The sequence below is a fragment of the Lolium perenne genome, chromosome 7 (assembly GCF_019359855.2).
Source record: "Lolium perenne isolate Kyuss_39 chromosome 7, Kyuss_2.0, whole genome shotgun sequence".
NCBI lineage: Eukaryota > Viridiplantae > Streptophyta > Magnoliopsida > Poales > Poaceae > Lolium > Lolium perenne.
In genome coordinates, this window is record NC_067250.2 from 9,198,231 (window position 1) to 9,270,319 (window position 72,089).

Here is a 72,089-nt window from a genome sequence, read left to right on the forward strand (position 1 = left end):
ATCTCGTGTTATCGTTTTACCTGCTGGACGAGCAGAACTAAGCTTGGGGATGCTGACACGGCTCCGACGTATCGATAATTTCTTATGTTCCATGCCACATTATTGATGTTATCTACATGTTTTATGCACACTTTATGTCATATTCGTGCATTTTTTACGGAACTAACCTATTAACAAGATGCCGAAGTGCCGATTCTTTGTTTTCTGTTGTTTTTGGTTTCAGAAATCCTAGTAAGGAAATATTCTCGGAATTGGACGAAATCAAAGCCCGGGGGCCTATTTTCTCACGAAGCTTCCGGAAGTCCGAAGGAGAGACGAAGAGGGGCCACGGAGGGGCACACCCTAGGGCGGCGCGGCCCCCCTTGGCCGCGCGGCCCTGTGGTGTGGGGCCCCCGTGCCGCCTCTTGACCTGCCCTTTCGCCTATAAAAAGTCTCCGTGACGAAAACCCCGCATCGAGAACCACGATACGGAAAACCTTCCCGGAGACGCCGCCGCCGCCGATCCCATCTCGGGGATCCAGAGATCGCCTCCGGCACCCTGCCGGAGAGGGGAATCATCTCCCGGAGGACTCTACGCCGCCATGGTCGCCTCCGGTGTGATGTGTGAGTAGTCTACCCCCTGGACTATGGGTCCATAGCGGTAGCCTAGATGGTTGTCTTCTCCCCATTGTGCTATCATTGTCGGATCTTGTGAGCTGCCTAACATGATCAAGATCATCTATCTCGTAATTCTATATGTTGCGTTTGTTGGGATCCGATGAATAGAGAATACTTGTTATGTTGATTATCAAAGCTATGCTTATGTGTTGTTTATGATCTTGCATGCTCTCCGTTATTAGTAGATGCTCGGCCAAGTTGATGCTAGTAACTCCAAGAGGGAGTATTTATGCTCGATAGTGGGTTCATGCCTCTGTGAATGCGGAGGAGTGACAAGAACCACTAAGGTTATGGATGTCTTTGTTGCCACTAGGGATAAAACATTAGTGCTATGTTCAAGGATGTAGTCACTAGTTACATTACGCGCAATACTTAATGCAATTGTCTGTTGTTAGCAACTTAATACCGGAGGGGGTTCGGATGATAACTTCGAAGGTGGACTTTTTAGGCATAGATGCAGTTGGATGACGGTCTATGTACTTTGTCGTAATGCCCAATTAAATCTCACTATACTCATCATGATATGTATGTGCATGGTCATGCTCTCTTTATTTGTCAATTGCCCAACTGTAATTTGTTCACCCAACATGCTGTTCGTCTTATGGGAGAGACACCTCTAGTGAACTGTGGACCCCGGTCCAATTCTCTTTCTTGAAATACAATCTACTGCAATCTTTGTTCTCTTGTTTTCTGCAAACAATCATCTTCCACACAATACGGTTAATCCTTTGTTACAGCAAGCCGGTGAGATTGACAACCTCACTGTTTCGTTGGGGCAAAGTACTTTGGTTGTGTTGTGCAGGTTCCACGTTGGCGCCGGAATCTCTGGTGTTGCGCCGCACTACATCCCGCCGCCATCAACCTTCAACGTGCTTCTTGGCTCCTCCTGGTTCGATAAACCTTGGTTTCTTTCTGAGGGAAAACTTGCTGCTGTGCGCATCATACCTTCCTCTTGGGGTTGCCCAACGAACGTGTGAAATACACGCCATCAAGCATATTTTCCGGCGCTCGTTGCCAGGGAGATCAAGACACGCTGCAAGGGGAGTCTCCACTTCTCAATCTCTTTACTTTGTTTTTGTCTTGCTTAGTTTTATTTACTACTTTGTTTGCTGCACTAAATCAAAATACAAAAAAATTAGTTGCTAGTTTTACTTTACTTGCTATCTTGTTTACTATATCAAAAACACAAAAAAAAAATTTAGTTTACTTGCATTTACTTTATCTAGTTTGCTTTATTTACTGTTGCTAAAATGGCCAACGCTGAAAACACTAAGTTGTGTGACTTCACAACCACAAATAATAATGATTTCTTATGCACACCTATTGCTCCACCTGCTACTACAGCAGAATTCTTTGAAATTAAACCTGCTTTTATCGAATCTTGTTATGCGAGAGCAATTTTGCAGTGTTAGTTCTGATGATGCTGCTGCCCATCTTAATAATTTTGTTGAACTATGTGAAATGCAAAAGTATAAAGATGTAGATGGTGACATTATAAAATTAAAATTGTTCCCTTTCTCATTAAGAGGAAGAGCTAAAGATTGGTTGCTATCTCTGCCTAAGAATAGTATTGATTCATGGACTAAATGCAAGGATGCTTTTATTGGTAGATATTATCCCCCTGCTAAAATTATATCTTTGAGGAGTAGCATAATGAATTTTAAACAATTAGATACTAAACATGTTGCTCAAGCTTGGGAAAGAATGAAATCTCTGGTTAAAAATTGCCCAACCCATGGACTGACTACTTGGATGATCATCCAAACCTTCTATGCAGGACTAAATTTTTCTTCGCGGAATTTATTGGATTCAGCTGCTGGAGGTACCTTTATGTCCATCACTCTTGGTGAAGCAACAAAGCTTCTTGATAATATGATGATCAACTACTCTGAATGGCACACGGAAAGAGCTCCACAAGGTAAGAAGGTAAATTCTGTCGAAGAAACCTCTTCCTTGAGTGTTAAGATCGATGCTATTATGTCTATGCTTGTGAATGATAGGACTAATATTGATCCTAATAATGTTCCATTAGCTTCATTGGTTGCACAAGAAGAACATGTTGATGTAAACTTCATTAAAAATAATAATTTCAACAACAATGCTTACCGGAACAATTCTAGTAACAACTATAGGCCATATCCTTATAATAATGGCAACGGCTATGGTAATTCTTATGGGAATTCTTACAACAATAATAGGAGTTCACCCCTGGACTTGAAGCCATGCTTAAGGAATTTATTAGTACACAAACTGCTTTTAACAAATCTGTTGAAGAAAAGCTTGGGAAAATTGATATACTTGCTTCTAAAGTTGATAGTCTTGCTGCTGATGTTGATCTTTTGAAATCGAAAGTTATGACTAATGAGAATCATCATAATAAAATTACTACTACAGCAAATGCCATTCAAGTTAGAATTAATGAGAATATAAGATTAATGGCTGAACTGCGTGCTAGGTGGGATAGAGAAGAAAACGAAAAACTAGCTAAAGAGAAGAATATAGCTAAAGTTTGGACTATTACCACCACTAGTAATGCTAATGCTACACATGTTGCTGCACCTCCTACTCATACTAATAAAAGAATTGGTGTTAGCAATGTTTCCACTTCGAATGCAAAGCGCGAAAAACTGCACTGAAATCTAAAAGCTGCTGAAACTGCTCGTGATAAAGCTGCTGAAATTTTTTCCAACATTGGGGATGATGATCCCATTGCTTTAGATTATAATGGTTTGAATTTTGATGATTGCCACATCTCTGAAGTTATAAAGTTCTTGCAAAAACTTGCTAAAAGTCCTAATGCTAGTGCTATAAATTTGGCTTTCACGCATCATATTACAAATGCTCTCATAAAAGCTAGAGAAGAGAAACTAGAGCGTGAAGCCTCTATTCCTAAAAAGTTAGAGGATGGTTGGGAGCCCATCATTAAGATGAAGATTAAAGATTTTGATTGTAATGCTTTATGTGATCTTAGTGCAAGTATCTCTGTTATGCCTAAGAAAATTTATAATATGCTTGACTTGCCACCGCTGAAAAATTGTTATTTAGATGTTAATCTTGCTGATCATTCTACAAAGAAACCTTTGGGTAAAGTTGATAATGTTCGCATTACCATTAACAATAACCTGGTTCCCGTTGATTTTGTTGTCTTGGATATTGAATACAATGCATCTTGCCCCGTTATATTGGGAAGACCTTTTCTTCGAACTGTTGGTGCTATCATTGATATGAAGGAAGGTAATATAAAATATCAATTTCCTCTCAAGAAAGGTATGGAACACTTCCCTAGAAAGAGAATGAAGGTACCTTTTGATTCTATTATGAGAACAAATTATGATGTTGACACTTCATCTCTTGATAATACTTGATACACACTTTCTGCGCCTAGCTGAAAGGCGTTAAAGAAAAGCGCTTATGGGAGACAACCCATGTTTTTACCTACAGTACTTTGTTTTTATTTTGTGTCTTGGAAGTTGTTTACTACTGTAGCAACCTCTCCTTATCTTAGTTTTGTGTTTTGTTGTGCCAAGTTAAGCCGTTGATAGAAAAGTAAGTACTAGATTTGGATTACTGCACAGTTCCAGATTTCTTTGCTGTCACGAATCTGGGTCCACCTCCCTGTAGGTAACTCAGAAGATTAAGCCAATTTACGTGCATGATCCTCAGATATGTACGCAACTTTCATTCAATTTGAGCATTTTCATTTGAGCAAGTCTGGTGCCATTTTAAAATTCGTCAATACGAACTGTTCTGTTTTGACAGATTCTGCCTTTTATTTCGCATTGCCTCTTTCGCTATGTTGGATGAATTTCTTTGATCCACTAATGTCCAGTAGCATTATGCAATGTCCAGAAGTGTTAAGAATGATTGTGTCACCTCTGAATATGTCAATTTATAATGTGCACTAACCCTCTAATGAGTTGTTTCGAGTTTGGTGTGGAGGAAGTTTTCAAGGATCAAGAGAGGAGTATGATGCAACATGATCAAGGAGAGTGAAAGCTCTAAGCTTGGGGATGCACCCGGTGGTTCACCCCTGCATATATCAAGAAGACTCAAGCGTCTAAGCTTGGGGATGCCCAAGGCATCCCCTTCTTCATCGACAACATTATCAGGTTCCTCCCCTGAAACTATATTTTTATTCCATCACATCTTATGTGCTTTTTCTTGGAGCGTCGGTTTGTTTTTGTTTTTGTTTTTGTTTTGTTTGAATAAAATGGATCCTAGCATTCACTTTATGGGAGAGAGACACGCTCCGCTGTAGCATATGGACAAGTATGTCCTTGGTTTCTACTCATAGTATTCATGGCGAAGTTTCTCCTTCGTTAAATTGTTATATCGTTGGAATTGGAAAATGATACATGTAGTAATTGCTATAAATGTCTTGGGTAATGTGATACTTGGCAATTGTTGTGCTCATGATTAAGCTCTTGCATCATATGCTTTGCACCCATTAATGAAGAAATACATAGAGCATGCTAAAATTTGGTTTGCATATTTGGTTTCTCTAAGGTCTAGATAATTTCTAGTATTGAGTTTGAACAACAAGGAAGACGGTGTAGAGTCTTATAATGTTTTCAATATGTCTTTTATGTGAGTTTTGCTGCACCGGTTCATCCTTGTGTTTGTTTCAAATAAGCCTTGCTAGCCTAAACCTTGTATCGAGAGGGAATACTTCTCATGCATCCAAAATACTTGAGCCAACCACTATGCCATTTGTGTCCACCATACCTACCTACTACATGGTATTTTCCGCCATTCCAAAGTAAATTGCTTGAGTGCTACCTTTAAAATTCCATCATTCACCTTTGCAATATATAGCTCATGGGACAAATAGCTTTAAACTATTGTGGTATTGAATATGTAATTATGCACTTTATCTCTTATTAAGTTGCACATTGTGCGATAACCATGTTTACTGGGGACGCCATCAACTACTCTTTGTTGAATTTCATGTGAGTTGCTATGCATGTTCGTCTTGTCTGAAGTAAGAGAGATCTACCACCATAGGGTTAAGCATGCATATGTTAGAGAAGAACATTGGGCGGCTAACTAAAGCCATGTTCCATGGTGCAAGTTTCAGTTTTGGACAACAATCCTCAAATCTCAAATGAGAAAATTATTAATTGTTGTTATATGCTTATGCATAAAAGAGGAGTCCATTATCTGTTGTCTATGTTGTCCCGGTATGGATGTCTAAGTTGAAGAATAATCAATAGCGAGAAATCCAATGCGAGCTTTCTCCTTAGACCTTTGTACAGGCGGAATAGAGGTACCCCTTTGTGACACTTGGTAAAAACAATGCATTGTGATGATCCGGTAGTCCAAGCTAATTAGGACAAGGTGCGGGCACTATTAGTATACTATGCATGAGGCTTGCAACTTGTAAGATATAATTTACATGATACATAAGCTTTATTACTACCGTTGACAAAATTGTTTCATGTTTTCAAAATCAAAGCTCTAGCACAAATATAGCAATCGATGCTTTTCCTCTATGGAGGACCATTCTTTTACTTTCAATGTTGAGTCAGTTCACCTATTTCTCTCCACCTCAAGAAGCAAACACTTGTGTGAACTATGCATTGATTCCTACATACTTGCTTATTGCACTTATTATATTACTCTATGTTGACAATATCCATGAGATATACATGTTACAAGTTGAAAGCAACCGCTGAAACTTAATCTTCTTTTGTGTTGCTTCAATACCTTTACTTTGAATTATTGCTTTATGAGTTAACTCTTATGCAAGACTTATTGATGCTTGTCTTGAAGTGCTATTCATGAAAAGTCTTTGCTATATGATTCACTTGTTTACTCATGTCATATACATTGTTTTGATCGCTGCATTCACTACATATGCTTTACAAATAGTATGATCAAGATTATGATGGCATGTCACTCCGAAATTATCCGTGTTATCGTTTTACCGCTCGGGACGAGCAGAACTAAGCTTGGGGATGCTGATACGTCTCCGACGTATCGATAATTTCTTATGTTCCATGCCACATTATTGATGTTATCTACATGTTTTATGCACACTTTATGTCATATTCGTGCATTTTCTGGAACTAACCTATTAACAAGATGCCGAAGTGCCGATTCTTGTTTTTGTTGTTTTTGGTTTCAGAAATCCTAGTAAGGAAATATTCTCGGAATTGGACGAAATCAAAGCCCAGGGGCCTATTTTCTCACGAAGCTTCCAGAAGTCCGAAGGAGAGACGAAGAGGGGCCACGGAGGGGCCACACCCTAGGGCGGTGCGCCCCCCCCCTTGGCCGCGCGGCCCTGTGGTGTGGGGCCCCCGTGCCGCCTCTTGACCTGCCCTTTCGCCTATAAAAAGTCTCCGTGACGAAAACCCCAGTACCGAGAACCACGATACGGAAAACCTTCCAGAGACGCCGCCGCCGCCGATCCCATCTCGGGGGATCCAGGAGATCGCCTCCGGCACCCTGCCGGAGAGGGGAATCATCTCTGGAGGACTCTACGCCGCCATGGTCGCCTCCGGTGTGATGTGTGAGTAGTCTACCCCTGGACTATGGGTCCATAGCCGTAGCTAGATGGTTGTCTTCTCCCCATTGTGCTATCATTGTCGGATCTTGTGAGCTGCCTAACATGATCAAGATCATCTATCTGTAATTCTATATGTTGCGTTTGTTGGGATCCGATGAATAGAGAATACTTGTTATGTTGATTATCAAAGCTATGCTTATGTGTTGTTTATGATCTTGCATGCTCTCCGTTATTAGTAGATGCTCTGGCCAAGTTGATGCTAGTAACTCCAAGAGGGAGTATTTATGCTCGATAGTGGGTTCATGCCTCTCGTGAACTGCGGAGGGAGTGACAAGAACCACTAAGGTTATGGATGTCTTTGTTGCCACTAGGGATAAAACATTAGTGCTATGTTCAAGGATGTAGTCACTAGTTACATTACGCGCAATACTTAATGCAATTGTCTGTTGTTAGCAACTTAATACTGGAGGGGGTTCGGATGATAACCTGAAGGTGGACTTTTAAGGCATAGATGCAGTTGGATGACGGTCTATGTACTTTGTCGTAATGCCCAATTAAATCTCACTATACTCATCATGATATGTATGTGCATGGTCATGCTCTCTTTATTTGTCAATTGCCCAACTGTAATTTGTTCACCCAACATGCTGTTCGTCTTATGGGAGAGACACCTCTAGTGAACTGTGGACCCCGGTCCAATTCTCTTTACTGAAATACAATCTCTTGCCATCTTTGTTCTCTTGTTTTCGCAAACAATCATCTTCCACACAATACGGTTAATCCTTTGTTACAGCAAGCCGGTGAGATTGACAACCTCACTGTTTCGTTGGGGCAAAGTACTTTGGTTGTGTTGTGCAGGTTCCACGTTGGCGCCGGAATCTCTGGTGTTGCGCCGCACTACATCCCGCCGCCATCAACCTTCAACGTGCTTCTTGGCTCCTCCTGGTTCGATAAACCTTGGTTTCTTTCTGAGGGAAAACTTGCTGCTGTGCGCATCATACCTTCCTCTTGGGGTTGCCCAACGAACGTGTGAAATACACGCCATCATCGGCCCAGGGCCGAGCGTGTCTATGTTGCCTCCGGCGGACGGAGGGTCGGCTCGAGCTGGGGGGTGGGGGTGGTAGGTAGGCGACACGGTGTGCTGCAGTGCGGTGATGAGAGCTTCGCGAGCCCACGTTGGGCTCGGCCGGGCTAGGTGAGCCTACATTGGTCATGTCATTGCATTCGGACGGTTACCGCCAATGGCGGTGGAGGCGGCTCCCTCCCGCGTGGCCGCTGTCCTACCGCTTCTTGCTCCCGGCTAGCCCTTCTCGATCCCGTTGATCTTGTTTTGATGGCCATGTTGAGACGGCGTTGGTGGCTGCAAGGCCATGGTGGCACGCTTTGGTGGGCGTCGAGTTTGGTGGAGCATGATGGAGCGTTCGGGGCAGGGATTTGGGGGTCGGGAGATATCCTTGTAGGATTGGCTGACACTGACGCGGTGATGCCCACATGCGCCTCCCATCCTTCCTAAAGGGCGTGGGGAGCTGTGTACCCCTTCCCCTCGCCCCTCCGCGCACCGAGGGAAACTCTAGGACTAGTCCGAGCAGCAGCGTTGTCGTCACATTCTTTCTTAAAGGTGTTACTTGGTACACGGTGCATCGGAGTGCTAAGATCATGGTGGAAATTCTCCGGAGGGCATAGAGGTTACTTGACATCTTCGGTTTCATCGGTCCAATGTTGTTGACATTAGTTTCTCTTTTCTTTCTCTTTTGTTTTCTTTAGGCTTGCTTGTGGTGAGGCCTGGCAGTTGTACACGTGTAATTGCTATATTAATATATTAGGCGAAAGCCTATTTCGAGGAGGAAGAGGTAACGCAATATTCAGGCGTACATAAGAGACCAATGATCGTGCGTGCCAGAAAGGAGCGGTGGATCCGCCGCTGATCTGGGTCAGTGTAGCTTGCTGGACAGTTGGGATTCGCAAGAAAGGTGTATCACGGTTGCAAGGTGTTTGATGAATGCATTTCTGTAGAAGAAAATGAGAAGCTATGTTGTGAGTTTACAGAGAAGGAGATTTCAGATGCCCTATTTCAAATTGGGCCGCTGAAAGCCCCAGGTCCAGATGGCTTTCCCGCGAGGTTTTTTAAGCGTAATTGAGGCGTTTTGAAGGAGAAGATAGTCGTAGCGGTACATGAATTATTTAGGACTGGTATAATGCCCGATGGTGCTAATAATACCTCTATAGTTCTAATTCCAAAGGTAACTAATCCATGTAAGTTATCAGAGTACCGACCGATTAGTCTTTGCAATGTTGTTTATAAAATTGTGTCAAAGTGTATGGTGAATCGACTCAGGCCGCTGCTTGATGATATCATCTCACCTTCTCAGAGTGCATTTGTTCCTGGTAGAATGATAACTGGCAATGCGCTGATGGCTTTCAAATGCATTCATCATATCAAGCAGGAAAAGGATCCTACCAAAAGCTTTTGTGCTTATAAACTGGATTTATCAAATGCGTATGATCGGGTTGATTGGTTATTCTTGAAGCAAATGATGCAAAAGCTGGGTTTCTCTCGTCGATTCGTTGACTGGATTATGACGTGTATTACGTCGGTGAGATATTCCGTAAAATTTAATGGGATCCTCTTGGATTCTTTTGCACCATCGCGTGGGTTTCGGCAAGGTGACCCTTTATCCGTTTCTATTTCTTTTTATCGTTGATGGACTTTCGGCTCTTTTGAATAAGGGAATTGTTGATAATATGATACCTCCGATCAAGGTGTGTCGACGTGCACCAGGTGTCTCGCATCTCTTATTTGCGGATGACACATTACTGTACTTCAAAGCAACAAGAGATCAAGCTGAACGTGTGAAGCAATCTCTAGATGTATATGCTTCTTGTACTGGCCAACTCATAAATCCAGATAAGTGTTCATTTTTATTTGGTCACTCCTGTCCACTAGCAGTGAAGGAGGATATTCAGAATGTACTTGGTGTTACCTCCCTTTCCTTTGATAAAAAATACCTGGGACTTCCGACCCCTGATGGTCGTATGTCTAGAGGGAAACTGCAAAATCTGCAAGCACAATTGACAAAGCGTATTTAATGTGGAGTGATGGGCATCTTGCCCAAGCCGGTAGAGAAGTATTTATCAAGTCAGTAGCTCAAGCCTTGCCAACATATCTAATGGGAGTGTTCAAGTTACCTTTTTCGGTATGCTATGATCTTACTAAATTGGTGAGAATATCTACTGGGGAGCGAAGGAGGGGAAGAGGAAAACACACTGGCGTGCATGGGAGAAACTACAAAGGCCAAAAAAGCAAGGTGGTCTCGGGTTCCGTGATTTCCGTGTTTTTAACCAAGCACTCCTCGCTCCTCAGGCATGGAGACTAATTGTTAAGCCTGATAGTCTTTGTGCCAGGGTGTTGAAAGCGAAGTATTATCCTAATGGTAGGATTGAGGATACGGTGTTCACTGGGAATGCTTCGTCCACATGGCAAGCAATCTCGCATGGTTTGGATCTGCTAAAGAAGGGTTTGATTTGGCGTGTTGGTAACGGTCAAAGTTTTAGAATCTGGAGGGATCCATTGATTCCTAGAGCTACATCATGCAGGCCGGTGTCAGCAAAGAGGAGGTGTCGCCTACGCTTTGTCTCGGAACTCATTGATCAGTTTGGCCAGTGGCATGTTGATCTGATCAACCAGTACTTTGTTCAAGCAGATATATTTGAGATTCTAAAAATAAATCCTTCATCAAGACTAGATGTTGATCTGCTTGCATGGGCGCCCCAAAAGCATGGCTTATTCACGGTTCGGAGTGCCTATGGCTTGGCCATGGAGGAAGTTTGGAGACCGACAACGGTTTCGTCTAGTTCGGGGCCAAATGGTATGTGGAACATATGGGATCTAATATGGAAATCAGATGCACCACCTAAAGTGCAACACTTTGCATGGCGCCTTGCTACAGACTCACTTCCAACCTGGAGTAATAAGCACAAACGGAATCTGGAGATCACTGATCAATGCCCACTATGCGGTGTGGAACCAGAGGACATTTTTCACCCGTTTTTTCGTTGTACCCTGTCAAAGCAATTATGGTACTCCATGGCTGATAAGTGGCAGCTCCCTGATCTCTGTTCGGTGTTGAATACGGGCGTTGACTGGCTACTAAATTTCATTTGTACTATGTTCAAGGGAATGATCTGCAAGGTGTTGATGATACTGTGGCGATTATGGCATATTCGCAATGAAATAGTACAATAAAAAACACCCTCCAGTGGATGTATCACAGAGGTTTCTAATGAGCTACATGGTATCCCTTTTAATGATCAAATATCACCAAATGGAAGATATCACCAAAGGTAAATTTATCTTGGATGTTTTTTTTTGCGGGTAATTTATCTTGGATGTTGATGAGAAGTGTTTTCATACTACAAAGCTACAGCATGCTGAGCCGGTCGTTCTCTGGAGTCCGCCTCCTGTTGGATGGCACAAGCTTAACACAGATGGCTCATATGGATCAGGAGGTCATGGGGGTGCTGGTATGATAGTACGCGACCATAATGGTGAAATCATACTCTCAGCATGCTGTCAACTCCTATCATGTCGAGATGCACTAGGTACTGAACTTTCGGCACCACAGGAAGGTTTATCTTTAGCTTTGCATTGGAGTAATCTACCCCTAATCATTGAGATAGATTGCTTGGAGATTGTCAAGATTCTGAAGAATAAAGAGATTGATCGTTTCTACCTACACCATGGAGATTGAAGAGATTAAAAACTTTCTGAAAGTCCATTAAACTTGTATTACTCATGTTAAGAGATGCCAAAATGATAGTAGTCATTTCTTGGCAAATTATGCTAGAACAAATTCTCAAACGGCAGTGTGGTTCGCCTCTGGTCCAGAGGTTTAGCGAGCACATGTCATGGAGTTTTGTAATATGTGATGCTTTGAGTAATACAAGTTTCATTCGCAAAAAAAAGGTGCATCTGAAATCTGCACTTGTGATAATGGGCATCGCAATTCATGTGACGGAAAACTGCAATCGATTGTATACAACGGCGGTCAACAACGAGGTGGAGTCGCCGGCGACACGGCAGCGGCGGCGGCAACAAAGCCAACATAAACTGCGTTCTTATTGAAGAGCAGTGCTGCATTTTGGTATGTGAAAAAACAATGGCCATCTTAATCCCCTCCGTGTGATACAAGGTGAATAAAACAATGTTGGTGCTTACAGCTATGTAGATTATCATCTTGCAGACAACTAGAACCCACAGTACACTTTCGTGCAAAAAAAGGTGTAGCATAAGTTAGAATCAGCTTCCATTGTAGTAGTATATGCATGTCTGGCATCTTCCCTTCCTCCTCTCCAAGGAACGTCTACTACAGAATTCCGAATAAAGTAATTAAACTTGCAGAAACTTCTTGTCTGCTCCCAGCAACTTGGGAGTAGTGCTAAAAGTCTACTGTCGTGTCTCAGTTAATTCATTAGCATTGTTGCTACGCATCACATCTTTCTTTTTTTCACTGAACAAGGACTTCGTCACCATCATTCATCTCTCAGTAAGCGAGACTCCCAGTTTGGACAGCAACAGAAAATGGGCCAAGCAGTGGCAGGCAACAAAAAAAAAACACTGGCTACATTTAGCTGAAGATTGCAAATGTTTCCCAGGGCACACCATCACTTGAAAAGAGGACATGTTTTCATTAGCTGAAGAGACTGCAACCTCGGATCAGCCATCCAGGGGACATTGATCTCCATCCTGACTTTTCAGCTGCGCCTGTAAATAGAAGAGAAACTGTAAGCCGCAAGAAAGGCCATTACCTGAACCATGTCTTTGCAGAGTTGTAAAGGCCGAAAAACAGGATATGGCACACCACATGTTTGCAGAGTTTCCAAGGATGGGGTTTCAGGACGGGAAAAATAACATGGCAATCACATACGAAAAAAAACAGGTGGAATAAGAACTGGAGGTCTGAACATTAAGAGATTGTTATGGCACACCAGAGCAATTGCATCTTCGTGGCACGCAAAGGGCAATGAAAGGGACATGGAAACCATTCTTCAGGTATCCAGCTCCACCAAATAGATGGTAGATAAGAGTATGTATCTTACCAAATCACAGGTTATCTTTTAAGTGCAGATCTTGGCAAACCACAGGTTATCTTTTAAGTGCAAATGTTGGCAAAACACAGGTTATCTTTCTTTTTTCGGAAAGGGAAAGCCCCAGCCTCCGCACATGTCATCTTTCAAGTGCAAATCTTACCAAATCACAGGTTATCTACCAAATAAAACAACAGCTGCACAACCAACCAACAGCAATTTATATTACTTATCCAGCTACACGGCAGGACATGTACAATACTTTTTTTTTTTGAAAACAGGACATGTACAATACTTACTCCCTCCGTCCTAGTTTGTAGGTCACAATTTTTGAATATCTTGGCCCAAGGTACTAGCTAATTGGGTCTCATTTTCTCTCTCTCATTGGTGCATGCAACCTCTTTCTCTCTCTCATTGGTGCATGCATTCTCTTTCTCTCTCTCATTGGTGCATGCAACCCCTTTCTCTCACTCATTAAATAAAATTACGCCTTAGAGGTGGGGGTTATGGGACAAATTGTTTTTGGGAATATGACTTACACTCTAGGACGGAGGGAGTAGAAGGAAAGCGTTGAGCGTCCCCCGGGGGATCAAATCCCCGATCCCCCGGGTCCCCAACCGTACGATGCGGAGTTAATTACCGTCAGATCTGGGTCAGCGCTCCTTGGGTTAATGTCCTTCCTCTTGCAGGAGCGCATGTTGACTTCGGCTTCAAGCACAGTTGCTCGCGCCCGCAGCACTGCCGCCGGGGACGGAAACACCGGCGCCGGCGCCAACGGTAGCACTACGGCTCGCATGCAGCACCGTCGTTCGGGGCTTGTAGCACCACCGCCGGCGCCGGTAGTACCACTGCGCCTCGCATGCAGCACTGTCGTTCTGGGCTTGTAGCACCGCCGCCGGTGTGGTAGCATCGCCACCGACCTCGTCGGCCTCCTCGTAGCACGGCGGCGCCCGATTTGTAGCAGCCACCGCCGCCCATTGTAGCAGCCGCCGCCGCAGGTCGCAGCAGACGCCGCGACCCTTTGTAGCAGGCGCCACCATCACATGTAGCAGGCGTCGCCGCCCTTTGTAGCAGCAGCCACAGGCCACCGCCGCAGCTCGCAGCAGACACTACCGTGCTTTGTAGCCGGTGCCGCCACCACATGTAGCAGCAGCCGCCGGCCACCGCCGCAGCTCGCAGCAGACGCCACCGTGCTTTGTAGCAGGTGCCGCCGCCACATGTAGCAGCAGCTCTTGCCCTTTGTAGCAGCCGCCTCCGCAGCTCGCAGCAGACACCACCGCCGCAGATGACGCCGCCGCACGCAGCAACGGCTCCCGTCCCTCGCAGCTCCAGCAAACGACGAACACACCCTGGCACACTCCTCCGCCGCCCCAGAATCAGCGACGTAGGAGGATGTGGTGCTGAAGCTCCTCGTAGCGGCGTGGCGGCAGGCGAGCGCTTGAGAGCTTTCCGGTGGATATGATGGGAAAATGGGGAAGGAAATTAAGATGCGAGATGTTGGCAACGCAGTGGCGCGTCAGGCTAGAGAGAAGCGGCGGAGCATGCGTTCTGGAGGATCCACAGTGGAGGTGCGTGCGAGAACCATGGCGGAGCTAGGTGCTGGAGAAATCCATGGTCTGTTTCGTCAAGAAGGGGAAAGGGGAAGAGGAATGTGAGCTACGGGAGAGAAGACCGGGGAAAGGATAAGGTGGGGCGTTTTTTCCTCGCCAAGTTGGGGACACGCGTCACACGTTGGAGCCGGAGGAACGGCAGTTTCCGATCCCCCGGACGAAGCCAAGCGTTTTCCTACTTAGAATCGTCTCAAACAAAAGGGAAACAAACGCAAATCATCCCATCATCCTACTCTCGGCTATCTCCTGTCTGATCTCAAAAAAAAAGGAAGGGTCCTTCTTGCTTCTTTTATACTAGCACAAAGCTTCCTGTGATATCTGTGCATAGCTAAACCGGCAAGATGATGCCACGATTTGTGACAGCAAAGACGCAAAACTGTTGCCAGTTTACTAAGCCGGTTTTAACCATGTATGAGCAACAGGATACATGGGATGATGGGATAGCATCAATCAATACTGACAAGCTCGGTTATAAACTTACGAATTGTCACATCCCAAAATTTTCTAAATTTTGGAATGAAAAATAAAAATAACTTTGATGCTTGATTGTTTGAAATTGATTGAAAATTCACAAGGAATTAAAACTTTTTGAAGTTATTTAAAAGTATTTTCCAAAATAAGGTTTGCAAAGACTTTTGGTTTCAATGTATTTTCAAAACAAAATATATCTTGGTTTTCAAGGTTTTCAAATCCTTAATGGATTTCTATTTAAGAAAATAAAACTATAGAAAACTCTATTTGCAAAATATTGCCAAAGTTGCCATTTAGGCCAAGTGCAAATAATTATAAATTTATTTTCATAAATGGTTTTTAAAACAGGTTCCTTGTTATCCTAAAACACTATTTTGATTTTTTACAAATTTTTAGAAACTTGTTCGGTGAGCATATGTTGAAACTATTCACACATAGCCATAATGACATAGTAGTAATAAAATGCTATAAAATAATAAATTGTAAAATTTAAGTCCTTTTGTTGTCCTATGCTGATCAAAATAATTTTACAAACTTATAGAATTTCGTTTCACTCAAATCGAAATTATAAAACTCATTTTATAAAAGAAACAAGTAATAGAAAAAAAGAAAAGAAAAAAAAACAAAACGGGCCGGTCAGCCGGACCGACCGGCCCAGCAGGCGGCCAGGCCCAGCCAGCCGACCGAGGCGACTCGATCGATCAACCGAACCTCCAGTATCCCGTGTTTAGAAAACACTAGTTGAATGCCCGTGCGTTGCTACGGTTTCTATTTTTTATCAATATGTCAATACAATACATGCTAAAAATTCACGTGTATGATAAAAAAACATTCACAATATATTCTACCTATAAGATTCTATCACGTTTGAAGTATATTTTGACAACTGATATCATTAACTTCCACCTTTATAGAATTCTAACCATGTTGATATCACACGAACTAATCAGCGACATACCTGCAAAACCAGCTATCAGCCATGACATGCACCACTTGTCCATCGACATTCAAAGAAAACGTAGCTAAAATTTAAGTTGTGCATCGATATTCAAACAAGTTGGAATCAGATACCTTTAAGCTGAAATTTAAAGAAAACGAAAGAAGAGCTAGTTGAAATGCGTGAAAGATAGAAGAATAACTGAAGCGGGCTAGAAAAGAGATGACTCTGCTCGGTGGCGCTACAGTGCCTGATCAGTGACATGATGGAATCTTGGGGCTGTCTTCATGCGGGAAATAGAGCGTGGACGTGAACATGTAGAAAATAGACTCTACGAGGCATGGTGGTTTAGGCGGTGTTCTGGTTGTCTTCTTCCCCGCTGATGTAGCACCGCCAAGTCAACCTGTTACTTCACTCCGTCCCCAATCCCGCGCTTGACCTCATCTTCTTTGGGATGGTCACCCTAAGCCGGAAAGTCCTTGCAAAATCAGCGAGGCACGCTAGGTCAGTTGGCAGTGCAAGACTCATAACCATATACAACTTTAGTTCTATACTACTGATCCCGCTAAAGTTTGTATCCAACCTGCAAAAGATCAGAAGTTATTCAGATGTTTGCATTGCTAATCCAATGAGTATCATTCTTCATGTAACTGTAGCCATTCCTTCGCATATAACTCTTCTCATTAAGCTCAACTAATAACCATCCTACCTTCGGTTAACCACCCGTCACCCGACCGCATTTTACAAATTGAAACACCTGGCATGCAATGTAAGTGATGGTTGGCTTGGTTCAAGGTTCACTCTTCCTCTGGTTAGAACTTCACATCTACCTAAGCAAACAGAAGCGTTTAGTTCGGGTCACATTAACTACTTGCAAATTGCAAACCGTAAAGCAAATTACCTGCAAAAATATGGATAAAGAAAGTCAACAATGGTTGAACAAAGTTCCTCGTACTTATAGATTAATTCACAAAAATCCCTGTGTGAGTGGTACTTTGTTTGGCGGAGGACGTACCATGTTAAATCCTGTAGATTCTAGTCTTAAAAAAATAGCATCAGAGGTTAGTTAGTTACATATCTAAAAAAGAATACCAGGTAAACCATCAGAGTGCTAATAAGAAGGGACATTATTTCTGAAGTTAACTTCACATAGCAAAGAGTCAATTTTAATTGTCTAAAGTTTAATAATTTGCTAGCTAAGTACTCATGGGTTTATATAGAACAATTGATAAATAGACGATCAACAAATATTGCTCAAAGAGTCACAAAGTATAGTTCACGACACAAATATTGGTCAGTCACAAAATATTTAGCATCTTCATCCATCTGAATTGTAAACAATCCAGACAACTCTTGACCAACTTGAGGCGTAACTATCTTGACCATCAACGCGGCATCCTCATAATAGAAACTCATTGCTCCAAAATGGTCGCCGACCTGAAATTGGAATCTCATATCTCCAAAATGGTCGCAACCTTTTACTGGTTTAAAAACAAGATGCTTGCAAAGATAATTATTGGTAGATTCTATCATCAGGATCATCGTTGTGGTTGCACATGAATCTTCCTTTCTTCTTCTCACTGTTCTAACGCACCGCACCACAATATCCTTCTGTTCCTCGGACATCGATGAGTATTGTTTCCAAGCCCTCTATTATTTCTTGTCAGACATTCAATGTGTTGATCTACATTCACATAGCTTTGTCCAGGTAAAACCAATACGCAGGAGTGAAATAGTTAGAAGGTATTCTTTTTTTCCGCTCATATGCTAAAACCAACAAATAAGTACCATTGAAAATATTTACTATCAAAACTATCGGAGACAGGTGCGGTATTCTTTTTTTTTCGCTCTTATGCTACTCTAGCTACTACTATTTTTTCCCATCAAACATCTGAGCATACCTACCTCGACAACTTGGTGGTTCATTTCTGAGATGATCATTACTCACGGCATTTGTAGCTCCATCAGGCACTGTGTTCGTTAAGTCTTTGAATGGGGAACATCCCACAACTTTTTGCGAAGAATTTCAACTCAGCGAGTCAATCTATAACCAGCCAACTTAAAATATACAAGAACCCTACGTAATATCTTGATATGTAAATAGAAGCTTCATAATTGCATGAGTTCGAAAAGGAATTGGAAATGGCCAAGTAGCATGTAAAATTGCAATTGTGAGAAATGCAGATGTAGGAAAAATAACAATATATTGATACAACCTATAAAAACCAGATTATTTTCAGCTTCTAGCTGCACAATTTACATGTCCTAAAAGCCAGCCTGAAAGATTTACAACCTTATGCAACTCTCTTTCCATACCACTTCTCAATTCATATTGGTAGTAAAAAGTAAAAACCCATCGATACCCTAGCTTCTTTACATTCTCATATAGAAAGTGCACAAAAATTAGTCAAACAAAATACCGTTCAAGAATTGGAACCAATACATGCTATACGACTGCACTCTTTGGATATCGACAAGTAAAGAGGTGGAATCGATCGACGAATGTAAGTATATTGCCCATAGTTTAAAATAGCCGGCTATAGCCGGGCTATAGCCCGCTATAGCCTTTCCCGCATGGTGCGGCTAACTGCATTAGCCGGCTAAAAGGTGTCAAAGTCCTTAAATAGCCGGCTATAGCCAGGGCTATAGCTGTTTTGAGAAGCCGCGGCTATATCCTGTAGCCGGCTATTTTAAACATTGAAATTGCCACCATGAACACAACAATGCAATAGGGGAAGTAATATAGGTGGAAATATTGATTAAAAAGCAAGTCTGCCTTGACCATCAGTAGCAGCGTCAGGGTACCGGTGCTCATGCTGGTCAAGGCGTCGGGGTGGAGGCAGCCACCGATCGTCCTCTCTAAACCGCCAAGCTCGGAATAGCCGTCAACGCACGCTGGAGACACATCTCTTCCTGAGTTACTCTTCTTCCCCTTGCCGGCGACTGGCGGCGCTGACACCCGATCGCATCACATGACCAGGAGCCACACCCAAAAATCCCTCGCCGTCCTGTGCCAGGATGCTCCCGGACGACCGGACCCTGTCCCCTCACCACCGCATGCCCTGTCATCACAAGAGCCCCGACCACCGTGCCCTGCTCGCCTCTTGCTCCATGCCTCCGTACGTCTCAGACGGGTACCGCTGCCTCGACCGGGACGGCTACCACGAGATCCTCCAATCCCAAGCGAGCGGTTATAACATGCCCCGCGCGCGTGTACGCGACCTCATACGCCACGCTAGTACGTGAGCGTCTCGGCTACCGGGGGGGTTGGGATGAGCATCCAGCGACAACCGAGGGGCACCGGTCCGAACTGCTGGCGCATTTCTCCATTCCCATGTGATGAGAGATAGAGAGATATGTGGGAGGTATGCAACATGTACAGGAAACGAAAACTTCCACGGGGGTGATGCAAGGAGGTCCGTAGACATGCATCACGTCCTGATTTGGGGGGAGATAACCTTCCTTTCCATCTAGGTAGTTTCCATTTTTTCAGAAATAACCTTTCTTAATGGACAAGGAGTGAATCACGTCTTGATTGTTAATTGGAAAGACCAGATCATGTCTGGATTCTTTTGTTGCACGGACGGTAGGATAGACATTGAGGATATTGGACGGACAAGATGTTTTCAATGACGACCACCAAAGTGCGTTGAGTGTCAAACGACCAACTCCCATTTAATAGTAAAGATATCTTCACTTAAATCTACTTTTCTTAAGCTACACTACTCTAAATTCAGATCCATTTGTTTCTACCCGTTCCTAACTTCGAGACCCACCTTTTCCACCGACCTATGGTTTATATAAACTCTCCACCAGACCGCAGTTTCGTTTTCCCTTTCCTCCTCTCGAAATCCTACATCAACGAAATCTTAACTCGTTGATTTGACCACCAAAACTACCTCGAATCGATTCGGGCTCTACATGAAAGTTGTAGATCTCGTCGAGATCTTTCAATCCCGACCAATCTCATCTCTTTTCGTCCACCATACACGGATAATTTCGCATCGCAAGGCGTCAGGTCTGACAAAGGGAATCTTTAATTAGTTCATGCTCGTTCCACGAAATCCAAATTCCTTTGGTGAGTATGTAGATCTGATCATCCTCTACAACTTCATGTTGAAAGTTTTTCGATTTGAAGTACCAATTTGTCGCTCATCTACAGATCTATTTCGAGTCAACCGGAGCCAAATCGAGTTTCAAAACTATCTCGAATCGTCATGACTTCAACACGGAAGTTGTTCCTCTCGTCAAGATCTTTCAATTGCCGCAAGTTTCACCTTGTTTCGTTCACCGAGCAAGGAGAAAATCATGTTACAAGATTTCAGATCTTATAAGGTATAACCCAGATCTTGTCAAACTCATTAATCCGTTGTGAAAAGTAATTTGTGCGTTAGATAGATCTATTAATTCTATACAACTTTGATGTAGAAAGTTTTTCCATCTGAGCAAATTTTTCTATCAACTTTATGATATCATCATGACATCAGCATAGTCAACTCAGTCTGGTCAAAATCAAGTACATTCAGCAGTCAGTGGTACAGTCAGCAGTACAGTCAGCAGTCAGCGGTACAGTAAGCAATACAGTCAGCGTCTCAGTCAAACTCGGTCAAACTCGTTTTAAATTTGAATTTAAATGCCAGATTTGTTGCACAACTTGTAAATTCAATATAAAATCAACCACTGGGCCAAATTTTACAAATTTTATATTTTCGGAAAGCTTACAATCTGTAGTACACAATTTTGCAATAATAATGTATAGGTTTTGTGTTAGATTTTGCGTCATAATTTAAATAGTTAAATTAAGTCTTTCATACTATAAAATTTGTATAAAATAATCTACTGGTCCAAATCTTATGAATTTGTACTTTCTGGAATCCTCAGAATATGTACTACAACATGGAATAAAAGTTGTACAACTTTGATACGTGCACAAACTTGCTTTAGTAAAATCTATTCAAATCAGTAATTTGACGATAATTCGAATTCTATAAATCATTTTTGAATAATTCCAAATGCTCTAATCTTGTACTACTGTAACCTATCCAGGGAACTCAAGTTTATATTTTTACTAAACATAAATCTTGCGGTAGCTAATTAATAAGGTTGTGTATGTTAAGTAGATACTCAATTATTGTTTTTCTAAACCAAATTAAATACCCAGGAATCTTTATTATTATTGCACATATCAGAGAACACACAATACAACACATACACACTACCCCTCTTGTGAAATAAATTGGTGCATAGCATGCATGCATGTCTATGATTGTTCATACCGAATGTTTGTTTGTTTTTGTTGTTGTTGTTGAATGGTATGTTTATGTTGTGCTATATTCCATGTTATAGTTTGTACGGAGAGTAACGTATTTTGATTAAGAGAAGTGAACGCGCTTCAACTACCAAAAAGGCAAGTGACACTCAATTACCTACTTATTTTATATATGCATTAGTGTTTTCTTAAAACTAGTATGCATGGTAGAATTTTGTTTTCAAAAGTTATGCTATGCTTAGATCCTAGTAGTGTGTAGCCATCCTTGAACCATTGCTAGTAATTTGAGTATGCCTAGCAATAACAAAATGCTACTGCTGTTTTGAATATTCTGGATTGTGAGTGTTGGGAATTAAAATTAACAACCTTCATGAAACACCTTGGTGGATTGGTAATTGCTTGGTGGGCGGCTACTCAGGGCCACGGTGTGGTTGTCGTCGCCTAAGGGTACGTGACTACTCAGGGCCACTTTGTGGTTGTCGTCGCCTGAGGGTACGTGGCTACTCAGGGCCATATCGTGGTTGTCTTCGCCTGAGGGTGCGCATAAGTTGAGTGGCTACTCGGGACCACATGACTCCTGTCTAGTACTTGTCATGTGGTTGTCGTCGCCTGAGATGTGCACTTGTGGATGGCCACTCAGGATTAAAGAGATTAATATGTCGTCCATGTTTTAGTTAGCTTCCAGTGCAGCCTTATGGTATTATGGGCTCTGCCGGGATTAAGTAAGTTGTGAGGTCCAACTTGTTGCTAGACATGATGATGTGGTGACGGCCAAACGGGAACGGGTCTAGCTGGTTATGGTTGAAACCTTCTTCTGAAAGATCTTGTCCCATTCTTCTCTTGGGAAGGGTGGGTCGTAAGGTGAAAGTGCACAACCTCTCGAGAGTTAAACCTAAGATCTTAGCCGTGTCCCCGGTTATGGATAATTTGAGCTTCTAGGCAAGGAATGTACGGAAGAATCTCATCATTGTTTTCTGAATGTATTTAAAATTTGATCAACCTTCGAAAACTCATGGGAGATGTAACCATGTGATTATTCTAAAACCCATGGAGGATTTAACCATGGTGTGATTTCATAATGTCAATCAAAGATTTTCAAAATGTTTTGTTTTAAATAAAATGTAGGATAAAATTGGCTTTATGCAAATTTGCCTAGAACTCCACTTGCCAAATATCATGTAGATAGTCATGCCTAAAAACTGCCACCATATAAGTGTCATTTGCCAGTACATCGTTGTACTGACCTCCATTCGTGGGGCTGCATATTCAAACGTGCAGGATTTTCTGAGGAGAAGTACGTGGTAGGATCTCGAGTCTACATTCCAACATGACTGCCTGTGGCACATGAAGATGATGAAGGCTCATTGCTGATTTACTTTCCGCTGTGTTTATTCTGAGCTAGTCCGTGTGACTATGCAATTTGTAAGGTTTTATTTTACCCTCTGGATCAACGATGTAGTAATTTGATACTATTGCAATGATTACTATATTTTGTAATGTGTGTGCTATCAGTGATCCCAGGAATAGCACTATACATAGGTATCTTGCCTTTATTAAAAGGTAGGGTGCTACAGAATGGTATCAGAGCCTAGTGTTGCCTGTAGGATCGAGACCCTAGGTTTTGATTAGACATAGGAAGGCCCTAGAATGAAAATTGTGTCTAATCCTATTTTCAATCAAAAGGATGTTTGAATTTTGAACCTCTTGTATTCTCATCTATTCCATCTTCAAAATTGTTATCCTCTCAATTTAGATGACCACCTTATCAAAACTATCAACAAGGACCGATGATGGCCATGTCCCTGAAGCATGAAGAGTGATGATTCATGTGATATTCTTCGACTCCGCAAGAAGTGTTTCATGAAAGACTAATGAAGAACATGAAGGAAGACTTCGATGCAGACTGCACAACACACGAAGATACACCGAAGGACTACAATAGAAACTTGAAACATCCAAAGAAGAAATAGATCAGACCACCTTTAGCTTTCTTTTTATTGAAACGACGCTAGCATTAGAAAGTATTGATCTTACCAAATTGAGGTATGACCATACTAATTTGTTAGTGTTTGAAACAGATTGCTTGATGCTTGTTAGGTGTTGTTTGTAAAATGATTTGCCTTGAATCGATGTGTTTGGGTAGGAAATCTTCTTTAGACCTTTCTATCTATTCTCATCTATACCCAACCCAGAGAATGTTTTCTCGGCAACTCGCCATGAAGACAACAGTAGTGAAAACAACCTTGATATTTCCTATCAAGATGAAGAAGAGTAGAGTAGGAGTTCCGCAAAACCCTAGCTAGGGATCGATAGAGGTGTTTTCAAAACAATTCAATAATGGGGATTGAAACATTGATTCAATTCTCCATGGAAGTTTTTTTATCAAACTTGTGAGGTTGACCAAGTGTTAGAATACGAGATTCAATAAATCAAATACGGAGTAATAATTTGGGTGAGGATGGATTGATCACCATTCCTACTACTCTTATTATTCGCTTTCGTAATATTGACTTTGCGAATCTAGAGAGACATACCTACAAGAGAGATGTCGACGAATAAGCCTAAACCCTAGGGTGGATACATATTATACCCTTATAGTAGGCAAGTGCTGCCAAGCGTAGGACTACGTTTAGTTTTAAGATCTTGCCACTAGATGAAGAGTGGTGGAAAGCTGTCGAAGACACCAAGAAGAAAAGGATGAAGGATGTCATGAAGTTTACACATCTGTGTCTCTTGATTGACCCAAAGAGTGACTCATTAGTGCCAAAAGTAGTTTAACGATCATCCATTTGTATTAGAAACCTATTTGAATCACCTTGGAGAGATAGGTAGTTCACTATATGTAAATAAACAACCACCTAGCCCAGAAGCCATGGATATTTCAAAAGATGACCTCGTGTCAAGTCATATCCCTGGATGTGCCAAGTCATATCCAAGTTTAGCTTAGCCTAAACCTAAGACCTAAGACTACCTAACAAAAGTTTCTTTTAAGGGTGGTAGAAGTCATACCCTTAGATTTACACCAGATGTCGCATGAGATGGTACTTTGAGAAGGTAACAAGGAGTTCCCCATGAGTATACTTAGGATAATGCCCAAGAGATGAGTACCGTCATAAGATTGGATACAATTGATGGTATAACCGCATATAGTTTAGTGTAACATTTTCAAAGCCCAAGGTTGACTTCCGAAATCTCCTCGGAGATGTTCAAACAAAAAGCAATAGTGAGTATGAACCTATTAGACGACCTGAACCCAAACATTTTATTTCTAACCTTTCTCAAATCTCGAGGACGAGATTTCTTTTAAGGGTGGTAGTCTGTCACATCTCAAAATTTTCTAAATTTTGGAATGAAAAATAAAAATAACTTTGATGCTTGATTGTTTGAAATTGATTGAAAATTCACAAGGAATTAAAACTTTTTGAAGTTATTTAAAAGTATTTTCCAAAATAAGGTTTGCAAAGACTTTTGGTTTCAATGTATTTTCAAAACAAAACATATCTTGGTTTTCAAGGTTTTCAAATCCTTAATGGATTTCTATTTAAGAAAATAAAACTATAGAAAACTCTATTTGCAAAATATTGCCAAAGTTGCCATTTAGGCCAAGTGCAAATAATTATAAATTTATTTTCATAAATGGTTTTTAAAACAGGTTCCTTGTTATCCTAAAACACTATTTTGATTTTTTACAAATTTTTAGAAACTTGTTCGGTGAGCATATGTTGAAACTATTCACACATAGCCATAATGGCATAGTAGTAATAAAATGCTATAAAATAATAAATTGTAAAATTTAAGTCCTTTTGTTGTCCTATGCTGATCAAAATAATTTTACAAACTTATAGAATTTCGTTTCACTCAAATCGGAATTATAAAACTCATTTTATAAAAAAAACAAGTAATAGAAAAAAAGAAAAGAAAAAAAAACAAAACGGGCCGGTCAGCCGGACCGACCGGCCCAGCAGGCAGCCAGGCCCAGCCGGCCGACCGAGGCGACTCGATCGATCAACGGAACCTCCAGTATCCCGTGTTTAGAAAACAAATCAGGGGACATCAGGGATAGCTAGGAACCATCACCGTTCGCGATCTTGCAGCCGCGTAGCACGTGCTTGCCGATTTCCCTGCGAGTTTCGCTTCACGATGCGATGTCCGGCCTAGGTAGCGCGTATATATGGCGAATCAGAAGTGGAAAAATAGGAAACGTGTCCGATGCAAATTCCTAAACCGACCTTCGCTGCCGTGTAGAATAGCAATCACGGACGAAATCACCAGACGGACGAAACCAAAACGTACGATACCACGGAAACACTCCGTGCTTTATATCTTCACTTAAATCTACTTTTCTTGAGCTACACTACTCCAAATTCAGATCCGTTTGTTTCTACGCGTTCCTAACTTCGAGATCCACATTTTCCACCGAGTCTATATAAACTCTCCACCAGACCGCAGTTTTGTTTTCCCTTTCCTCCTCTCGAAATCCTACATCAACGAAATCTTAACTCATTGATTTGACCATCAAAACTACCTCGAATCGCTTCGGGCTCTACATGAAAGTTGTAGATCTCGTCGAGATCTTTCAATCCCGACCAATCTCATCTCTTTTCGTCCACCATACACACGGATAATTTCGCATCGCAAGACGTCAGGTCTGACAAAGGGAATCTTTAATTAGTTCGTGCTCGTTCCACGAAATCCAAATTCCTTTGGTGAGTATGTAGATCTGATCATCCTCTACAACTTTCATGTTGAAAGTTTTTCGATTTGAAGTACCAATTTGTCGCTCATCTATAGATCTATTTCGAGTCAACCGGAGCCAAATCGAGTTTCAAAACTATCTCGAATCGTCATGACTTCAACACGGAAGTTGTTCCTCTCGTCAAGATCTTTCAATTGCCGCAAGTTTCACCTTGTTTCGTTCAACGAGCAAGGAGAAAATCATGTTACAAGATTCAGATCTTATAAGGTATAACCCAGATCTTGTCAAACTCATTAATCCGTTGTGAAAAGTAATTGATGCGTTAGATAGATCTATTAATTCTATACAACTTTGATGTAGAAAGTTTTTCCATCTGAGCAAATTTTTCTATCAACTTTATGGCATCATCATGACATCAGCATAGTCAACTCAGTCTGGTCAAAGTCAAGTACAGTCAGCAGTCAGCGGTACAGTCAGCAGTATAGTGAGCGGTACAGTCAGCAGTCAGTGGTACAGTAAGCAGTACAGTCAGCGTCTCAGTCAAACTCGGTCAAACTCGTTTTAAATTTGAATTTAAATGCCAGATTTGTTGCACAACTTGTAAATTCAATATAAAATCAACCACTGGGCCAAATTTTACAAATTTTATATTTTCGGAAAGCTTACAATCTGTAGTACACAATTTTGCAATAATAATGTATAGGTTTTGTGTTAGATTTTGCGTCATAATTTAAATAGTTAAATTAAGTCTTTCATACTATAAAATTTGTATAAAATAATCTACTGGTCCAAATCTTATGAATTTGTACTTTCTGGAATCCTCAGAATATGTACTACAACATGGAATAAAAGTTGTACAACTTTGATACGTGCACAAACTTGCTTTAGTAAAATCTATTCAAATCACTAATTTGACGATAATTCGAATTCTATAAATTATTTTTGAATAATTCCAATTGCTCTAATCTTGTACTACTGTAACCTATCCAGGGAACTCAAGTTTATATTTTTACTAAACATAAATCTTGCGGTAGCTAATTAATAAGGTTGTGTATGTTAAGTAGATACTCAATTATTGTTTTTCTAAACCAAATTAAATACCCAGGAAGCTTTATTATTATTGCACATATCAGAGAACATACAATACAACACATACACACTACCCCTCTTGTGAAATAAATTGGTGCATAGCATGCATGCATGTCTATGATTGTTCATATCGAATGTTTGTTTGTTTTTGTTGTTGTTGTTGAATGGTATGTTTATGTTGTGCTATATTCCATGTTATAGTTTGTACGGAGAGTAACGTATTTTGATTAAGAGAAGTGAACGCGCTTCGACTACCAAAAAGGCAAGTGACACTCAATTACCTACTTATTTTATATATGCATTAGTGTTTTCTTAAAACTAGTATGCATGGTAGAATTTTGTTTTCAAAAGTTATGCTATGCTAAGATCCTAGTAGTGTGTAGCCATCCTTGAACCATTGCTAGTAATTTGAGTATGCCTAGCAATAACAAAATGCTACTGCTGTTTTGAATATTCTGGATTGTGAGTGTTGGGAATTAAAATTAACAACCTTAATGAAACACCTTGGTGGATTGGTAATTGCTTGGTGGGCGGCTACTCAGGGCCACGGTGTGGTTGTCGTCGCCTGAGGGTACGTGACTACTCAGGGCCACTTTGTGGTTGTCGTCGCCTGAGGGTACGTGGCTACTCAGGGCCATATCGTGGTTGTCTTCGCCTGAGGGTGCGCATAAGTTGAGTGGCTACTCAGGGCCACATGACTCCTGTCTAGTACTTGTCATGTGGTTGTCGTCGCCTGAGATGTGCACTTGTGGATGGCCACTCAGGATTAAAGAGATTAATATGTCGTCCATGTTTTAGTTAGCTTCCAGTGCAGCCTTATGGTATTATGGGCTCTGCCGGGATTAAGTAAGTTGTGAGGTCTAACTTGTTGCTAGACATGATGATGTGGTGACGGCCAAACGGGAACGGGTCTAGCTGGTTATGGTTGAAACCTTCTTCTGAAAGATCTTGTCTCATTCTTCTCTTGGGAAGGGTGGGTCGTAAGGTGAAAGTGCACAACCTCTCGAGAGTTAAACCTAAGATCTTAGCCATGTCCCCGGTTATGGACAATTTGAGCTTCTAGGCAAGGAATGTACGGAAGAATCTCATCATTGTTTTTTGAATGTATTTAAAATTTGATCAACCTTCGAAAACTCATGGGAGATGTAACCATGTGATTATTCTAAAACCCATGGAGGATTTAACCATGGTGTGATTTCATAATGTCAATCAAATATTTTCAAAATGTTTTGTTTTAAATAAAATGTAGGATAAAATTGGCTTTATGCAAATTTGCCTAGAACTCCACTTGCCAAATATCATGTAGATAGTCATGCCTAAAAACTGCCACCATATAAGTGTCATTTGCCAGTACATCGTTGTACTGACCTCCATTCGTGGGGCTGCATATTCAAACGTGCAGGATTTTCTGAGGAGAAGTACGTGGTAGGATCTCGAGTCTACATTCCAACATGACTGCCTGTGGCACATGAAGATGATGAAGGCTCATTGCTGATTTACTTTCCGCTGTGTTTATTCTGAGCTAGTCCGTGTGACTATGCAATTTGTAAGGTTTTATTGTACCCTCTGGATAAACGATGTAGTAATTTGATACTATTGCAATGATTATTATATTTTGTAATGTGTGTGCTATCAGTGATCCCGGGAATAGCACTATACACAGGTATCTTGCCTTTATTAAAAGGTAGGGTGCTACACGAATAAATAATGACTGGCAAGCACATCTAAAACTGAACTTAAAGCGTACATATAAACATCAACTTATTTATCTGATTCACTGTCCAATTCTCCCGCAAAAAAAAGCCTCACTGTCTTATTGCCAACATCTACGGAATTCTGCTACTATTTCTATATAAGAACACTGTACACAATTAGGAAACTACTGGTACTACTTCTATGATCTGGAGGTTGCTTCGAACAAGGAAAATTCACACTATTGTACACCTAGGGGAATAAACAAAATGAGGCCAATTTCTACACATCTATCCATGCATGCATCATTCAAGTTTAAACAGAATGACGATTTCGAGTTTAGGCATATTGACAAATTTCTACACGCTAGCCATCCAAGCAAACACTAGTGACTAGCCTGACAAATTTCTACACGCTCTTCATACAAGCATCCATCCATTAACTACAAATTCTAGATCAACACACTAACCATCCAATAAAACAAAATTAGGGTCTAAATTGTCAGTCTTCATGACCACCCTGTCGAACAAACGTCATGTTCTACCATCTTCCAAAGAATACACGAGGGAGAGGTTGGGGGGAAAGCAACCTTCCAAGTATCTACTGAATAAGTATCAGCATAACTCTGTGAGCCTAGCTTGAGCTTATGGCTTGCAATGCAGTAGGTACAAATAAGTAAGAGATCCCTTTTCACAAACAAAAAAACTAAGAGATCCCTGCCAGAAATTTTAGTGATGTCTATTGCTATCGCCCATCATTTTCTGTAAACCACGAAAGGTTCTGAATGCTCTGGTTTATTGAACTGAAGTTACACAAGAGGGATTTGCAGAAAACTTATTTAATTTTGCTATCTCTTATTGTTGTTTCCGTCCTTCATCCAAGTCCATTCAAAAAAGAATTTACCAACTCCCAAATTTCTATTGAGGCAAGTGCAGTGGAAAATGATAGCCACAGCATGACTGTATAGACTATTCATATGATCAAGACATCTACCTTATTTCAAATATAACAGCAGGAGTGGTTCTCTCAAATGAAGGAAAAACTATATGGGGGGGGGTAGTTTGTGTAAATTAGAAGTTGTCGAGTGGATCAATACAGATAGATGCAATCAGTGCGAATTTTCATAGTCATAATGGCAACCTGATAGCAGAAGCAAAAGAAACACATTTGTTCATACCTGAGGTCGCGTAAACAATGATTATGCTACAAACTCGCCATAGACGACTTGACAGCTGATACGCGTTCAACACGCGTCCGTTGGGAACCCCAAGAGGAAGGTGTGATGCGTACAGCGGCAAGTTTCCCTCAGTATGAAACCAAGGTTATCGAACCAGTAGGAGCCAAGAAGCACGTTGAAGGTTGATGGCAGCGGGATGTAGTGCGGCTCAACACCAGAGATTCCGGCGCCAACGTGGAACCTGCACAACACAACCAAAGTACTTTGCCCCAACGAAACAGTGAGGTTGTCAATCTCACCGGCTTGCTGTAACAAAGGATTAACCGTATTGTGTGGAAGATGATTGTTTGCAGAAAACAGTAGAACAAGTATTGCAGTAGATTGTATTTCAGTAAAGAGAATTGGACCGGGGTCCACAGTTCACTAGAGGTGTCTCTCCCATAAGATAAACAACATGTTGGGTGAACAAATTACAGTTGGGCAATTGACAAATAAAGAGGGCATGACCATGCACATACATATCATGATGAGTATAGTGAGATTTAATTGGGCATTACGACAAAGTACATAGACCGCCATCCAACTGCATCTATGCCTAAAAAGTCCACCTTCAGGTTATCATCCGAACCCCCTCCAGTATTAAGTTGCAAAGCAACAGACAATTGCATTAAGTATGGTGCGTAATGTAATCAACAACTACATCCTTAGACATAGCATCAATGTTTTATCCCTAGTGGCAACAGCACAACACAACCTTAGAACTTTCACACATCGTCCCTGTGTCAATGCAGGCATGAACCCACTATCGAGCATAAATACTCCCTCTTGGAGTTACAAGCATCTACTTGGCCAGAGCATCTACTAGTAACGGAGAGCATGCAAGATCATAAACAACACATAGATATAACTTTGATAATCAACATAACAAGTATTCTCTATTCATCGGATCCCAACAAACGCAACATATAGAATTACATATAGATGATCTTGATCATGTTAGGCAGCTCACAAGATCCGACAATGAAGCACAATTGGGGAGAAGACAACCATCTAGCTACTGCTATGAACCCATAGTCCAGGGGTAGACTACTCACACATCACTCCGGAGGCGACCATGGCGGCGTAGAGTCCTCCGGGAGATGAATCCCCTCTCCGGCAGGGTGCCGGAGGCGATCTCCTGGATCCCCCGAGATGGGATCGGCGGCGGCGGCGTCTCAGTAAGGTTTTCCGTATCGTGGCTCTCCGTACTGGGGGTTTCGCGACGGAGGCTTTAAGTAGGCGGAAGGGCAGGTCAGGATGGGGCACGAGGGGCCCACACCACAGGGCCGCGCGGCCAAGGGGGGGCCGCGCCGCCCTAGGGTGTGGCCCCCTCGTGGCCCCTCTTCGTCTCCTCTTCGGACTTCTGGAAGCTTCGTGGCAAAATAGGACCCTGGGCGTTGATTTCGTCCAATTCCGAGAATATTTCGTTACTAGGATTTCTGAAACCAAAAACAGCAGAAACAAAGAATCGGCACTTCGGCATCTTGTTAATAGGTTAGTTCCAGAAAATGCACGAATATGACATAAAGTGTGCATAAAACATGTAGATAACATCAATAATGTGGCATGGAACATAAGAAATTATCGATACGTTGGAGACGTATCAGCATCCCCAAGCTTAGTTCTGCTCGTCCCGAGCAGGTAAAACGATAACACAGATAATTTCTGGAGTGACATGCCATCATAATCTTGATCATTCTATTTGTAAAGCATATGTAGTGAATGCAGCGATCAAAACAATGTATATGACATGAGTAAACAAGTGAATCATAAAGCAAAGACTTTTCATGAATAGCACTTCAAGACAAGCATCAATAAGTCTTGCATAAGAGTTAACTCATAAAGCAATAATTCAAAGTAAAGGTGTTGAAGCAACTCAAAAGAAGATTAAGTTTCAGCGATTGCTTTCAACTTATAACATGTATATCTCATGGATATTGTCAACATAGAGTAATATAATAAGTGCAATAAGCAAGTATGTAGGAATCAATGCACAGTTCACACAAGTGTTTGCTTCTTGAGGTGGAGAGAAATAGGTGAACTGACTCAACAATAAAGTAAAAGAATGGTCCTCATAGAGGAAAAGCATCGATTGCTATATTTGTGCTAGAGCTTTGATTTTGGAAACATGAAACAATTTTGTCAATGGTAGTAATAAAGCATATGTATCATGTAAATTATATCTTACAAGTTGCAAGCCTCATGCATAGTATACTAATAGTGTCCGCACCTTGTCCTAATTAGCTTGGACTACCGGATCATCACAATGCACATGTTTTAACCAAGTGTCACAAAGGGGTACCTCTATGCCGCCTGTACAAAGGTCTAAGGAGAAAGCTCGCATTGGATTTCTCGCTATTGATTATTCTTCAACTTAGACATCCATACCGGGACAACATAGACAACAGATAATGGACTCCTCTTTTATGCATAAGCATGTAACAACAATTAATAATTTTCTCATTTGAGATTGAGGATATATGTCCAAAACTGAAACTTCCACCATGGATCATGGCTTTAGTTAGCGGCCCAATGTTCTTCTCTAACAATATGCATGCTTAACCATAAGGTGGTAGATCGCTCTTACTTCAGACAAGACGAACATGCATAGCAACTCACATGAAATTCAACAAAGAGTAGTTGATGGCGTCCCCAGTGAACATGGTTATCGCACAACAAGCAACTTAATAAGAGATAAAGTGCATAATTACATATTCAATACTACAATAGTTTTTAAGCTATTTGTCCCATGAGCTATATATTGCAAAGGTGAATGATGGAATTTTAAAGGTTAGCACTCAAGCAATTTACTTTGGAATGGCGGAAAATACCATGTAGTAGGTAGGTATGGTGGACACAAATGGCATAGTGGTTGGCTCAAGTATTTTGGATGCATGAGAAGTATTCCCTCTCGATACAAGTTTTAGGCTAGCAAGGCTTATTTGAAACAAACACAAGGATGAACCGGTACAGCAAAACTCACATAAAAGACATATTGAAAACATTATAAGACTCTACACCGTCTTCCTTGTTGTTCAAACTCAATACTAGAAATTATCTAGACCTTAGAGAGACCAAATATGCAAACCAAATTTTAGCATGCTCTATGTATTTCTTCATTAATGGGTGCAAAGCATATGATGCAAGAGCTTAAACATGAGCACAACAATTGCCAAGTATCACATTACCCAAGACATTTATAGCAATTACTACATGTATCATTTTCCAATTCCAACCATATAACAATTTAACGAAGAAGAAACTTCGCCATGAATACTATGAGTAGAAACTAAGGACATACTTGTCCATATGCTACAGCGGAGCGTGTCTCTCTCCCATAAAGTGAATGCTAGGATCCATTTTATTCAAACAAAACAAAAAACAAAAACAAACCGATGCTCCAAGCAAAGCACATAAGATGTGATGGAATAAAAATATAGTTTCAGGGGAGGAACCTGATAATGTTGTCGATGAAGAAGGGGATGCCTTGGGCATCCCCAAGCTTAGACGCTTGAGTCTTCTTAGAATATGCAGGGGTGAACCACCGGGGCATCCCCAAGCTTAGAGCTTTCACTCTCCTTGATCATGTTGCATCATACTCCTCTCTTGATCCTTGAAAACTTCCTCCACACCAAACTCGAAACAACTCATTAGAGGGTTAGTGCACAATAAAAATTAACATGTTCAGAGGTGACACAATCATTCTTAACACTTCTGGACATTGCATAAAGCTACTGGACATTAATGGATCAAAGAAATTCATCCAACATAGCAAAAGAGGCAATGCGAAATAAAAGGCAGAATCTGTCAAAACAGAACAGTTCGTATTGACGAATTTTAAAATGGCACCAGACTTGCTCAAATGAAAATGCCCAAATTGAATGAAAGTTGCGTACATATCTGAGGATCACTCACGTAAATTGGCATAATTTTCTGAGTTACTTACAGAGAATTTTGCCCAGATTCGTGACAGCAAAGAAATCTGTTTCTGCGCAGTAATCCAAATCTAGTATGAACTTTACTATCAAAGACTTTACTTGGCACAACAAAACACTAAACTAAGATAAGGAGAGGTTGCTACAGTAGTAAACAACTTCCAAGACACAAAATAAAAACAAAGTACTGTAGGTAAAAACATGGGTTGTCTCCCATAAGCGCTTTTCTTTAACGCCTTTCAGCTAGGCGCAGAAAGTGTGTATCAAGTATTATCAAAGGGTGGTGCATTCTCAGCGGGGTGCGGAGTTTTCTCAACCAGGCATAGTATATTAGATACATAAGTTTTAGCATCTCCCTTTTCATTAGTCTTAGGCGTGCTACTCTCATCAAACAAATTTTCAGGAACAAGCCAGGCATAGTTATTTTCTAGTGCATCATTCATAGCTAGGAGTTTACATGGTATTGGTGCTTTGATCTCCCTACCATCATCAATATTATTAGTGTATCTTATTCTATCCATGTCCATCTTTTCAAGGAGACTAACAAAATTAGTATGAGAACCAAGCATATTAAATTTAGCAAAGATCTTTCTAGCTTCTCTTGCTAGACCACCAAATTCTCTAAGAAGGGTTTCTAAAACAAAATCTTTCTTTTCCCCTTCTTCCATATCACCAAGTGTGAGAAACATGTGTTGGATTATAGGATCAAGATTAACAAATTTAGTTTCTAACAGGCGAACTAAATGTGCTGCAGCAATTTCATAAGTAGGCGCAAGGTCTACCAAGTGTCTATCTTCAAAATTTTCAATGGTACTAACATGATTGAAGAATTCTTCTATATTATTTCTCCCAACTATAGACCCACGTCCTACCGGTATGTCTTTTGTGGTAAAATTAAAAGGAAACATGATGAATCAAGTAAAGTAAATGCAAGTAACTAATTTTTTTTTGTGTTTTTGATATAGCAAACAAGATAGCAAATAAAGTAAAACTAGCAACTAATTTTTTTGTATTTTGATTTAGTGCAGCAAACAAAGTAGTAAATAAAACTAAGCAAGACAAAAACAAAGTAAAGAGATTGAGAAGTGAAGACTCCCCTTGCAGCGTGTCTTGATCTCCCCGGCAGCTGACAAGGTATCAACTTGTCAATGCCTATGGATTGTAGGCTAGGGTTTAGTTGGAAGTAGAGGGTAAGTAGATCTCGAAGGTTTCAGCCGAAAAGTACTCGACGATTATGAAAACTAGGGTTTGTAGACAATGATTCGATTCTTTCTTCGTCCCTCGACTCCCCCTTTATATAGGAGGTGGAGCCGAGGGATTCGTGCTATACAAGTTACAGAGTCCGGGACGGTTTCTAACTCATCCCGCCAGATTACAGATAACACTTCCTATTACAACTCTTGACTTTCCTTGATATATCTTGGGCTCCCGAATCTTCTTATTCTTCGGGTAGTGGGCCTTCAGTAAACCCCGGGTACTATCTTCGGCAGGCCCATTTGGGATGCCTATGTCAGTAGCCCCCGAGATTTTGCTTGAATCGTAGAATCAGGGAAAATCTCCACTGTTTATTTTTATTCGAAAGCTTTAACTTTTTTATATTTCTTCACATAAGATTCTATATTGTACAGGGATGATGGTAGTTGGGGCTAGTTCATCTGACGGATCAGGTACTAGTTAACTGCTCTAGTGGCAATCCGCAAAAACCTACTTCAAAATCACGTCCCTGGACATGATCTCGGGATACTGGTGTAAACTTCGACAGGTGCCGCTTAAGGTCTTACCATTCTGTCGAGTCCCAGTCAAATTTATCGGGTACCTAACGCGTCCGTTAGGATTTTTCTTCGTATCTGTTGATACGGATAAAGGTAGCAGAGCGCAGTCTTTGGCGATGCCACGCCCAGCAGAACGGATCTGGGGTCTTACCTTCGCAAATTTGCGGCATTCAGAAATTGATCGCAACTTCGGCGTTCTGAGAATATATTGTCGAGTGCTTTTCCGGCTGTTGGAATGGCACATTTTATCGAGTCAAATATGACTTATATTGCTCTCCCGATGGGAGTATATGTAGAGTTAATTATAACTCGAAATATACTCTCTTGCTTTTCTATTTTTCCTTTGTTAATTCCATCGGGCACGCGAACAGCGCTCCCGATGGGAGTAGCCCCCGAGGCTACAGCCAAGAACTTGTGCTTGGTTGTAGGCTCAACACTTTAGTCCACCTTGTCGCTATATTGTCATTATTTCCCAATATAATCTCTTTCTTCTTCTTTTCTTCTTTTTTTTTTATCTCTCGGGTGCGCGAACAGCGCTCCCGATGGGAGTAGCCCCCGAGGCTACAGCCAAGGACTTGTGCTTGGTTGTAGGCTCCCGCAATTTCTATATTGCCATACTCGAAATTTTACTTTTTGTCAAAGTAGCCCCCGAGCGTTTGGGCAAAAACTTGTATTTGATCAAAGGCTCCCGAAGTATTTAATAATTCCTCCTGTCGCCAATCCTTTTTTTTTTTTTTTTTTCTTGTCGACATTCTTCCCTTAATGAAAAATGCTTCATCCCTGTTAGTAGTCTTGATTTTTCTGCCTTGTGGGTCCATTGTTTGTACCATGTTGACACGTCGGGCAAGTGGGGGACACACGTCCTCCGTTTTTTCTGGCGCACGTACGGTAACGCCTATCTCAGTAAAAATACCTTTTTACCCTTGTATCTAGGAGATCTTTTGCACCACACGATTTCTTCATCCAACGGCACACTGCTTCACCCGATTCTTATATAAACATTTCTTCAACCTCCGTTTATCCCCTCGCTTGCGCCGCTCATCTGTTCCTCTTCGCAAAAGCCTCCCCTGCGCCCAACTCTCTCTGATCTTCCACACTTACGAGCATTGCTCTGCCCATTGCCATTGATGCCACCGCGCACGCGACTCACTCGCCACAGTACTACGGAATCCAAGATGGCCGCCGAGGATCTTGAGTGGGAGAGATCTAAAATCTCCAACCAGGACATCAACATGCTGAAGAGGCTTGGCCTCATGAAGAAGGAAGACGCCATCCGCTTTCCCAGCGAAGAAAGCTACCCCAAGCCTCCAATGGAGTACCGGGTTAGTTTTGTTGATCACCTCATCCGCGGCCTTTCGGCCCCAATTCACGATTTCCTCCGCGGCCTTCTTTTCGTTTATGGGATTCAACTGCACCAGTTGACCCCCAATTCCATCCTTCACATTTCTATTTTCATCACACTTTGCGAATGCTTCCTCGGAATCCCTCCCAATTGGGCTCTGTGGAAACGCATTTTCTGCCTCCGCCGCAATGGCTCCCACAACGTCACTTATAACATAGGTGGCGTTGTTATCTGTGTTCGTACTGATGTCGATTACTTCGACGTCAAATTTCCTGATTCTGTCCAAGGATGGCGCAAAAAGTGGCTCTACATTCACGAAGAAAGCGCCAACTCTGTTGAACACAACATAATTCCTTTCGACGGAAGTGCCAAAATTCAGCGTCGCCGCTCCTGGGATGCCGAAGCTTCCGAAGAAGAGAAAAAGGCGACAGAGGCACTCATGTCTCGTATTCATCAGCTTCAAAACACTCGAGGCAAAGAGCTGTCTGGTGTTCAAATCACTGCCTACTTCCTTAGGATTAGAGTGCAGCCTCTTCAGGCTCGCAAAAATCCCCTTTGGACGTACTCCGCGAAACGACCCCAACAGAATCTCCAGTGATCTTTCCTCAAAGGACTTGGAGAAGTTGATTCGAAGACTTTCTCGCCTGGGCAAGGACCCTATTCCTTCCTCTTGTCGCGTGGAACCATACAGCTCCGCCAATCCACTCCCCGAGGTATTTTGTCTTCCCGAATTTTTATCTTGTTCCGCACTTTCTCTGCATCTCATTGTATTGGCATCTCTTTAATTTTCCTTTTGTCACTATTTTTACAGAACCATCCTACTATGACTTCCCTTCCTCCTCTTCCTGAGGGTGGAGAAGTCGAAGAACAGGCTATCATTGCCGAAGATACTCAAGGTTCTTCTATTCCCGAAAGTGAAGTCGCGGGTTCTCACAAATCTGCGGCTTCCCGTGAAAAAGAAATTGAGTCTGAAGCCAGTGAGTCGACGCAATCCCTTCCTCCTGCTGTTTCTCCAAGGAACAAAAGGAAAAGGAATGATGCCGAGGATTCTGGCACCTCTAAGGCTGAAGAAGTTGTTCCTTCCCGTCCGAAGGCAGCTTATGATCCTTATATTGAATCCCTCGTCAGTTCGTAAGTCGTCTTTACTTCTCCCTTTTTTTTGTACTCGAAATATTTATCTTGTCTTGTTTTTTATGCTGCCGATTTTTTGATCAACAGTGATGACGAGGAAGAAGTACCAACTGTTGACGTAGCTCCTCGAACGAGCACGTCACGCACTGTACTTGCCTCTGACACACTAGTTGAAGGAGAAGAATCTTCGCCTCCTCAACAAAATGTCGTCACCACTACTCCACCATCAAGCCCCCTTGCTCCTTCACCAAAAAGGTCAAGGGTTGAAAAGATTGTTGAACCTGCCCCTCAGTTGGGCAGTTCGTCGACTCTGCTCTTAGATGATGTAAGTTTGTCGATATCTATATTTTTATTTTGCTTTTTTCACACCTTCTCGCTCTTTTTCATGCCGATGTTTCTCTTGCTGTGTTCGTCTTGAACAGCCCATGATCAAAGAGCTTCTCCGCATCGGATCCCAATTTATTGGGTACCGTGAATATGCGAACAGAGCCGAAGGTAACGACTTTTATGCTTGCCGTTTTTCCTTGGCTTTTTGCTCCAGTTGTTTGTCGCGATTTTTGATCTTTCTTCTCTCTCTTTTTCATATCTCGACAGAGAAACTTGCAGAGGCCAACGAACGTGCCGACGCAATTGCTCAAAAACTTGAGCAAAGTGAAGCGGCTCGCAAGAAAGCCGAACTCGCTGCTAGCAAAGCCAAGGCCGAAGCTGATGAAGCCAAGGCGAAAGCTGCTGGTGTCGAGGAACTGCAGAAAAAACTTGAGGATGCTACATCTGCCTTAGACGAGCACAAAGCTGCGCAAGCTTCTCGTGAAGAAGGAATCCTCAAGCGCCTGAAAACTCAAAGTCGCCGCACTTTCAGTAATTTTGCTGATCCCTTCTATTTTTATGAGAATCGTTGTTTCTTGTTTTTTGACTAATGCTTTGTTTCCTTGACAGCCCAAACAAACCAGGATTTTGATCTGACGAATCCTGTCGATGACCCGCTCCTTGACACACTTTCCTATCTGGAGCTTCATGGGTCCGAGATTCGTGAAGGTGTGTCGAATGCTAACGCAGTATTGTCGGCATTGTTCCCCTACTTCTTCCCGAAGAAAGAGGAGCCTGCGACTTTCCTTAACCTTGCCAAGATGTTCAACTCATCGGAAGACCTTGGACTGAAGATGCGCCAAGAAAATATGAAGGTTGCCGCTGAGAACACTGTCGCTTTGGTTGCTGACAGTCAACAGACTATCGACTGGATGAAAGTTGGCGACACCGAACAGATAGAGCAATCAAGGTGGAAGTCGCTGATCAAGGCAGCCAAGCCCAACACAAAGAAGATCTTGGCCTATCTCGGGATTAAACCAGCGTCGACTCCTAGCTCGTCAAGGCCGGAGGTCTAGTTGCATGTCTCTGTTTTTCTTTCTGTTTCTTTTGCTCTTGTCGCCAAAGTAGCCATTTGGCGACACGTACTTCCTTCGCTTCACTGTAATGCCCTTGTAATTATTCCAAGAGATTAATGAAAACTCTATCTTTGCTTGTTGTTTGATGTTGTCTTGTTTAAATTTCAGTTGATATTTGATAACTATACTCCATCTTCCGCTCCTTCCAATGTTTCGCCTTCTTCTTCTCGCGCGAGGAGAGCTTTTGCGATCTTTTTGTCGACGATACCTTGTCGCAAGAACTGGATGAACTTCGACAGCAACTTCAGTATGCGAGAAAACAAACACTTGTGATGATGGAGCAATCTCGTAAGTCATCTGAAGCCGAAAAAGTTGCTCTTCAGCAAGCTCGCGAGGCCGTGGCTGCTAAGGAAATTGCTGCTTCCGAGGCTGAAAAGGCGACTATTCGAGAAAATTTCATGCTCGAATTAATGAATGAAGCCAGTGCGGATATGTCGGGTATGCTTGTTTTATCCTCCGATATCTTTCATCTTCATGCTATGTCTCTTAAAGGTTTCCACTTCGTTGTTTTGATAGGTTCCTTTACTGATGCTGCTGCCGAGGAAGAGAGGGTAAATGCTAGGACGAACCTCCTTGTTAACCTTTCCCTGGACCATGGTTCTTTGTTTTGGGCTACCCCAGAGAGGACCCGCCAAATTGTCGATTTCAGGATCGCACCTCTCAAACTCGTGATTTCCTTGACTTCTGTACCAAGACCTTGTCCATGGTTTATAACTCCATGTTTCCTCGGAACATTCAACCAAAAACTCTTCCTGAATTGATGGAAAGATTCAAGGATGCTCGCAGTATCCATGATTTTGTCAAAGCTCAATTGGTAGCTGGCGCCAGATTTGCTCTTATCATGCTCCAGATCTGCCACTCAAATCTTGACCTTACCCAAGTTGTCGCGAAGGTTCATCAGAAGGTAAAACGTCGAAGAGTTGGTATTGACCGAATTAACACGAAGGTTTCGCCTATAGCTGAAGAAATGATTGAAGACCTTCTTCGGATGGACGCCGACTTTTTTGCCGATGGTCACTATGCCGATTTTCTTGGCGCTGCTCCTGAAGAAAACAGAGTTACCCTTGATGACATACTGAATCAAGACTAGTTATTTTTCTCCTGTAGATAATTCTTCTTTGTGACCCATGACTGTGATTATATTGTGAAGCAATCATTATATTTGTATGTTTGTCTAGCCCCCCGAGTATTTCGGTGACTCTTTACTGTATTTGCATATTGCGAGGTTTTGAACCAAGGCATTTATATATTTATGGCGAATATGAGCCCCCGAGCTTCTTTATTGAGTACTATTTTGTATTTTTACTGACTCACGAGGTATTTTAATACCAAGGCAAGGTTTTTTCTTTTTTGATGAACTATATTGAAATTTGTCGGAGCGAAGACTTTGAACATGTCGATAAAGAGAAAGGTATATTGACACTATCTTTATTATATTGCAGCACCGCGAGCCCGCCTCATTAAAAACCTTCTCCGGCCCCACTCGGTGCCCCGAAAAAGGAAAAGAGTGCGTCTGAAAACTCGCGGGCGTTTCAGTACATTGAAGTTTTACAAGGACTATATTTCGACTCTAGGCGTAGAACCGCCTGAGTTGCGCCACGTTCCAGGGGTTTAGCTCCTCCACCCCTGTCTTCTTGTCCTTTATCCTGTATGCTCCTCCTCCGATTACTTCCGTGACAATGTAAGGGCCAAGCCATGGTGACTCGAGTTTTTCATGACTTTTTTGCGTGAGCCGAAGAACTAGGTCTCCCACCTGAAAAGATCTTGGCCGCAAACGTCGACTGTGGTAATTCTTCAAGTCCTGTTGGTATTTGGTTACCCGAGATAATACTTCGTCTCGAGCTTCATCAAGTGCGTCGACGTCGTCTTCTAGCGCTTTTCTCGACACTTCTTCGTCATATTCGACGACGCGTGGAGAGTTGTGCTCTATCTCGATTGGTAGTACGCTTCGCTCCATGAACCAAGAAAAACGGAGTTTCTGTGTTCTTGTGTTTGGTGTTGTTCGGATGCTCCACAACACACTTGGTAATTCTTCTGGCCAGGTATGCCGAGCTTTTTCCAGTGGTCCTAACAAGCGTTTCTTGATGCCATTGCAGATGATGCCATTGGCTTTCTCGACTTGCCCATTGGTTTGAGGAAGTGCAACTGACGCAAAGTGCAACTTGATACCCACCTCTTCGCAATAATCCTTGAATTCGTGGGATGTGAAGTTACTGCCGTTGTCTGTGACGATGCTGTGGGGCACTCCAAATCTGAAAACGAGGCCTTTTATGAATTTTACTGCGGATGCTCCGTCTGGTGAATTTATCGGCTTCGCTTCTATCCACTTTGTAAATTTGTCGAGAGCTACTAGCATATACTCCTTTCCTCCTGGCCAGGATTTGTGTAACTTGCCCACCATATCAAGTCCCCATTGAGCAAAGGGCCATGACAATGGTATTGGTGCTAGCTCTGCTGCTGGAGAATGAGGTTTTGCGGCGAACCTTTGACACGCGTCGCAAGTTCTTACTATGTCCTTGGCGTCCTCGATTGCTGTCAACCAGTAGAATCCTGCCCGAAAAACCTTGGCTGCAATAGCTCGACTACTTGCGTGGTGGCCACATATTCCTTCGTGTACATCCTTCAGAATTATTCTTCCTTCTTCGGGTGTGACACACCTTTGCAAGACGCCTGAAATACTCCGTTTATATAATTCTCCTTTGACCACCGTGAAAGCTTTGGAGCGTCGAATTACTCGCCTTGCCTCAACTGGATCGTCGGGTATTTCTTTCCTGAGGATGTATGATATGTACGGCTGCATCCACGGTATCTGTATCACCATGACCAGGTCCTGATCTTCTTCTTCTTCCTCTTGCTTTTCCTTGGTAGCCCCCGAGGATTTTTTCTCCTTCTTTTTTGATTTTGTCGACTTAGTGGATCTTTCTGTTATCTCTTCCCAGAATGCACCTGGCGGGACTGCAAGGCATTGCGACCCGATGTTTGCAAGAACGTCGGCTTCGTCGTTGCTCAATCTACTAATATGATTTACTTCGCATCCATCGAACAACTTCTCGAGCTCGTTGTACACCTCCTTGTATGCCATCATGCTATCATTGACTGCGTCACATTGGTTCATAACTTGCTGAGCCACCAACTGTGAGTCGCCAAGATTTTTAGTCGAGTTGCACCGCAGGCTTTCGCCATCTTCATCCCGTGTATGAGAGCCTCATATTCTGCTTCATTGTTAGATGCGTTAGGGAACGTCATCCGAAGGATGTACTTCAACTTGTCGCCTTCAGGTGATATGAGTACTACTCCTGCGCCAGCCCCTTCTAGTCTCTTGGACCCATCAAAGTTCATGGTCCAGGTTCTCGATAAGTCTGGGGGTCCTGTGTTTTGCAACTCCATCCACTCTGCGATGAAGTCCGGCAGTATTTGCGACTTGATTGCTTTTCTTTTTTCATACGTGATGTCCCGAGGGGAAAGTTCTATTCCCCAAAGGGAGACACGACCCGTAGCTTCTGGGTTATTCAATATATTTGACAAGGGAGCTTCATTGACCACTATGATCGGGTGTGCCGAAAAATAGTGGCGTAATTTTCGTGCTGTTGTGAACACTCCATATGCTATCTTTTGGTACTGAGGGTACCTTTGTTTTGAGGGTGATAAAACTTCGCTAACGAAGTATACTGACCTTTGCACGCCGTGGAGTTTTCCTTCTTCTTCTCTTTCGACAACTAGCACCGTGCTCACCACTTGGGGCGTGGCTGCGATATACAGCAGGAGAGGTTCCCTTTCTTTTGGCGCCACCAAAATTGGTGGTGTCGAGATTGTGCGCTTTAAATCCTCGAGAGCTCTGTCGGCTTCTTCGTTCCATTGGAATTTATCTCCTTGCTTTATCAGAGCGTAGAATGGTAACGCTTTTTCACCCAGCCTAGCGACGAATCTGCTCAAAGCTGCGACTCGCCCAGTTAGCTGTTGTATTTTTTTCAACTTTGTTGGCTTCCTCATTGTTACGATAGCTTGTATTTTATCGGGATTTGCTTCGATCCCTCTTGCTGAAACTAGAAACCCCAGAAGTTCTCCTGCTGGGACGCCGAAAGAACACTTCGTCGGGTTCAGTTTGAGGCAGAACTTATCAAGGTTGTCGAAGGTTTCCTTGAGATCCTCGATCAGCGTTGCCCCCTTTTTTGATGTTATGACGACATCATCGATGTATACTTGCACGTTCTTCCCAATCTGTGTCGCCAAACACTTCTGCATCATCCTCTGATATGTTGCTCCCGCATTTTTTAGACCAAAGGGCATTGTTCTGTAGCAAAACACGCCGTAAGGTGTAATAAACGCGGTTTTTACTTCATCTTCTTCTTTCAATCTGATCTGGTTATAACCAGAATATGCGTCCAAGAAGGAAAGACGTTCACATCCAGCCGTGGAGTCGATAATTTGATCGATCCTCGGGAGGGGAAAGTGATCCTTTGGACAATGTTTATTGAGACACGTAAAGTCGACGCACATGCGAAGGACCTTAGTGTTTTTCTTTGGCACCAAAGACAGGATTTGCTACCCATGTGGCTTCTGTGGAATATCTCTTTGATAAAACCAGCTTCTTGTAGTCGATTGATTTCTGACAGCATGGCTTTGCGGTTTGGTTCAGAAAAACGCCGCAAAGGTTGTTTGATTGGTCTCGCTACTGGATCCAAGTTTAGGTGGTGCTCGGCAAGTTCCCTGGGTACTCCTGGCATGTCAGCTGGACACCATGCGAAGATTTTCCAGTTCTCACGGAGGAACTCGACGAGCGCGCTTTCCTATGCGATATCCATGTCGTTTGCGATAGATGTCGTCTTTTTCGGGTCTGTCGGGTGAATCTGCACTTCTTTTGAATTTTTCTCGGTACTGAAAGTTGATTCTTTGTTTGGCCTTCCAACGTCTGGTAGTACGTCGTAATCAGTCATGCTTTTTGACGCCAAGTACTCAGCTTGCATCCCGAAAGTTTCTGACAGCCGGTGAAAATCCTTGTCGCATTTATCGGCTAAGGCAAAGCTTCCTTTGACTGTGATTGGTCCCTTTGGCCCAGGCAACCTCCACAACAGGTATGTATAGTGTGGCACCGCCATAAATCTAGCATATGCTGGTCGTCCCAACAGAGCGTGGTATTGTGACGGAAAATCTACGACTTCAAATTCGAGCTTCTCGATTCTATAATTTTCGCGGGTCCCAAACTGAATGTCGAGATTGATCTTCCCCAATGGATAACTTGGTTTCTCCGGTGTGATGCCGTGGAACCTTGTGTCTGTTGGTTTCAAGTTTGCTAAGGATATGTTCATCTTCCTCAATGTATCTGCATACATAAGGTTTAAGCTACTGCCGCCGTCTATGAACACTCGAGAGACATCAAATCCCGCGATAATCGCCGCGAGAATAAGTCTTGGCCCATCGCCTGGTCGAGGAACTTGCTGCGGATGATCTGCTATTGTGAAGCCGATATCTTGTCCCGACCAATTAAGGTACTCAACTGTTGGTGGAGGCATTTTCTCTGCCATAAACACCGTCGTGAGATTACTTTCTGAGCTCTATTGGACGGCCTTCCCTTCGAATCATCGACACTTGCTCCATTGGAGTTGGGATCAACATAAGGTGGTGGTGCAGGTGCTGCCGCTATTCTCGAGCCGATGCCGATTGTCGTACGTGATCGCGGGAGGAGGCGCCAAGTGAATCTCGCTTCTAGGTTCTCGAGGATTTCTCTCGTGCTGCCCGCGCGTTAGCGTTTTCGCATACCGCAACATTGCCTGAAAATTTCGACGGTCTTTACGCAAGTGCCCTGACCGTCTTTTACCGTTCTTTGTCGAGGAAAAAGTGCATCTGGCACGGTCCATTCATCATCTCTTCAGGGGACACGAAAGGTCTTGGGAACCTAGGCCCGCTATTTTGCCTGTTGCGTGAATCATCCCTGTTATCACCTCGCTGTTCATTGCTTCTCTGGTAATCATCTCTATTGCTTCCTCCTGTATTTGTCCGAAATCCTGCCGAAATTTGTCCTGGAGCGTCGTAGTTCCTGCATCGCCGAGGAAATCTTCGCCTTGGTTGATAGTTTCGACCACGGTCCTCCTCTGGCGACCTGTGCCGTTTGTTGTGGACAGCGTCTTCTCCATCTGCCCATTTATTTGCTATCTCCATTAACGCGGATACTGTCTTTGGATTGGTCCTTCCCAAGTCCTCGACAAAATCTCCACGCCTGACTCCTGCGACAAACGCATCTATTGCTCTCTCGTCAGATATATTTTCTGCCGAGTTTTTGATGATATTCCACCTTTGGATGTACTTTCTCATTGGCTCATCTGGCTTTTGTCGACATGCTCTCAACTCCTCTAACGACGCGGGTTTTTTGCACGTGGATCTGAAGTTCTTGACGAACACATCCTCGAAACTTTCCCAGCTGTCGATGGATCCTGGAGCGAGTTTCTTTATCCAAGATCGTGCGGCTCCACTCAAATGTACCTGGATGCTTTGCATAGCTGTTGCCCTGGTTCCTCCCGTCGGCTTCACTGTCTCCAGATAGTCGACTAGCCAATCCTCTGGATCTTGGAGGCCGTCGAACTTTTTGAAATTATCGGGTAACTTGAATCCTGAGGGGACTCGAGTTTTTCGGACTCTCCTCGTGAAGCATGGTAAGCCGCACATATCCTCGTCATTAAGTTCTGGAGATTGCCGATGATCCCTTCTGCTTTGCCGCGCTCTGTCGACCCTTGCTTGTGCTGCTGTGTCTCTTGCTCCACTTGGTCCTTCGAGTCTTTGCCGCTGTTGCTGCTACAGGTCGTGGACTATTTTGTCTTGCCGCTCCTTCGGGAGGCGTTGATACAAACGCTGTCCCCATAGCTCCAACTCCTGCTACCGCCATATTGTACAGTGTTTCCCTTGGATCTCCTGGAGGTGGTTTAGATGCAAGGATAAAAGCATGTGTCGCCATATACCCAGCCTCTGGTGTCTTAGGGATGATGTTTCCTCTTGTATCTATCGACATGAAGGACATGTCGAGGTTTTGGACCAAGTGTTCTCTTTCTGCTTCGGGTATGTGTTGCAGCCTTGATCTTGCTCTGTTCTGCGCCTCCCGGTGGCTATCACCCGTAGTTCTAGATTGTCGACTTAGATCTGCCCTTCTCCTGCTGGATGCAGAAGCTGCCTCCTTTCTCCTATTCAACTCAGCTGTCTGTTTTTCCAATTCCCTGGCAGCTCGTGCGAGCCTATATTGATATGCTTGCAATTCTTCTGGTGTGGCTGTGGTAGCCATTGGTTCTGTGCCGTTCATAGCTCTCGCGGCTCTGTCCCACGCTGCTTGTGAAAGTTGAACTCTATCTCGCGGCTCTGGCCCGACGTATTTGTTGCCCAGGCCTTGTCGCAGATTGGAGGGATCGACGTATGGATTTCCCAGACTGTCGAAAGCCTCAGATGTCTCCTCTTGGTCTTCAATGGCGTAAATCTGATGATACTTTGTACTCAGATCTACGTTGGGTTTGGTGACATCATCGTTGAGATTGATGAAGACCTTGCCCACTGTGATAGATTTGTCGATGAAGTCGTAACTGTCGACATCGCTTGAGCCATCGCTTATATATGAGTCCGCAGATGACTCAAACGACATGTCGTTGAAGATCTTGGCGAGTTTCTCTCTTGTTCTGGTGCTGACGTAACGTGTCGCCGAGGTTTCTTCTTCTCCTGACTCGATTGACGATGCATAGCTTGCAAAATCAGAATCGACCGCCGACGATCCCGACGAAACCGGAATCTCGACACGATACGATCCTTCCTTCTCAACGCGAAAGTGAAACCTTCCAAACGTCATCTCCATGGGCTCCGCCAGATACGCATATGCATCCAAACGGGAGGGTGGGTGAGGAACAAAATCGACAAGACCAGCAGCGATCTGTTTACCTCGATCCATTGTGTTGCTTGCGGTTGACGATGTCGAAGATCTTGAACGTGCCATCGAGATCAGGTCCTTACGCCTCTAGTTCCCACAGACGGCGCCAATTGACAAGGTATCAACTTGTCAATGCCTATGGATTGTAGGCTAGGGTTTAGTTGGAAGTAGAGGGTAAGTAGATCTCGAAGGTTTCAGCCGAAAAGTACTCGACGATTATGAAAACTAGGGTTTGTAGACAATGATTCGATTCTTTCTTCGTCCCTCGACTCCCCCTTTATATAGGAGGTGGAGCCGAGGGATTCGTGCTATACAAGTTACAGAGTCCGGGACGGTTTCTAACTCATCCCGCCAGATTACAGATAACACTTCCTATTACAACTCTTGACTTTCCTTGATATATCTTGGGCTCCCGAATCTTCTTATTCTTCGGGTAGTGGGCCTTCAGTAAACCCCGGGTACTATCTTCGGCAGGCCCATTTGGGATGCCTATGTCAGCAGCGGTGCCAGAAAAAGCTGCTTGATACGCGTTCAACACGCGTCCGTTGGGAACCCCAAGAGGAAGGTGTGATGCGTACAGCGGCAAGTTTCCCTCAGTATGAAACCAAGGTTATCGAACCAGTAGGAGCCAAGAAGCACGTTGAAGGTTGATGGCAGCGGGATGTAGTGCGGCGCAACACCAGAGATTCCGGCGCCAACGTGGAACCTGCACAACACAACCAAAGTACTTTGCCCCAACGAAACAGTGAGGTTGTCAATCTCACCGGCTTGCTGTAACAAAGGATTAACCGTATTGTGTGGAAGATGATTGTTTACAGAAAACAGTAGAACAAGTATTGCAGTAGATTGTATTTCAGTAAAGAGAATTGGACCGGGGTCCACAGTTCACTAGAGGTGTCTCTCCCATAAGATAAACAGCATGTTGGGTGAACAAATTACAGTTGGGCAATTGACAAATAAAGAGGGCATGACCATGCACATACATATCATGATGAGTATAGTGAGATTTAATTGGGCATTACGACAAAGTACATAGACCGCCATCCAACTGCATCTATGCCTAAAAAGTCCACCTTCAGGTTATCATCCGAACCCCCTCCAGTATTAAGTTGCAAAGCAACAGACAATTGCATTAAGTATGGTGCGTAATGTAATCAACAACTACATCCTTAGACATAGCATCAATGTTTTATCCCTAGTGGCAACAGCACAACACAACCTTAGAACTTTCTCACTTGTCCCTGTGTCAATGCAGGCATGAACCCACTATCGAGCATAAATACTCCCTCTTGGAGTTACAAGCATCTACTTGGCCAGAGCATCTACTAGTAACGGAGAGCATGCAAGATCATAAACAACACATAGATATAACTTTGATAATCAACATAACAAGTATTCTCTATTCATCGGATCCCAACAAACGCAACATATAGAATTACATATAGATGATCTTGATCATGTTAGGCAGCTCACAAGATCCGACAATGAAGCACAATTGGGGAGAAGACAACCATCTAGCTAATGCTATGGACCCATAGTCCAGGGGTAGACTACTCACACATCACTCCGGAGGCGACCATGGCGGCGTAGAGTCCTCCGGGAGATGAATCCCCTCTCCGGCAGGGTGCCGGAGGCGATCTCCTGGATCCCCCGAGATGGGATCGGCGGCGGCGGCGTCTCGGTGGGTTTTCCGTATCGTGGCTCTCCGTCTTGGGGTTTCGCGACGGAGGCTTTAAGTAGGCGGAAGGGCAGGTCGGGATGGGGCACGAGGGCCCACACCACAGGCCGCGCGGCCAAGGGGGCCGCGCCGCCCTAGGGTGTGGCCCCTCGTGGCCCCTCTTCGTCTCCTCTTCGGACTTCGGAAGCTTCGTGGCAAAATAGGACCCCGGGCGTTGATTTCGTCCAATTCCGAGAATATTTCGTTACTAGGATTTCTGAAACCAAAAACAGCAGAAAACAAAGAATCGGCACTTCGGCATCTTGTTAATAGGTTAGTTCCAGAAAATGCACGAATATGACATAAAATGTGCATAAAACATGTAGATAACATCAATAATGTGGCATGGAACATAAGAAATTATCGATACGTTGGAGACGTATCAACAGCACCCAAGATCCTGAAATAATGGTAGGCCAAAGAAGAATGGTCACCATCCAAGCCAACACGGTGGTGTCGGTTGCTCCCGGTAAGATTGTTACATGGGCTGCCCCCAATCACCAAGTCAAACCCGCCAAATCTGCTAACGAGTGATGCAATTCTATCGTTACTGAGCGACTTCACGTCAGCAATCTCAATCAATGTGCCTGTCTGAGTCTGGTCCCACCAACCCCTCAAAATCCTCCTGTTAACTTCGCTTATCTCAACAGATACGACTGTTTTCATCTGGATGCCAAGTCGGTGCAGAGCAACCTCTCCTCCTCCAATACCGCTAAATAAGGACAATACAGTTACACCATTGGGAAACATGTTTCTGAGAACTGAAAGGTGGTAAGCGACTGTATCAACTTGGAATGAGTTGCCGAGAGCTTTGTACCTCTCTATCCTGCCAACTCCACTAGTATGGTCTTTAGGGAAACCAAGTAGATATTCATACTCATCAGGCTCCAGCGAAGCAACTTTGTTCTTTCCAACCCAGATAAGATTCCTTTTTTTACACTCTTTCATGACATATTTCTGAACATCTGTAGCCGGCGGATTGTCTGATCTTGCAAGAACACACTGAATTTGTCGTGTCAGCGTTGCAGTTCCCACACAAGTCAGCAGGCAGTTGAGCTGCCTCCTTTGATCCCAGGAAGGCCACCACTTCTTGTAATGAGGAAAGGCCTCAAATATGGTCTTTGGAGGGATGGGATGGATAGGAGATCTGTTATCAATTGGCAAATTATGTATGTATCCTCGTTTTCTCGCAGTTGCACAAAAATACTTCGAGTCTACAAACTCTGGTTGAATGCCATATAGATTTTGTGAGATGGTTTGCCATACACCTTTTGGAGCTAGGGCCACATTTTCAAAGAAGAAACAAGGCCATCCGGTATCTTGTTCAGGAAGCACTCTGATAAGTGTTCGCATGTCACCAGGAAGGTTAAATCCAGCCATTGGCTTTGGGAGAGGCATTGCTTGGCCAAGGCTACCATCCAAGGGGGGGGCGATTGGCTTGTGCTCCAACTCCATACCGCTTTCTCTTTTTCTTTCTCTCGTCCATCAATCTTGCTTTTCTTCCCTCTCCAACAGAACCTAAGAATATATCCATAACCTACCAAACATGCATTGACTCGAGTGTCTTTAAATTAGATTAAAAGAGTGAAGCAGTTTTCCTATTCAAATGTACAATCAAACCACCAAATACCTCATGGCCAGAGAAGTTCCTAGAATTATAATCTCCTGCATACTGTGATGCAGAGACTGAATCAAGTAATACAGAAAGATCAGCATTGGCACCTAGAAAATTTAACCAGAGATATACAACATAAGGCACATATTCCGATAAACCATGACCGCACCTATCTACAAAAGGGCGGGGGGGGGGGGGGCATACCACATCTTGTAATGGCCACATTGGTTTCATCTTCAGGAAATCCCATCTCTAGTAATAAATTTATCTTCTTGTCCTTCACTGATAACTCTTGCAGAAAATCCTGCACAAAAGCACAACCAAAGCCTACATTAGAAAATACACTTTCTACATCTATGCAACTGCATAGTGATTAGCGACATCTACAGGAACAGACAAAATAAGAGGGACTAGAGCTAATCAATGATCAAGAAATGAATAGCACTAACTAGCCAATAAACTAGAGAGAAAAAAACTGACTGAGAAAATGAGATCATTAAGGAACTCAGTTTTTTTTCTCCGGTGTTATCTGAGAAGGACATTAATACAAGAGTTGCAAATGCTCGTATTAATCAATGCAAATTGGTGGTTTTTACAAATACAAATGCTTTTTCATGCTGCTTTCGTCAAAAAGTTAAAAACTGATGGATTTGGAAGAAAATTGGTGTATCCTCATGAGAAGACTGATGACAATGTTCCCAGGCCACCCTATTTCAGTTTCATTGCCTTGCTAGCATACAAGAAATTTCTGCTGAGCAGGTGTATTAGAGATCAAACACTCCATACTCTTTCCCTACTTTTTCAGTCATTACATGTATCTAGACATTAATAGGATTGAACCACACAATGTTCTCTCCACTCATTCTATTTGCATACCTTGTGGGCCGATCTATCATTTTAGACACACTTGTAAGAAAATCGTATCGCATATTTTTCATTCTGGCATTTCTATATTAGTGACTCTGTGTATGCACTTCTAGAGGAACATTTATGGATTGAATACTTCATTTTTTATTTTTTGGCTCTAACAGGTAGATGTGTCTCTTCTTGAGGTTAGTCTTGGAGGGAAGTTTGATACCACTAGTGTGGTATGTGATGTCTAGGATCATTTTCTGTAACATAAAGTCAAAAGAAGAATCTTGAACCTTTTTTTAGACAGTGTCAGTTAAGCCATGAATCCTCATTTTTGTAAGTCAAAATAAGAATCTTAAACTATGCACAATGCCTTCATCAAAACCATAAAAAAGCAGGGCAATAATACACTTGCTACTATTCTCCAGTTTGTTTGATTACTCCGTGGGAGGTATTGGTATAGTGCCCTAAAACAATACACTTTTACATGACAAACCTTAAACATGATGAGAATTCTATGAAATAAATCAAGTATTCAAAATTCACAATGCAATTCTACAACAATGAATGACTGGGAGCAAAACAAACAAAGGTAAAACAATACATATATTGAGTGCTCAAGGTATGCATGACACTCACTAAGAAGAGGAATCATGGGAGAAGTTGTCAAGGCATGCATCCCAAAGATTTCACATATATGAGCATACATATGATCAAAGAATTCTCAGCTACTGAACTAAAAATAATGCATCATCTACCTCGTCATCAGAATTATCAGAGTTGGGCTCTCTACCACCAGCATCATCATTGTTATCCCAGTTTTCAAAATCAAGATCATCGTCATCTTCAACAGTTGTGGGGGCGGAACCAGAGGCACAGCAATTACCCACTGCAGCTTCATCACCTAGTGCCTGCATTTCACATGAACAATTGCAATATACAATCATTTCCACCATGCAGCAAGAGAATCATAGGATAAACACAGTAATAAAGCATATTGACAAATACCTTATATGTGAGAAGCAGCTCAAGCAATCTATTTTCATCACTATGCCCTGAAAGCAAAAGCCTCACTTAGAACAAAAGGTGCAGACACAAATAAGACAAATGAAATGAAACTGATTATTTTTAATATTATTACCAATCTCTGTAATGCCCTTCACGACTATCTCTTTTGGGAAACCCATTCCCATAAATACCTCCACTAAAGAAGTAGATGTTGCTTCCCCGTTGGCCCACCGATTAGGATCCTTTAGACAATTGCACGAACAAATATCACACCATGATCATACTAATAACAAATTGTGGCTCTTGTGAAAAATATACAATTTTCTATCTGTGGCTACCTGACGTACCAGTGTGGATGGGCCAGGGGTGTCCAAGTTCCTCAAGACCGGAGGCAATGAGGGCTTAGCCTCGTCATCACTTCACCAACTAAAGTTATCACTGTCATCGCTATAGCTAACCAAGTCCTGAGACATGAGTTAAGCAATACTCGGTCAATATTGAAAGTAAACCACAAGAAAAGCAATTAAAGAGAAGAAAATAGCATAAGGTAAGAATTTCATTGCGCCATAAGGCCACAACTAGCACAAGATATCGCAATTAAAATCTCTATAACAAAATTAGCACATCAAGGTTCAGTTCTAGAGTTTTCAGGACACATAAAAAAAGGAAGAAGAAAACACCATCTTTTTTATATTGCACAAACTCCCCTCCACACCTGTCACAATAATACATGAAGCCAATACCCAAACAAAAGCATTAGTACAACTAGAAACAGTTCGAATATGCATTTACGGGGATGATGGGGAGGCTGGAGGCATAACAAACCGAAATATGCTAGCTTTCAGATGTAAGGAAGAATAGTTCTCTGGGCAGTACAGCAGATTATGCATAAGATGGCTAATTTTGGGAGGAAAGTGATCAGGTTGGTAAATATAAGTAGTTGATCAGATTGACCAGGTCCGCCTGTTGTCAGCTGGAATAAGATTAAGCACAGGCACTACTGCAGTATGGGTTGATGATTCTTGTATCATATGGATAAACAACAGTAGTTTGCGGTCCAGATGAACTGCTCAAATGCATGAGCTCAAGTACGAGAGAAGCAAGAACTTTTTCATCATATATATATATATATATAGGTGCGTGGATCACTATAACAGAAACTAGAACCAAAGATTTCCCTAGTAAAGAGTGTCGACCTGTTAATGCTATGACTGATCACAAGAGTAGAACAGATGAAACAAGGCACCAAGCCACAGTTCAAGCCCCGAAAGAGAAATCAGCATAGCATCATTCAACTATTCTAGGGTCATGTAAAAAAACTATTCTGATCAAATGGACCATCAAAAAATATATACATATGAGAGTGTCCTGTGTCCAGCTACTGCTGCGATTTCACCTATAAAGGTCAGTATTTTGAGAAACTAGTGCGGCATCCTATTTGGTGCAATCCTGATACATGACCAATGTGTGAAAGTGCAGACAAGGACAAGTAAAACTGATCGCGCGGTATGAGAAAAAGATTAAGAGGCTAACCATCTAACGCAACACGAAGTAGGGAAAATCAACCATTACACCCGGATCCAATTCTAGGACATGGAACAAATCCGCCAAGGGGGAAAAATTACATTTTTCATCGCGTTTTTGCTTCCGTACGCACCCACGACAAACAAGCCAAATCGCGAGAACACATGGACGGTTAGGATTCGTTCATACCGCTTCGGGTCTGGGGGCATGATCGTCATTTCCTGTGTACTTCGGGTTTGGCTGGGTTCGTATCAGCCCACGTACAAGCCCGTATATGATCCATACCGCAATGTATTATACGCCTACGTGTCCACGCGCGGCCACGCGGAACCGCCGAGATATATAACGCTTTTCTCCCCTGTCCTCTTCACACTTCAGCGCATCCATCCAAAGCAATCCCCAAATCGGGAAAAAAACCCTAGGTCAAGAACAGCACAGCTCGCTCTCGCTCGTGCTCGCTCGCGCTCGTCCATGGAGAGGGGGAAGGGGAAGGAGGGGAAGGGCAAGGAGGCGGCGGTTGACGACACGCAGTTGGCGGCACCATCGGCGGCCGGAGCTGCCCCAGATCTGAGCTCCGGTTGGGGCCAGACGGCAAGATCCGGCTGGCCGGTGGCTGCACCGGCGAGCAAGAAGCGTGCGCACGAGACAGAGGCGCAGATGCGGCGGCGGAAGAAGAAGAACCAGAAGACCCGAGAGAGGCAGGAGAGGAAGGCGGCGGGACTCAAGATCAACAGCCCCGACGACGTGCCCACCTTCGAAGAATTCGACTCCGCCGACCCGTCCGAGGTAAATTTCTCAACCTCTCAACCTTTTTTTTGCTTTACATACCATTTTTTTTGCACATTTGGGGTTGTTGGCAAAGAAAACAGGGCATCATGGTCATGGTTTCTCAATCAGGCCATGGTTCAGAGCGGTTGCCTTCCGCTTCGATTGTGGCCTAAGCACATGCATTTGCATAATTCCCTAGAGAAACTAAGCAAGATGTAAATGGTAATCTGACAAGTCGTCCATATGTACCTGTGCCTTTTGGCTCATCCAATTAGTAACAAGAGAAATTCAATGATCTTTAATCACACCCCTTGGAACATTGGTGTTGTTTGCTTCCATACTCTTGGTTGCATCAAAATAGAGTGATTTCAGATTTGACTTATGTTGCCTCCATCGTTCTCCAATTGTTTTTAATATATACTTTTCCAATCGAGGAGGGTAAAGAAACCTCATCTACATATCCAACAAAAGTAATATTATCATAACATGAAATGTAAATCATAAGAACTGTAGCAAAATATTTTAGTGAACTCTGGATCTACCTTTACTTGCGCCAATATATCCATTTTTTGCACATTTGGGGTTGTTGGCAAAGAAAACAAAGCATCATGGTCATGGTTTCTCAATCAGGCCATGGTTCAGAGCGGTTGCCTGTGTTTCTCTGCTCGTTGCTCAACGCATTGATGCTATGCTAATTTGATTAGCTCTTGCTTAGCTGCTTGCTACTCCAGTACTGCTTAGCTCAGTAGCGGAGGATGACCCAAGATTATGGTGTGGTGAAGATGATAGCTTAGAGGAAAAATTGATACCACAAGCCAAGATTAAGCGCTAGTTCTAGCATAAAATCTGCTCAAGTAATAGTCTATTAGTATTAATTGCCAATGCTAGCTATTGCATAGGCTAGACCTTGCCAGAATGGGAGATCCGCCACTGGCTTAGCTGCTTGTTTGTGTTTGGTACATTGTTTGCTTAGCTGCTTGTGTGTATAAGAAAATTGGAGTAAAACCGAGGCTAACCAGGTATTAATCCTCGTATTCCTCAGAAATGTAGCATTACATGCTTAGGTTACAAATTTACAACATATTATAGGGTTATATGTGCTCATCTTGACTTCCTGTTTCATGTTGTTTACTTGAATTACATAATTGTGTGTTTCAAATGGAGCTTAAATCCTGGTTAGTAATTTGTATGAATATGTTAAACTTTTATTTAACCGTGTGATTAAGAGATGCTTGTCATATTAATTTAACACTTATTTCCATCAATTCGAACAACATTTGTTAACTGGTTAATTCACACTATTGCTATAATGTCTTATTTATACAAGTTTTAAATTGCAGATGCTATCTACAGTTAATAACTAATTTGCATTATTGATTTACTTATTTATGCAAGCTTTAAATTAGATATGGTATGTATAGTTACTAACTAATGTGCATTTATACAAATAAATACTTTGCATTGTTTTCATTCCTTTTCTATTTATAGTCATTACATTGTTTGTACACCATAGCAGCTAATTAACCTAATTTACTTCATTTAACAGGAGGATCCTTCGGATGAAGTCTGTTCTGACCGGGAGGATAGGGACGTGAAGAGTAGGCATGTTCTCCGCAGGCTTAGGTCTGGGGAGATTCGCTACCTTCTTGGCCCAGGGAGGTTCAAGTGCCCCTGGTGCAGCCGCAAGGAAATGCCGACAGACTTCCTCGGCATGTACCAGCATGCCACCTACACTGGTGTTGGCAGCGGGCAGACACCCGCACACATCAGGGCCAAGCATGCCGCCTACGGCCTCTTCCTCAAGAAGTACGCCCCCAGGCAGTAGGAGCATGCGGAGGATGCTGCCGACCTGCCTGCCTACCTGCCTGCCGACCTGCCTGCCTACCTGATGCCTACCTGCTATCATGTTCCTTTAGTTGTGTGTTTATGTTAAACTCTGTCGTACTTGTGGTGTTGAAACTTGGTTAATGCTGTGTTGAACTATGTTTCTAATTAAGTATGCTTAGTGTTTAAGCATGTGTATGTTGTGCTTACTACATATGCTTATGTGTTGTGCATGCTTGGCCCTGTTGTGTGCTTGGATGCTAGGTAAGCATGTTCTATTTGTCATGTTGCTCTAGCCTGTTAGCATGATGTAGTGACAAAGATTTTGCCAAAGTAAGCGTTTGATTATAGGAAATGTATTGTCAGTTTTGCTTCAGGGCAAAAAAAAGAGAAAACAGGTATTGCTCAGTTGTGTTGCAGAGGTTTTGTACATAATTGATAAGGTTTTTTCCAGTGGAAATGGGGGAAAACCTCTGATAATATAAATAAAGACGGCGTGTTGGCAGTATGGTGGATTGTTATCTTATGTGATACTTGACAGCAACAAATCTCTCAGTCAACAACAACAAATATCTCATTTGACAGCTACAACACTCGCAGCAGACAACAGCCCAATCTAGACTTGACTAATGGGCCAACTCCATCCAATTAGGCCTATTAGGCTAGTTCAGGTTGTACATATAAAACAGGAACAACTATCTCATTTGACAGCAACAATAATCGCAGCGGATAGCCCAATCTAGATTTGACTAATGGGCCATCTCCAACCAAATTAGGCCCATTAGGCTAGTTCAGGTGGTACATATTAAATATCAAAAAAATGAAGCAAAAACTGGGTGTTGCCACGACTCGAACCGCAGACCTTGTGGGAAGTAGTCTCGCAGCGGTAGTCTGGTAACCAGTGAGACGGATAGAAACATGCTGACACTTACACGTAAGAAAGGTATCTATAGTCATTTTATCACTTCCGTTAGGTTATTAAACGCATGTTTGTACATTTTTCAACACACAGATCTTTGTGTAGTCTATTATATACAATTCACTAATTCACTAATTGATTAAGAAATAGATAATTCAATATGAATCTTAACACTAAATTTGTAATATATATGAATAACAACTTAAAAAATTGAAAATAGCTAAAATTCTTGTCTTAGTGGATTAGAATTTTTTTTGTTTTTTTGTTGGGTTTTGTAAACAATTTGGTACAAGAAATAGTAGTCATTTGAAGACGAACAGGTTTGAACACACATAAAGACTGACTTAGATTACATAAATATGTTTCCATCGTCGTTACATAGATAAGTCCAGGGACACGACACGGTACAATTTATAAAAACACGGCATTTTAAATAAACACGATAAAACTAAAAAGTAGAGAAACATGCATGACAAGCTTCACGAAAGTCCTCCTTAACATTATTCCACCCTGGCCGCGCTACTTGACCACCGTCATCTGGAGTGGAGCTGGGTGGTGTGTGGGATAGGGATGTAGACGTATAAATAGGCTAGAAAGATGTGGTTGGGAGACGAAGATTGTTGTTCGGTGATGAAACGGGGGCGCACATTAATCGAGGGCTGTCCCGTGTCGTTGTCGTTTAACACTGAAACGGGGGGCGCGTCTGCTGTCAACTGAATCCACCGCACTGAAACGGGGCTTTGTGGCTCATTCATGGCGACGTCGTGGCGATACATGCATAGCTGAGTCACTGCTGCGGGGCGCATGCATGCCGTCATCGTCGCTTCCCGCGCATGCAGGCCTAGGCCGGCGCATTGCACAACGGGCATAAGGCCAGACCGCAACACGGCCCAACGGTCCACCTAGCGTGCCCGCTCGGAACCCCCACCCGTGTTCAGGAAAAAAAAAGGAGTCTAGCCAATCAGATTGCTGTATATTCAAATATTCCTAAAAAATTCAGAGAAAATTAAAAAAAAAATCTTCAAAAACAGTCTATACATATAAAGTAGATGTCTAGGAAATTTATTTGGATCATTTAGACAAGGTCGAAAAACAAACATGCTTAGAAATGAGGCCGTTTACCCTACCTTTGGAGCCTGTTTCTGGCACTTTTTTTGACCAACCCTGGGATGACCCCATATTGTCGGCAGCGGTGCACCATGTCATTTAACACACTTCAATCCATGAGTTTTGCAATTTGCATGTGTGAATGCACTTGTTCATGTGGTGTAGAACCCTCAAATACATGTTTCTTGCTGTCAAAACGGTGGATCGTCTGACGGTGTGTGTGCGTAGTGGTCCCATCTTTTGGGATCTGCTTCAGCATGGCATGCAAACACCACTTACATCACCATACATGGAAGCAAGCATGTGCTCCTTGCCTAGCTACCTCACGGGAGCCCGCACACATGGTTTACGTGCAAACCGGCTCTACCCAGGCCTCAAAGTGGGCCCACAACCCTTGGGTGACCCCATGTTGTTGGAACTGGTGCACCATGTCATCCCACCCACTCCAAGCCATGGGTTTATGGTTTTGCATGTGTGAATGCCCATGTTCATGTGGGGTAGACCCCTGAAATATAGGGTTCTCGTCAGAAAAAGGTGTCAAGACGGTGGATCGTCTGACGGTGTGTGTGCGTAGTGGTCCCATCTTTTGGGATCCGCCGGCATGGCATGCAAACACCACTTACATCACCATCCATGGAAGCAAGCATGTGCTCCTTGCCTAGCTACCTCACGGGAGCCCGCACACATGGTTTACGTGCAAACCGGCTCTACCACCGCCACAAAGTGGGCCCACAACCCTTGGGTGACCCCATGTTGTTGGAACTGGTGCACCATGTCATCCCACCCACTCCAAGCCATGGGTTTAGGGTTTTGCATGTGTGAATGCCCATGTTCATGTGGGGTAGACCCCTGAAATATAGGGTTCTCGTCAGAAAATGGTGTCAAGACGGTGGATCGTCTGACGGTGTGTGTGCGTAGTGGTCCCATCTTTTGGGATCTGCTTCAACATGGCATGCAAACACCACTTACATCACCATCCATGGAAGCAAGCATGTGCTCCTTGCCTAGCTACCTCACGGGAGCCCGCACACATGGTTTACGTGCAAACCGGCTCTACCCAGGCCTCAAAGTGGGCCCACAACCCTTGGGTGACCCCATGTTGTTGGAACTGGTGCACCATGTCATCCCACCCACTCCAAGCCATGGGTTTAGGGTTTTGCATGTGTGAATGCCCATGTTCATGTGGGGTAGACCCCTGAAATATAGGGTTCTCGTCAGAAAAAGGTGTCAAGACGGTGGATCGTCTGACGGTGTGTGTGCGTAGTGGTCCCATCTTTTGGGATCTGCTTCAGCATGGCATGCAAACACCACTTACATCACCATACATGGAAGCAAGCATGTGCTCCTTGCCTAGCTACCTCACGGGAGCCCGCACACATGGTTTACGTGCAAACCGGCTCTACCCAGGCCTCAAAGTGGGCCCACAACCCTTGGGTGACCCCATGTTGTTGGAACTGGTGCACCATGTCATCCCACCCACTCCAAGTCATGGGTTTAGGGTTTTGCATGTGTGAATGCCCATGTTCATGTGGGGTAGACCCCTGAAATATAGGGTTCTCGTCAGAAAAAGGTGTCAAGACGGTGGATCGTCTGACGGTGTGTGTGCGTAGTGCTCCCATCTTTTGGGATCTGGTTCAGCATGTCATGCAAACACCACTTACATCACCATACATGGAAGCAAGCATGTGCTCCTTGCCTAGCTACCTCACGGGAGCCCGCACATATGGTTTACGTGCAAACCGGCTCTACCCAGGCCTCAAAGTGGGCCCACAACCCTTGGGTGACCCCATGTTGTTGGAACTGGTGCACCATGTCATCCCACCCACTCCAAGCCACGGGTTTAGGGTTTTGCATGTGTGAATGCCCATGTTCATGTGGGGTAGACCCCTGAAATATAGGGTTCTCGTCAGAAAAAGGTGTCAAGACGGTGGATCGTCTGACGGTGTGTGTGCGTAGTGGTCCCATCTTTTGGGATCTGCTTCAGCATGGCATGCAAACACCACTTACATCACCATACATGGAAGCAAGCATGTGCTCCTTGCCTAGCTACCTCACGGGAGCCCGCACACATGGTTTACGTGCAAACCGGCTCTACCCAGGCCTCAAAGTGGGCCCACAACCCTTGGGTGACCCCATGTTGTTGGAACTGGTGCACCATGTCATCCCACCCACTCCAAGCCATGGGTTTAGGGTTTTGCATGTGTGAATGCCCATGTTCATGTGGGGTAGACCCCTGAAATATAGGGTTCTCGTCAGAAAAAGGTGTCAAGACGGTGGATCGTCTGACGGTGTGTGTGCGTAGTGGTCCCATCTTTTGGGATCTGCTTCAACATGGCATGCAAACACCACTTACATCACCATACATGGAAGCAAGCATGTGCTCCTTGCCTAGGTACCTCACGGGAGCCCGCACACATGGTTTACGTGCAAACCGGCTCTACCCGGGCCCCAAAGTGGGCCCACAACCCTTGGGTGACCCCATGTTGTTGGAACTGGTGCACCATGTCATCCCACCCACTCCAAGCCATGGGTTTAGGGTTTTGCATGTGTGAATGCCCATGTTCATGTGGGGTAGACCCCTGAAATATAGGGTTCTCGTCAGAAAAAAGTGTCAAGACGGTGGATCGTCTGACGGTGTGTGTGCGTAGTGGTCCCATCTTTTGGGATCTGCTTCAGCATGGCATGCAAACACCACTTACATCACAATCCATGGAAGCAAGCATGTGCTCCTTGCCTAGCTACCTCACGGGAGCCCGCACACATGGTTTACGTGCAAACCGGCTCTACCCAGGCCTCAAAGTGGGCCCACAACCCTTGGGTGACCCCATGTTGTTGGAACTGGTGCACCATGTCATCCCACCCACTCCAAGCCATGGGTTTAGGGTTTTGCATGTGTGAATGCCCATATTCATGTGGGGTAGACCCCTGAAATATAGGGTTCTCGTCAGAAAAAGGTGTCAAGACGGTGGATCGTCTGACGGTGTGTGTGCGTAGTGCTCCCATCTTTTGGAATCTGCTTCAGCATGGCATGCAAACACCACTTACATCACCATCCATGGAAGAAAGCATATGCTCCTTGCCTAGCTACCTCACGGGAGCCCGCACACATGGTTTACGTGCAAACCGGCTCTACCCAGACCTCAAAGTGGGCCCACAACCCTTGGTTTCTTTGCATTGGGGTTGTACTGTTTTTTATGTCACCAAAAACTTTCAGAATATTTTTAATTCAGACTGTTGTTTGTCATTCAGACTATTTCTAATGTAACATGGTTTTTAGGACGTAATACGTTGTTTAATTTGAGAAAGGCGCTGGGCCTGATTAGAAATAGGCAGAGACAGAGATATAACCGTTGGGCCGCTCGCGCGTCAAAGCTAGGCCAACTGGCCCGTCTAGGCCTGCCTCCGCCTGCTGCAGACCTTGATCAGCTCACCACCTTTACATGCATGCGCCATGCAGCAGGCTATTAAATTACCCGCGCCACGCCCTCATGCATGCCAACCACCGTTTCAGCACCGCGACATCGTCTCAGAGGTTGCCATCATCTCAGCGTGTCATCGAGTTGGGTGGCATCAGTTTTAAAGTGAAATTTGTGTGCATTTTTCAAGTGAATTTTACAAACTCCCCAGGCTATATATAAGGGCACCTCTTCTTCCTCTTCTCGCAAACATCTCACGCAGTCTTCCCCTTCCTCCATCTACCACCGCATCCGTGGACTAGGCACACAAACACCAAACCCTAGCCGCCACCATGCAGTTCTTTGGCCCAACCTACCGTCACCCGGCGACCGTGCGCGAGAGGGAGTGGCCGGAGGGTGTCATCGTCGAGAACGAGCTGCGCATCTGGGCGATATCTAGGTGGAGGAGCGACAGGGCGCTAGCCGAGTTCTTTCTATCGCAGGGCTACCGCCACCTCAACCTCCCTCTAGGCTCGCCGCCCATGTACACGATCGAGTCCCACTTTGACGGCAACAGTAACCATGAGATAGGCCTCTTCGTCCACTTCACGAACCCCTTCGACGTGCACCTCCTCCTCGGGCAGGTGTTCTGGTGTGGTTGCGAGTTTATCGCTTTCACTACGTACAATATCTTCACCAACTTCCACGTCATATTTCCCGACCGTTTCAACATGCACTGCCTCCCCTACCGCTACCACATTGACGGCGATGAGGAGGAGTAAACCAGCGAAGGAGGAGCAAGGCGAATGAACATCCTAGGAGGGACGACGGCGTTGCCTCATCTTTATCATTTTCTTTTCTAGTTTCATGAGTGTTTTTAGAGCTATTTTATTATCTATGTCTTGTTGTGGTGTCTGTGGGCCCGGGGTTTGTTGTGTGCTTCTGTATCGTTGAAATGCCTATGTAAGGTTTGTACTATCTAGCCCTATATATCTATGTTTTTATATTCCGTGCTATACAAATATATGTTGGACCTGCACTACACAAAGAAACAAGAACACACCATAATATCTTTTTTTCTGTAGCAGCAACCACAGTTTATATTGCCAAACCAGATAATTTTCGTGCGCCAGGGATAGTGAGAAGAAAGTGCCACGGTGTGCGCCACGCGCGCGGAAATTACCACGCGGCCAGTTACTTGAAACCGCGCGCGCACGACGTGAGGCGACGCGGCTCTTACACACCGGAATGGCAACGGCCGCCCACTACCATTACCGCGTTGCCCTCCTAACATACAAGTACGGTGCCAACGCGAGCGGTTCGCATATCTTGCAGACCCGTCCCCCACCGTCGTCAACCACCCGCGGCGCGACCATGAGTGACGTTTCCTGGCCGTCCGACTCCGACAGCGATGGAAAGCCGCCTGGGTGGCGCCACTGGTGGGAAAGGGAACCACCGCGGAGCGCCGATCACTCGGACGATGCTTACGAGGAGGAGGACGCCGCGGACGAGGAGGAGGACGCCGCGGACGAGGAGGAGCGCGCCGCCGATGACGCCGACGAGGAGGAACATGCCGCCGACGACGAGGACGTCGAGGAACCCGCCGCCGATGATGCGGAAGAGGACGAGGACTCCAACTCGAAGTGGGCGCGGCTGGAGGAGGCCTTGGCCGCCGATGAGAAGGCGGCCGCGAAAAAGAAGGCTCGCGCGAAGAAGGTAGCCGTGGCGTGGGCGCGGGCCGCGGTGATTGACGAGGAGGAGGACTACGACGGCTCGTCGGAGTACTCCTCGTCAGATGATGACTCCTCGGAGTCTGCCTCATCGGACGACAACTCCTCGCCGGACAAGGCTTCTCGCAAACGGGGGCGCCAGGACGACGACGAGGCAGAGTCGTCCTACAAACGTTCCAAGTAGATGGACGACGATGATATATTTATCTGCATTTGTAGTATTGTGTGCGGACCATATATTTTTATCTGCATTTTAATTATTGTAATTATGCTATGTACTTCTCCTCATCAGCTTTTCACTGTCGAAAACGAACTTTTTATTTCTGGACATGATCACATTACAGAATTCACTGTTTGCCCAATGCCATAACATCTAGGCCGAGCATTTTAAAAGCCCTGACATCGCGATTATAATAGCTACTAGTATAATAATAGCACACAAGGCGTACTGAAGAAACAATTCCCGTTGGAGAGCATATTTTTTGACCTTATTCATCTTCAACCTTGTTGTCGCCCTTGTTTCGTTTTTACTAATGTTGTGTTCATCGATGATATCAGCCATCGTCAACTCGATTCGGCCTTTCTCTTCCAGAAGTGTTTCTATTTTTTTGTTGGTGGTCATCAATGCTTGTTCCATCTTCCGAATTGTCTCATGAGCCACCCCGAGCTTCTCTTTGACAATCTTCAATTCTTCACCAATCTTCATAAGTTGTTCATCGTTCTTCATTTTCTCCTCCCTTTTAAAATTTAGTTCTTCTAGGAGAACAATTTTTGCTTGTAGACAATGTTGAAACTGGGCACAGCCATCCCGAATACCACACTCACATATTGATTCCTACAATAAAATGGAAAACATATTTTATTCGACATAACTTATGAACTGCACATACCGATGACTCTTCAAGATATTTAGAATCCCATGAGATGAAGACGTTAACTTAGAATCACAATACCTCATCCGATGAGTTGTGCATGGCTTCGACGAGGTCGATGTCGTCCATAGCCGAAATCACCATGGCGGCGGCGACCTGTAGGTGGAGGAGGGATGGAGATGCTGACGAGATAACGGGCCGAGGGATCCATCTTTACGTTCGTGGTATGCTTCTTTATGGTCCTCGTGGGCCGCAATTGAGGCACATCCTGGCCCAACCTTTTATTTAGGTAAGGGAACTACCGTAATTGCCGACGGCGTATTTAACTGCCGTACTAAGCCTCAAATCTAATTCCCAAACGATCTATCTCCTCAGCGCCTCCTCTAATCTACGACTGGACGCCGACTGCGTCCTCGAAGACGTTGGTTACGAGCTGACTCGGATCTCATCGCCATGGATGTAAGTATAGTTCGCTCACCTCGTGCTATGCTCCTAATTTTTTTATGACCTCTTGCCTGACAACATGTAGAGGCGATAGATCCTTTTTAGTTTTATCTGCCTGAGTTAGATCTGGTCGTCTAATCTTACTTCCCTTGGTTGGGTCGCTTGGGAAAAAATATCGGCCGAGTTAATTAGATCTAGTGGTTAATTTGATCGTACGTATATGACATATGAGAACATTGACATTGATCAGCCATTCCTTGCTACGCCTGCCCAGCTTCGTGCTTTACCGAATTGGAGGAAAAGGCCTATTATAAGGGGTAAGGCTGTTTATGGCACTCAATGAGAACACAGTGTTATGAACAACTTAATTTAGAATTAATTGATGTCCCTTATGTTTTTTAATATTACATGTAGGTCCTGGAGAAGAGGAAGAGTATGATTTTGAAGCTTTCATAGAGTATGCAAATCGAGTTAAGATGAATTATGACGATTTTGATGCACTCGAACGACTAGTTGCGAAAACCCTACCAGTAATTCCATTGTACGTGTGCACCATCAAGAAATCACACATCGTGAAGAATAAAGCAAAGATGGTAATTAATTTTGATTTCCATCATTTCTTACTACTAACCAAGATATGCCGATAATTGACTGTCAAATTTACGTGCAGTACTTCTCAAGGAGGTTCACCCTCAAGCACATTCTGCCCAATATTCAGCTACCAGCAATAATAAAGGTCTACTCACGAGGTGCCAATGTTACAGAAGTTACGATGGTGATGAACATGTCAACGGTGAAAGGGGTACCAAAAGGAGGTGCCATGATAACATCACACTGGATGGATGTGGTGAGGCAGAATGACATCAAGAAAAATCAGAAATACGTGTTCTGGTTCCGTAAGCAAGGAGAAAGTGGTCTGAAGAATATGCTTGACAGTGTGTGAGAGCAGCCCGGTTCAGACTTCGGTCGTGAAGTCTATAGTTATCTTAAATTTTCGTTTATGTCATGTTTGTTGGTACACTTTTAGTATGGTGCACATTTATGTTATTTTTAATGGTACAATATAGCCCGTGAACACTTTTATGACAATGTGTGAAGAGTTCGTTCGTGAATGCTTATGAATTATATCCAGCTTAGTTCTCTACAAATTTGGACATGAACAAGTGTTGTATGAGGGTTGTAGCATTGTGAAATTTGTTGATGCCCTACTCGATAGTGGCATTATAGATATGTCAATTATGTACATTGCAGATCTAGTAATGTGCAAAAAAGACCATATTTTTTAAAAAAATTCTTCGTTACAAACAATTCAAATCGTAACTCTGGCTTACATCGAGGTCGCGCGGCTGAGCCGTTGGATCAGATCGGACGGTTAGTCTCGGGACCGCTTTGGTGCGTGTAGTAATTTCCAGGCGTTTCAAATTTTGGGACTCGTGCAATCCATTTCGCCCAAATCTCCCGGAGCACCTCCCGCACCGACGGCCAAATCGCCGCCACTCCCCCACGATTCTCGCCGTACGTTTGTAGGAGAGTAGAAGATCCTGGCCGCGGCGGATGTACACCATGTCGGCTGGCGGTTGATTCGTCGTCGGAGCTCCATTTTCGTCCGCTCGGCGGGGGGAGGGTTGGCTTCGTCGCGCGCCGGTCACATCCCTGCATCGCTCGTCGACGGGTGAGTTCTGGTTTGCGCGGGCTCCTCTCTCCACTGCAACACCGCATCTGTGTTTTTGCTTTCTGTGGTTACATCCTTCGCATGTTCTGGCAGGGATTCGGGGATTTTTCGGATTTTCCCCTGTTTTGCTGCTACATCTACCTGCGCCCGACCTGTTCCTGGTAAGCGATGTCGGTTTTCGTTGAGCATATGTGCAGATCTGTTGAAGCATTCACGGATCTAAGTTATATTCTCGAGGATCTCCCTCTGCAACCGCTGATTTTAGTTGTAGCAGCATATGCATGGTTAAGCTCGTAGCTGATGTTTTGTCTATCCTTTTTTTTTTGATGCAAACAGGTGTCTATCTGAGCTGTTTTTGTTGATGCTGCTTGTGCCCCTGGTCAGATCTGCACATATCTGTGGTTTCTGGTACATGCTCATCACTATGCTCATAGCTGATGTTTGTTTTATACAGTGCTACATTCTAATCTTGTATGCTTTTTCCTAAGTAGTGGTTACATGCACCCATGGTTTTTGCAGTCCCCTGTTTTTCAATTTTAGTCTGTGCATCTGCAAAATCAAATGCTAAGTCTAGGTGCATGTAACTGAATCTGGTCAGGATATTACCTCCAGACCTCGATGTAGTATGTTACATGAGAATTCTATACTTAAAATTTTTTTTTGGCTGCTATAGGGTCATGTAAGGTAAGTATAGATTTTCTCATGTTACATGCAGTGTTTATAGCATCACATATTTTTAAAATTTATAGCTCCCACTCTCTACCATCCTTTTTTCTATGATGGAGTTTTTTGGTGAATGTAACATCATAAGGTGTAGGACACAAAATGGAACATGCAGCTTACCTATATGTTATACGCAATAAGAGATTTGAGCTAGCTTTTTTTCCTTCTGTATATTCAGATTAGTTGTTTTTTGTTTTCCATTGTCTTATGGATATTCTTAGCTTTCAGTTTATTTTTTTTTAATTTTTTTCGCAGTAAAACTAACTAATGTTCTTTGACAGAAAATAGAGCTACGGACAACAACGAAGAATCTAGTAACCCCATGGTTTCTCGTTTAGTTATAGATTACCTTAGTCTGCAGCCTGGCCCAGTAATTGGTGTCCTCTTGGTTTATGTCCGTTTCTCTTCATCACCTGAGGCAATTTTTCATGCACTCCACACAGTCAGAGCTTTGACTTCTGCTCATATCAATTATGTCGTAAACAGCACACGGCATGCTCAACTGATTGTTAGGTGCACAAACCCAGTTGATGCACTAAACCTAGATTACACAAGGGGCACCTTCAAGTTTAATGACACGTTGATCAAATGCATCAACCTCGAAACCATCAGCATGTTACCTTATGATGAAGACGATGTTTACTCATGCACTGTTGAGCATTTCCTTGCATGCCATGAAGGCAATTCTATTATGCACTACCCTAGAGGGTTTGGGACTCCAATCGAAGACATGGACTTGCATTACTACCCCACGTTGTCCGCCACCACAATGGACATCCTTGGTGTACAAGAAGGCCCTTCAGATTCTCTGCTCAGAGTGGAAATCAAGTATTTCAGACGCCCTAGGGATTTCCTGTATGCCATACGAGTTGCCAACCTCCCACCACAAGTTTGCTGTTGACCAAGATGGAACAATGTACATGAAGTATAGGACCACATTTGAAGCTCATTACACATCTATGCATCACTTCTACGTGGGTGGACACATGATGATCAAGTTCTATCGAGTAGCATATGTCAACAAAAGGATTGCTGCCCTTGACGCGTCTTTCATACCAATATATTTCAGGGCTTCAATCGATGATGCATGGGAACGTGTTGTCTAGTGCATCTAGGGGAGGAAATACCATCAGACTGCACCGGGTGGGAGAGGCTTCGAGTGATCGTTTTTTTTTGGAATTTCATAACTAGATTTTTGGGAGGATGTTCCCAAATCTTGTTTGTCATATTCCCCCTGTTTTTTTTACCTATGCTGCAATGTACTTTTGAACATGGAAATGTAATAAGTACTTTTTATTATGTCGAGCCTTCAATATCATTTTATATTAGTTCCTATGAACGACATTATGGTCTGTAATTTTTTTATTTATATGTGGATTGTTTGATTCTTTTTAGAGAGGGTCTATAACTCTTTTTCTGTAATGTATTCCATCTCAATTTCTATTACTCTGAAATAGAAGATTTCCTTTTATTAGGGGTCACTTTCTTGGGAAATGTCTTATGCAGGTTACATTTTCTAATAAATTGTAACTTCTTTTTTTATGTAGATTTTTTGTAATATGCTGCGGGGTCCACCATACGGGTGGTTGTTTCCGGAAAGCACGTGGTCGCCACGGTGGGCCAAAAAAGGAAATTACACCTAGTCGGACTAACCTCGTTTTACCAGGAATGGAGGTCCACCTCGATGTAGCAGAGCCCAACATGTATTGCTGCTCCAAAAGAGAGAGGGAGAAGTAAGTTGTCGCTGCGTCTGCCGAATGCAAAGCAGTGTCTTATCACATGCATAGAGTGGCCTCGATCCGTGTATGGGCTGGGTACTAACGGGCTGGCCCAGATATCCATAGAGAGCTTGCGTAATTATAGTATTAACAGCAGATGCCCTAGTTAGCGGCACGTCGGACGCACCACGTCTAACTACCCATGATTTCTTCTTCAAGTCAACGTCGTCTTCCATCGCCGTCTGGAGAAGATAGGAGTCCTTTCGTCGGCGGAGCCTACAGCTCAATCTAACGACGGCAACATCTGTGTTCCAGTCTTCCAGGTGCGCGCCTTGGCAATCTCTTCTATCATCGATCCTTTCGCCCACTTGATCTAGAGGGCGCTTGATCTAAACCTTCATTATTTGTCGGACGTGTAAGTTTTAGGTTTACATTTACGCTGTAGATGGTTAGGAGATTTTCTATGTCGGCAATAATTGTTGTTTGTATATGTTATTTGCAGAATGGATGAATTAGATGGCCCCGTCTATTGTGACTACACATTGTGGACGGATCTCGTAGCCACTTTTTCAGGACCTCAACGTGCGAGGTTTAGCTCTACTAGTTTGCGGACGATGTTGCAACTGCCAGCCTTCGGCACGCGCACTAATTTGATTAGATTTATGATTGAGCTATATGATCCTAAAACTGAGACATTCGTCGTACAAGACAAGGCAGGAGCGATAGCTGCAACCTCTGTAGACATAGAATGCATTTATGGTCTACGTAGTGACGGTTATTCCGCTTTTGAAATAATTGATCAAGAATGTCTAATAAGTAGAACGAAAATACCGGCTAGTTATCTCAGCAAGTCTAGTGGAAATCTAGTTATTTCCGACTTGATTGCTGACATACAGAGAGAGAAAGCTTCTGATGATGACTTTGTGCGGAAAGCAGTGCTTGTGCTAATTGGCACGGTTCTGGCGCCATCTGGCCCAAAAACAGTCGATAGAGATCACTACTGTTTAGTGGAGGATGTTACTAGAATATTTAAAATTAACTGGAATCACTTCACATTGCGTTACCTCCTGGATAATTTGTCTTCTTACACAAGATCAGCAGCAAAAGGTAGGGGATGGCCGGTTGGAAATCTTTGTCTCACTCAGGTATGCCAACATGATTAGCACTATATTTGATGTATGTGACAATTTGAAACTTATTTCATTTAAAATGTGTTGTTTGTAGCTACTATAGTGGGAAAAGGTGGTAGTCGTGGATGATCCTACGTATATTCCACACAAGTCTATTCGGCCACTAATAAAAAACTGGACTGAAACGGAAGCGGAAAGTAGGTCGCAGTACGACTATGCAAATGGTCGTGGGAGAGGCAAAGTGAAGGTTTTGTTTTTTATCACTAATTCTAGCTACATTATATCATAGTCGACGTTGTGTTGTTATATTAATTTATGCCATTTGTTTTCTAATTTGACATGCAAATTATTAATGATCTTACACCTCAAGCCAATGCCAGTGCGCAAACAAAGCAAAACACATCGCAGAATGGTGAACAGTCACGTTCGACACGTTCGAGACAGAGGCGTAGTAACAAGGACATACTATAGGAAAGTTTGAAGAAGGAACTGACGGATCACATTGACACACAATTAGCACTTGTACCAAAGAGATGTGCAGAGGTGAGGAGCCATACATTTTACGAACACGAAAGAATTACATTATCAGTAATGAATAATTATGGTACTACTTGTTTTGCAGGAAGTTCTAAAAATGCTAAATAAGAATGGTGTCATGTACAAACCGGTTGAAGGATCAGAGTCAGATAAAGGAGGAGATGAGGAAGAAGACACTTCTATTCACATCGATGATTCGTCTAAGAAAGACTTCATGTACAAGAACAGTTCTGACGAGTTAGATGCTTTAGTTAGCAATAATTTAACAAAGAATTCTGGTAAGTTTGTCACACCTCCTAAGCATAATGGGGTGCCGGAGGGCGGAGATAATGTGTACGTCACACCAGGAAACCTTGGTAACACGGAGGGTACACAAGATAATCCTTTTATCGTAAATGATACCACAAAACCGGCATCATCCTCGGATATACCGGATGACATTTTCGCAAGATCTACCACCAAGGTGAATGCTGGACATAAGGATGACCTACATGACGGTGAAGATGAAGTTATGAGTACTGATCATAGTGTTCAAACAATGGGGCGAGAGGCTAGTAGGAAGAAGGGCAATACAGCAAAGTTTGCAAATAGTAATGGTAGAAGGAGAAACGCAGCGGCCGTAGTAGTTGGAGGGAAAAGGAAACGGACGACGAATCAAAAATATGGATCACCATATGTGGTCGCGAAACCTAGAGCAAAACGTCAAAGCCGTGTAAAGAAAGGTAACACCATTTATTCGTTATTTCTTTGTTGGCAAATAAATGATGCTGCAACCTATAACACATA

The 72,089-nt window shown here is 43.3% G+C and overlaps 2 long non-coding RNA genes and 1 pseudogene across 2 annotated transcripts; 2 read left to right on the top strand and 1 right to left on the bottom strand.

Annotated features, from left to right (window-relative positions):
* Positions 1-12,302: 12,302 nt before the first annotated feature.
* Positions 12,303-53,413, bottom strand: LOC127311501 (DNA (cytosine-5)-methyltransferase DRM2-like; annotated as a pseudogene).
* LOC127311502 (uncharacterized) lies at positions 20,016-23,033 on the top strand. Its single transcript, XR_011748421.1, has 4 exons — positions 20,016-20,345; positions 20,430-20,602; positions 21,614-21,674; positions 22,815-23,033. It is a non-coding gene; the product is annotated as an uncharacterized lncRNA (long non-coding RNA).
* On the top strand, positions 25,993-29,009 carry LOC139833207 (uncharacterized). Its single transcript, XR_011748544.1, has 4 exons — positions 25,993-26,242; positions 26,328-26,499; positions 27,523-27,583; positions 28,724-29,009. It is a non-coding gene; the product is annotated as an uncharacterized lncRNA (long non-coding RNA).
* Positions 53,414-72,089: the final 18,676 nt, after the last annotated feature.